This window comes from Triticum urartu, chromosome 3A (genome assembly GCF_056163025.1).
Source record: "Triticum urartu cultivar PI428250 chromosome 3A, HENAU_Tu73, whole genome shotgun sequence".
Classification (NCBI taxonomy): domain Eukaryota; kingdom Viridiplantae; phylum Streptophyta; class Magnoliopsida; order Poales; family Poaceae; genus Triticum; species Triticum urartu.
The window spans coordinates 175,469,621-175,541,709 of NC_141875.1; the positions used below are offsets into that span (position 1 = coordinate 175,469,621).

Consider the following 72,089-nt stretch of genomic DNA (forward strand, 5'->3'; position numbering starts at 1 on the left):
ATGTGGCGAATAAAAATATAGCTCCAAGTAAAGTTACCGATGAACGAAGACGAAAGAGGGGATGCCTTCCGGGGCATCCCCAAGCTTAGGCTTTTGGTTGTCCTTGAATTTTACCATGGGGTGCCTTGGGCATCCCCAAGCTTAGGCTCTTGCCACTCCTTATTCCATAGTCCATTGAATCTTTACCCAAAACTTGAAAACTTCACAACACAAAACTTAAAGTAGAAAACTCGTGAGCTCCGTTAGCGAAAGAAAAGAAAACACCACTTCAAGGTACTGTAATGAACTCATTATTTACTTATATTGCTGTTAAACCTACTGTATTCTAACTTCTCATTTATAAACTCTTTTACTAGCCATAGATTCATTAAAATAAGCAAACAACACACGAAAAACAGAATCTGTCAAAAAGAGAACAGTCTGTAGTAATCTGGATCAAACGTACACTTCTGGAAATCATAAAATTCTCAAATAAACTGCTGGACCTGAGGAATTTATCTATTAATCATCTGAAAAAGAATTAACTAAATAGCACTCTCCAATAAAAAATGGCAGCAATTCTTGTGAGCGCTAAAGTTTCTGTTTTTTACAGCATGATCATAAAGACTTCACCCAAGTATTCCCAACGGTTCTACTTGGCACAAACACTAATTAAAAGCAAAAAACCACATCTAAACAGAGGCTAGATGAATTATTTATTACTAAACAGGAACAAAAATCAAAGAACAAAAATAAAGTTGGGTTGCCTCCCAACAAGCGCTATCGTTTAACGCCCCTAGCTAGGCATGATGATTTCAATGATGCTCACATAAAAGATAAGAATTGAAACAAAAATAGAGCATCATGAAGAATATGACTAGCACATTTAAGTCTAACCCACTTCCTATGCATAGGGATTTTGTGAGCAAACAACTTGTGGGAACAAGGATCAACTTGCATAGGAAGGTAAAGCAAGCAAAACTTCAAGATTTTAAGCACAAAGAGAGGAAACTTGACATTATTGCAACTCCTACAAGCATATATTCCTCCCTTATAATAATTTTCAGTAGCATTATGAATGAATTCAACAATATAGCCATCACATAAAGCATTCTTTTCATGAATAATAGTGGGAGCAAACTCAACAAAATAATTATCATGTGAGGCATAATCCAATTGAAAACTAAAATCATGATGACAAGTTTCATAGATATCATTATTCTTTATAGCATACAAGTCATCACAATAATCATCATAGATAGCAACTCTGTTCTCATAATCAATTGGAACCTCTTCCGGAATAGTGGATTCATCACAAAAGAAAGTCATGACCTCTCCAAATCCACTTTCATCAATATAATCATCATAAATAGGAGGCATGCTTTCATCATGATAAATTTGCTCATCAAAACTTGGGGGACAAAAAATATCATCTTCATCAAACATAGCTTCCCCAAGCTTGTGGCTTTGCATATCATTAACATCATGGATATTTGAAGAGTTCATACTAACAACATTGCAATCATGCTCATCATTTAAATATTTAGTGCCAAACATTTTAATGCGTTCTTCTTCTAACACTTTGGCACAATTTTCCTTTCCATCATACTCATGAAAGATATTAAAGAGATGAAGCATATGAGGCAAACTTAATTCCATTTTTTTGTAGTTTTCTTTTATAGACTAAACTAGTGGTAAAACAAGAAACTAAAAGTCTCAATTGCAAGATCTAAAGATATACCTTCAAGCACTCACCTCCCCGGCAACGGCGCCAGAAAAGAGCTTGATGTCTACTACACAACCTTCTTCTTGTAGACGTTGTTGGGCCTCCAAGTGCAGAGGTTTGTAGGACAGTAGCAAATTTCCCTCAAGTGGATGACCTAAGGTTTATCAATCCGTAGGAGGCGTAGCATGAAGATGGTCTCTCTCAAGCAACCCTGCAGCCAAATAACAAAGAGTCTCTTGTGTCCCCAACACACCCAATACAATGGTAAATTGTATAGGTGCACTAGTTCGGCGAAGAGATGGTGATACAAGTGGTATATGGATGGTAGATAATAGTTTTTGTAATCTGAAAATATAAAAACAGCAAGGTAACTAATGATAAAAGTGGGCACAAACGGTATTGCAATGTGTTGAAACAATGCCTAGGGTTCATACTTTCACTAGTGCAAGTTCTCTCAACAATAATAACATAATTGGGTCGTATAACTATCTCTCAACATGCAACAAAGAGTCACTCCAAAGTCACTAATAGCGGAGAACAAACGAAGAGATTATGGTAGGGTACGAAACCACCTCAAAGTTATTCTTTCCAATCAATCCGTTGGGCTATTCCTATAGGTGTCACAAACAGCCCTAGAGTTCGTACTAGAATAACACCTTAAGACACAAATCAACCAAAACCCTAATGTCACCTAGATACTCCAATGTCACCTCAAGTATCCGTGGGTATGATTATACGATATGTATCACACAATCTCAGATTCATCTATTCAACCAACACATAGAACCTCAAAGAGTGCCCCAAAGTTCCTATTGGAGAATCACGACGAAAACGTGTGCCAACCCCTATGCATAGGTTCATGGGCGGAATCCGCAAGTTGATCACCAAAACATACATCAAGTGAATCATGTGATATCCCATTGTCACCACGGATACACACAGCAAGACATACATCAAGTGTTCTCAAATCTTTAAAGACTCAATCCGATAAGATAACTTCAAAGGGGAAACTCAATCCATTACAAGAGAGTAGAGGAGGAGAAAACATCATAAGATCCAACTATAATAGCAAAGCTCGCGATACATCAAGATCGTATCACCTCAAGAACACGAGAGAGAGAGAGAGAGAGAGAGAGATCAAACACATAGCTACTGGTACATACCCTCAGCCCCGAGGGAGAATGATACGTCTCCAACGTATCTATAATTTTTGATTGCTCCATGCTATATTATCTTCTATTTTGGGCAATATTGGGCTTTATTATCCACTTTTATATTACTTTTGGGACTAACCTATTAACCGGAGGCCCAGCCCAGATTTGTTGTTTTATGCCTATTTCAGTGTTTCGAAGAAAAGGAATATCAAACGGAGTCGAAACGGAACGAAATCAACTGGAGAAGTTATTTTTGGAAGGAAACCTACCGGATAGACTTGGACCCTACGTCAGAAGATGAAGGAGGTGCTCACGAGGGTAGGGGGCGCGCCCCCCTGCCTCGTGGCCGCCCCTTCGGTCCACCGACGTACTCCTTTCACCCATATATACCCACGTATCCTAAAACTTCCAGAATAGAGAATAGATCGTGAGTTCCGCCGCCAGAAGCCTCTGTAGCCACCAAAAACCAATCTAGACCCGTTCCAGCACCCTGCCGGAGGGGGCAATCCTTCTCCGGCGGCCATCTTCATCATCCCGGTGCTCTCCATGACGAGGAGGGAGTAGTTCTCCCTCAAGGCTAAGGGTATGTACCAGTAGCTATGTGTTTGATCTCTCTCTCTCTCGTGTTCTTGAGGTGATACAATCTTGATGTATCGCGAGCTTTGCTATTATAGTTGGATCCTATGTTTCTCCTCCCCCTCTTCTCTCTTGTAATGAATTGAGTTTCCTCTTTGAAGTTATCTTATCGGATTGAGTCTTTATAGATTTGAGAACACTTGATGTATGTATTGCCGTGGATATCTGTGGTGACAATGGGATATCACGTGATTCACTTGATGTATGTTTAGGTGACCAACTTGTGGGTTCCGCCCATGAACCTATGCATAGGGGTTGGCACACGTTTTTGTTGTGATTCTCCAATAGGAACTTTGGGGCACTCTTTGAGGTTCTATGTGTTGGTTGAATAGATGAATCTGAGATTGTGTGATGCATATCGTATAATCATGCCCACGGATACTTGAGGTGACATTGGAGTATCTAGGTGACATTAGGGTTTTTGTTGATTTGTATCTTAAGGTGTTATTCTAGTACGAACTCTAGGGCTGTTTGTGACACCTATAGGAATAGCCCAACAGATTGATTGGAAAGAATAACTTTGAGGTGGTTTCGTACCCTACCATAATCTCTTCGTTCGTTCTCCGCTATTAGTGACTTTGGAGTGACTCTTTGTTGCATGTTGAGGGATAGTTATATGATCCTATTATGTTAGTATTGTTGAGAGGACTTGCACTAGTGAAAGTATGAACCCTAGGCCTTGTTTCCTAGCATTGCAATACCGTTTACGCTCACTTTTATCACTTGTTACCTTGCTGTTTTTATAATTTCAGATTACAAATACCTTTATCTACTATCCATATACCACTTGTATCACCATCTCTTCGCCGAACTAGTGCACCTATACAATTTACCATTGTATTGGGTGTGTTGGGGACACAAGAGACTCTTTGTTATTTGGTTGCAGGGTTGCTTGAGAGAGACCATCTTCATCCTACACCTCCTACGGATTGATAAACCTTAGGTCATCCACTTGAGGGAAATTTGCTACTGTCCTACAAACCTCTGCACTTGGAGGCCCAACAACGTCTACAAGAAGAAGGTTGTGTAGTAGACATCAAGCTCTTTTCTGGCGCCGTTGCCGGGGAGGTGAGTGCTTGAAGGTGTATCTTTAGATCTTGCAATCGAGTCCTTTAGTTTCTTGTTTTATCACTAGTTTAGTTTATAAAAGAAAACTACAAAAAATGGAATTGAGTTTGTCTCATACGCTTCATCTTTTTAATATCTTTCGTGAGTATGATGGAAAGAATAATTGTGCTCAAGTGCTAGAAGAAGAGATCTCTAAAATGTTTGGCACTAAATATTTGAATGATGAGCATGATTGCAATGTTGTTAGTACGAATTCTTTGAATATCCATGATGCTAATGATGATTGCACTAGTTATGATGAAAATGCCTCCTATAAACATGTCAATTTTTGTGGAGTAGACTGGGTTTGCAAGTACACACCAAATAGGGAAGATAGATATTGCAAGAGGAATAAGTACTTAGAAACCAAATTTTTGCAAGAAGAGGTAGATGAATGTGCTGAAAATTTATCTTTTCTTAGCCCTACTTGTGAACTTTGCAATGAACGTGATCATTTTAGTACCCAATGCAAATTGTTTCATGATCGTATCGTGTCCAAAAATTGCGATGACTTGATTTCCCTTGCACATCATAATGAACTTAGTTTGCTATTGGGTTATGAAGAAATTAAACGTATAACTAAGGATATTCCAAAAAAAATTCCTTGATAAAGTTCTTCAGTTTGATCTAGAGAAAATTTATATGTATTGTGCGGGAATTGCATTGAAAATCCTTATATTGCCAATTACATAAAGAAAAGAAAACAAATAGAAGATGAAGAGAATACTAATGAAAGGGAAGAGACTTCCCAATATCCTCCTATTATTTCTTATGATGAATGAGGTAACGAGGAGGAGTCTCCTATTCAACCAATCTCATTAATAAGGAGCTCCAAAAAGAGCATTGAACCCACACATGATGTGGTGAAGAAGAAGAAGAAAAGAAAAAGGAAGAGAGGTAAAAAGATATATCTCTCAAACAATGCTGCTCCTACTACTATTGTGCCTCATGAAAATATAATTATGGAAGATAATGATACTTCTTATGATCTTGAAAATCTTTTTGGCACTTGCTTGGAAGAATATGATAATTGCTATACTATTGGTGCTATCCATACTATTAATGATGAGAGTGATTATGCTTATAATATGAAAAGTCCCAAGCTTGGGGATGATATGTTTGATGAATATGATGTTTTGGAGAATATATTTTCTGATATTAATGTTTGTCCCAAGCTTGGGGATGCTATGATTCATGAAGATGATATTTTTAGTCTCCCAAGTTTTGATATGCAAGTTTATAATGATGATAGCATGCCTCCTACTTATGATGATTATTGTGATGATACTTATGCTATAAAAAGTAGTGATTATATTTATAAAACTTGTCATGATTATTATTACCCCTTCTCTGAACATTACTCTTTTAAGGTGGAAACAATTTACAGTATTCGAGTTTCCTATGATACTCCCACTATTCCGAATGAGAAGAATTTTGCCTATGTGGAGAGTAGTAAATTTTCTATGCTTGTAGATCATGAAAAGAATGATTTAGGTGCTGTTTATATTGTTTAATTCATTCATGATGCTACTGAAAATTATTATGAGGGAGGAACATATGCTTGTAGGAATTGCAATAATATCAAGTTTCCTCTCTATGTGCTTAAAATTTTGAAGTTATGCTTGTTTTACCTTCCTATGCTAGTTGATTATTGTTCCCACAAGTTGTTTGCTCACAAAATCCCTATGCATAGGAAATGGGTTAGACTTAAATGTGCTAGTCATATTCTTCAAGATGCTCTCTTTATGTTTCAGTTCTTATCCTCTATATGAGCATCATTGAAATCATCATGCCTAGCTAGGGGCGTTAAACGATAACGCTTGTTGGGAGGCAACCCAATTTTATTTTTGTCCCATGTTTTTTGTTCCTGTTTATTAATAAATAATTCATCTAGACTCTGTTTAGATCTGTTTTTTAGTTGTTTAATTAGTGTTTGTGCCAAGTAGAACCTTTGGGAAGACTTGGGGAAAGTCTTGTTGATCATGCTGTAAAAAACAGAAACTTTAGCGCTCACGAGAATTGCTGCCATTTTTATTTGGAGAGTGATATTTAGTTAATTATTTTTGCATATGATTAATATATAAATTCCTCAGGTCCAGAAATTTATTTGAGAATTTTATGAGTTCCATAAGTATACGTTTGATCCAGATTACTACAGACTGTTCTGTTTTTGACAGATTCTGTTTTTGATGTGTTGTTTGCTTATTTTGATGAATCTATGGCTAGTAAAATAGTTTATAAACCATAGAGAAGTTGGAATACAGTAGGTTTAACACCAATATAAATAAATAATGAGTTAATTACAGTACCTTGAAGTGGTCTTTTGTTTTCTTATACTAACGGAGCTTATGAGTTTTCTGTTAAGTTTTGTGTTGTGAAGTTTTCAAGTTTTGGGTAAGGATTAGATGGACTATGGAATAAGGAGTGGAAAGAGCCTAATATTGGGGATTCCCAAGGCACCCCAAGGTAATATTCAAGGACAACCAAGAGCCTAAGCTTGGGGATGCCCCGGAAGGCATCCCCTCCTTCGTCTTCGTTCATCGGTAACTTTACTTAGAGCTATATTTTTATTCGCCACATGATATGTGTTTTGCTTGGAGCGTCAATTTATTTTGTTAGAATTTTCTTGCTGTTATTTAGAACAATGTTTTGCATTTTTTATTTCAATAAAAGTGGCATTGATAGCCTTTACTATGCCTATGTTACAAGTATACATGTTGCTGTTTGAAAACAGAAAGTTTACCGCTGTTGCAATAATTATATAGAAAAGTCAGAATGTGATAAAATGTTGAAACCTTTTGCATATTAAGATCTGATAAATTTACTACAGTGGGAATTTTCTTTCATAATTTTTGGAGCTAGGGAAGTATGGATGTTGCTGCTTTCTTTACAGACTATCCTGTTTAGGCAGATTGCTATTATGTTTGCATTGTTTGCATATGTTTGCTTCTTTAATGATTCTATTTGAGGATATGACTATTAAATATGCAAAGGCATTTAGTATGCAATGTTGAATAATAATTTTAGTGATTTTCTACAGTAGAGCATGATAAGGTTTTTGCAATGGTTTATACTAACCTATCTCACGAGTCCTTGTTGAGTTTTGTGTGGATGAAGCTTTTGAGATTTAGGGAGACCGTGATATGAGAGGAATTAAGTAGACACAAAAGCTCAAGCTTGGGGATGCCCAAGGCACCCCAAGATAATATTTCAAGAGGTTTCAAGCATCTAAGCTTGGGGATGCCCCGGTTGGCATCCCACCTTTCTTCTTCAACAATTATCGGTTAGTTTCGGTTGATCCTAAGTTTTTGCTTCTTCACATGATGTTTTCCATTCTTAGAATGTCATTTTATTTTGCTTTGCTTTCTGTTTGAATAGAATATCAAGGTCTGAAATTATTAAATGGGAGCGTCTTCACATAGTTGCATAATTATTCAATTACTCATTGATCTTCACTTATATCTTTTGAAGTAGTTTGTCATTTGCTCTAGTGCTTCACTTATATCTTTTAGAGCATGGTGGTAGTTTTATTTTGAAGAAATAGATGAAATCTCATGCTTCACTTATACTATTTTGAGAGTCTTAAATAGCATGGTAATTTGCTTAAAATCCTAATATGCTAGGTATACAAGATTAGTAAAAACTTTCTTATGAGTGTGTTGAATACTAAGAGAAGTTTGATGCTTGATGATTGTTTTGAGGTATGGAGATAATAATATCAAAGTCGTGCTAGCTGAGTAGTTGTGAATTTGAGAAGTGCTTGCGTTGAAGTTTGCAAGTCCCGTAGCATGCACGTATGGTAAACGTTGTGTAACAAATTTGAAACATGAGGTGTTATTTGATTGTCTTCCTTATGAGTGGCGGTCGGGGACAAGCGATGGTCTTTTCCTACCAATCTGTCCCCCTAGGAGCATGCGCGTAGTGCCGAGGTTTTTGATGACTTGTAGATTTTTGCAATAAGTATGTAAGTTCTTTATGACTAATGTTGAGTCCATGGATTATACGCACTCTCACCCTTCCATCCTTGCTAGCCTCTTCGGTACCGTGCATTGCCCTTTCTTACATCGAGAGTTGGCGCAAACTTCGCCGGTGCATCCAAACCCCGTGATATGATACGCTTTGTCACACATAAACCTCCTTATATCTTCCTCAAAACAGCCACCATACCTACCTATTATGGCATTTCCATAGCCATTCCGAGATATATTGCCATGAAACTTTCCACCGTTCCATTTATTATGACACGCATCATCATTGTCATATTGCTTTGCATGATCATTGTAACACCCTCGATGCGACTATAGCTCCCACGTGTCGAGGCACGACTTAGAGACATAATCGCATTGAAGGCATATGTCGCAAGTTAGGCAATCTTCACAACATCCCATGTAATATGAATAATAAAGGGGAGATAACATAGTTTGCTTACACTCGCCACGTCAATCAAGTACATAAATAACATTACATCATCCAAACACTCATGGCCCGTCTACGGCGCCAAAATAAAAGAGAACCCAACATGCGACAACGGTCCCGTTCACCCCCAACTGGGCACCACTATTGATCATCGGGAAAGGAAACATAGTATCGTTGAGAGTCTTCGTCGAACTCCCACTTGAGCTCATACGCGTCTCCTGGAGCGGAATCATCAGGCCCTGCATCTGGTGTAATAGTAATCTGTGAGCCACAGGGACTCAGCAATCTCGCACCCTTGCGATCAAGACTATTTAAGCTTATAGGTAAGGCAAGGTAAAATATGAGTGGAGCTGCAGCAAGCGACTAGCAAGTATGGTGGCTAACTTATTCGCAAAGGAGAGCGAGAAGAGGAGGCAAAGCACAAGCGAGAAACTGGAGAGCAACCTGCGCAAACATTACTCCAACACCGTGTCCACTTCCCGGACTCCGCCGAGAAGAGGCCATCACGGCAACACACTCAGTTGATTCATTTTAATTTAATTAAGGTTCAGGTTATCTACAACCGGACATTAACAAATTCCCATCTGCCCACAACCGCGGGCACGGCTTTCGAAAGTTCAATCCCTGTAGGGGAGTCCCAACTTAGCCCATGACAAGCTCTCACGGTCAACGAAGGAATAGACCTCCTCCCAAGACGTTCCGATCAGACTCGGTATCTCGGTAACTCAAGACACTTCGATAGGTTAAAACAAGACCAGCAACACCGCCCGAATGTGCCGACAAATCCCGATAGGAGCTGCACATATCTCTTTCTCAGGGCACACTCAGATTGTCTAAACTTCCGGTAGGCCAGCCCAGAGTTGCCCCTGGTAGCCACCGGCGGCTGACAGTTTGGACCAACACTCAGAGGAGCACTGGCCCGGGGGGGTTAAAATAAGATGACCCTTGAGTCTGCAGAACCCAAGGGAAAGGAAAGGCTAGGTGTAAAATGGTAAAACCAAGGTTGGGCATTGCTGCAAAAGCTTTAATCAAGGCGAACTATCAAGGGGTTCCCATTATAACCCAACCGCGTAAGGAACGCAAAATCCGGGAACATAACACCGATATGACGGAAACTAGGGCGGCAAGAGTGGAACAAAACACTAGGCGAGAGGCTGAGCCTTCCACCCTTTACCAAGTATATAGATGCAATAAGATAACATGGCAATATAATGATATCCCAACAAGTAAATAAATGTTCCAACAAGGAACGGCCTCCAATCTTCACCTGCAATTAGCAACGCTATAAGAGGGGCTGAGCAAGGCGGTAACATAGCCAATCAACGGTTTGCTAGGACAAGGTGGGTTAGAGGTTTGACATGGCAATTTGGGAGTCTTGCAAGCAAGTGGTAGGCATCGTAGCAATGGCATAGCAAAAGAGCGAGCAAACTAGCATAGCAAAGATAGTAGTGATTTCGAGGGTATGATCATCTTGCTTGCACAGTTGTCAGAGTTGACTGGATCCTCGAAAGCAAACTCAACGGGCTCCTCGTTAGCGAACTCGTCTCCCGGATCTACCCAAACAAGACAAACAAGCAACAAGGATACAATCAACCACGTGCAAGACCAAGCAATATGATGAAATGATGATATGCTATGCGAGATGCGATGCGGGATGCAAAATGCAAGATATGACAGGAAATGCATGAACCTGGCCTAAACTTGGAAAACCAAGTGTGCCACTGGAAATATGAGATGAAATCACTTGAAAACGATATAAAGAACGTCGGAATCGGAGTTACGGTTTGGAAATGGCAAGCGATTCAAAAATGACACCGGTCTGCGGTTTACAGCAAGTAGGCATCTAAATGCAATGAAATGAACATGCTACAACACCCAAACATGACAACAAAATACATGGCAGGGAAGCATTCAAGATGCTTAACAAAAGTCTAGCACTGAGCTACGGCCAATTCATCCATTAACAGGTTCAAACAAGCATGGCAAAAACGCAAATGGTAAAACAGATCTCAGACTTAGTGAAATTAACACTTGTCTGGAATTTCAGATCATATAGCCCTCTTCGGAGCAACAAAACAACATGCTACAGGACCTGAACATGACAAAGAAAGACATGGCATGGAGCTACTCAACAAGCTTAACAAAAGTCCCTTAGTGACCTTGAGCCAAAAGGGATCACAAAATATACTAACAAGCACACGAACATAGCAAAAACATAATCAGTTTTCAGACTTAGTGAAAACTGGGACATGCTGAAACATAACTCACGAAGGCATGTTTACGAGCTCGATGCACTCACCACGGTGCAAGTCATGGCAAGACAAGCATACATAACTTAAGAAGGCACAAAATACAAGCTAGACATGGCAAGAACAATGGCATAGCATGCACGGACCAACTACAATAACATCGGCAAAATCGCAAACAAGTTGACGATCTGCCCAGATTCGCAACGAAGCAAAAGTAGAGCTCGATTGACTCAAGCTAGGGTGCTCCATAATTGCAAACAAAGACATGGATGGATAGAGCACTACAATATTAACAAAACTCCCTTACTGATCATCCTCAAAAGAGGCACGGATCACTAGAAAACAATAAGAACATATGGCATCATGAACTAAACAATCCCAGGACTTAGTGAAATCACTAAGTCCCTGAAAACAGAATTAGCAAGTGCACCATTTTGCAAGCTTGCACAAGTCACCACACACATCCTAAAAATACATGGGTTGCACCTCTGGAAAGATGACAAAACCCTTAACAAAACATATGAAGAACTCACGGGCATATCATGCACACATTAATCATGGCAAAAATGACAAAAGTGCTAAACGGAGTAGCAGATCTGACAATTAACTCAAGTAGCCCTCTTCTAACAGCATTTCGGGCATCAAGATGAGCTCAAATGAAAATGATGCAATGGAATGGAATGATGTACTCTCTGAGATGAACATTTTGATATGCTATATGCATGAATCGGAGCTACGGTTGCAAAGATACGGAGCCGCGGACAGGAGCACTTGGATCTGCAAATCTCCGGGACTTGGTGAAATTATACCCTCTGGAAACTGGACGGGGTGAAGCGGGACGAGGAGATCCGGGCGGAGATGACGGCGTTTGGATCGCTGAACTAGTGGATCTGGTCCACCCGACCAGATCGGATCCGGCCGGAGCTCCGGCGAGGCGAGGTCTCCGGCGAGCGGCGGACGGCGGGCGGGGCGGCAGCGGCCGGCGGCCGAGGCGACGGCGGGCGGTGCGGGCGGCGCCGGCGACGCGGTGGCGGAGGCCGGCGACCGGCAAGGCGGCGGGGAGAGCGGGGCCAGCTCGGGCGGCGCGAACGGCGAGGGAGCTCGCCGCGGCGGAGCTCGCCGGCGGCGGGAAGAGCGGCGAAGGCGGCGGGGCACTCGGGCGGCGCGGTGGCGGAGTGAGGAGTGCGGGCCGGGAGGGCCCGCGGCGGGCTTCGGCGGGCCGGTCGTGCGGCGATGTGGGCACGGCGGCGCGGCCTGTCAGTGGGCGACACGTCGCGCGGTGGGGGCGTCGGACATGTCCGGCCGGCGAGATTTCGTCCGGCCGCGTGAGGAGAGGGAGAGGGTTAGGGTTTGATTCGGAATTTTCGGGGAGGACCTATATATAGGCATAGAGGGAGCTAGGAGAGTCCAAATGAGGTGCGGTTTTCGGCCACGCGATCGTGATCGAACGCTCTAGGACATGGAGCAGAGTTTGGTGGGTTTTGGGCCAAATTGGAGGGGTGTTCGGCTGCGACACACACGAGGCCTTTTCGGTCCCTCGGTTAACCGTTGGAGTATCAAACGAAGTCCAAATGATACGAAACTTGACAGGCGGTCTACCGGTAGTAAACCAAGGCCGCTTGGCAAGTCTCGGTCCAATCCGGAAATGTTTAATCCCCACACACGAAAGAAAGCTAGAAATGGCCACCGGAGGAGAACGAAGCACCGGAATGCAAAACGGACAACGGGGAAAATGCTCGAATGCATGAGATGAACACGTATGAAAATGCAATGCACATGATGACATGATATGAGATGCATGACAATGATAACAAAACATGGAGACAAAACCCAAACCCGAGAAAATAAAATAACTTAACGCCGGAAACGGCAAGAGTTGGAGTACAAATTGGGAAAGTTACATCCGGGGTGTTACAATCATGTAGTTGACATAGTATTTGTGGCAAAGCAACCGTTCATAATTTTGTCATACTTGTCACTCTTGATTCATTGCATATCCCGGTACACCGCCGGAGGCATCCATATAGAGTCATACTTTGTTCTAGTATCGAGTTGTAATCATTGAGTTGTAAATAAATAGAAGTGTGATGATCATCATTCAATAGAGCATTGTCCCAAAAAAAAGAGAAAGGCCATAAAAAAAGAGAAGGCCCAAAAAAATAGAAAGGCCATAAAAAAAGAGAAGGCCCAAAAAAAGAAAAAGAAAATAAAAGGGGCAATGCTACTATCCTTTTTTGCACACTTGTGCTTCAAAGTAGCACCATGATATAGCAAGTCTCATATATTGTGCTTCAAAGTAGCACCATGTTCTTCATATAGAGAGTCTCATATGTTGTCACTTTCATACTAGTGGGAAATTTTCATTATAGAACTTGGCTTGTATATTCCAATAATGGGCCTCCTCAAGTGCCCTAGGTCTTCGTGAGCAAGCAAGTTGGATGCACACCCACTTAGTTTCTTTTGTTGAGCTTTCATACATTTATAGCTCTAGTGCATCCGTTGCATGGCAATCCCTACTCCTCGCATTAACATCAATCGATGGGCATCTCCATAGCCCATTGATTAGCCTCGTTGATGTGAGACTTTCTCCTTTTTGTCCTCTCCACATAACCTCCATCATCATATTCTATTCCACCCATAGTGCTATATCCATGGCTCGCGCTCATATATTGCGTGAAGGTTTATGAGTTTGAGATTACTAAAGTACGAAACAATTGCTTGGCTTGTCATCGGGGTTGTGCATGATGAGAGCATTCTTGTGTGAAGAAAATGGAGCATGACTAAACTATATGATTTTGTAGGGATGAACTTTCTTTGGCCATGCTATTTTGAGAAGACATAATTGCTTAGTTAGTATGCTTGAAGTATTATCATTTTTATGTCAATATGAACTTTTGTCTTGAATCTTTCGGATCTGAATATTCATATCACAAGTAAGAAGAATTACATTGAAATTATGCCAACTAGCATTCCACATCAAAAATTATCTTTTTATCATTTACCTACTCGAGGACGAGCAGGAATTAAGCTTGGGGATGCTTGATACATCTCCAACGTATCTATAATTTTTGATTGATCCATGCTATATTATCTACTGTTTTGGGCAATATTGGGCTTTATTATCCACTTTTATATTACTTTTGGGACTAACCTATTAACCGAAGGCCCAGCCCAGATTTGCTGTTTTATGCCTATTTCAGTGTTTCGAAGAAAAGGAATATCAAATGGAGTCGAAATAGAACGAAATCAACTGGAGAAGTTATTTTTGGAAGGAAACCTACCGGATAGACTTGGACCTACGTCAGAAGATGAAGGAGGTGCTCATGAGGGTAGGGGGCGCGCCCACCCCCTGGGGCGCGCCCCCCTGCCTCGTGGCCCCCCCTTCGGTCCACCGACGTACTCCTTTCACCCATATATACCCATATATCCTAAAACTTCCAGAATAGAGAATAGATCGTGAGTTCCGCCGCCAGAAGCCTCCGTAGCCACCGAAAACCAATCTAGACCCGTTCCAGCACCCTGCTGGAGGGGGCAATCCTTCTCCGGCGGCCATCTTCATCATCCCGGTGCTCTCCATGACGAGGAGGGAGTAGTTCTCCCTCAAGGCTAAGGGTATGTACCAGTAGCTATGTGTTTGATCTCTCTTTCTCGTGTTCTTGAGGTAATACGATCTTGATGTATCGCGAGCTTTGCTATTATAGTTGGATCCTATGTTTCTCCTCCCCCTCTTCTCTCTTGTAATGAATTGAGTTTCCCCTTTGAAGTTATCTTATCGGATTGAGTCTTTATAGATTTTAGAACACTTGATGTATGTCTTGCCATGGATATCTGTGGTGACAATGGGATATCACGTGATTCACTTGATGTATGTTTAGGTGACCAACTTGCGGGTTCCGCCCATGAACCTATGCATAGGGGTTGGCACACGTTTTCATCGTGATTCTCCGATAGAACTTTGGGGCACTCTTTGAGGTCCTTTGTGTTGGTTGAATAGATGAATCTGAGATTGTGTGATGCATATCGTATAATCATGCCCACGGATACTTGAGGTGACATTGGAGTATCTAGGTGACATTAGGGTTTTGGTTGATTTGTATCTTAAGGTGTTATTCTAGTACGAACTCTAGGGCTGTTTGTGACACTTATAGGAATAGCCCAATGGATTGATTGGAAAGAATAACTTTGAGGTGGTTTCGTACCCTACCATAATCTCTTCGTTCGTTATCCGCTATTAGTGACTTTGGAGTGACTCTTTGTTGCATCTTGAGGGATAGTTATATGATCCAATTATGTTAGTATTGTTGAGAGGACTTGCACTAGTGAAAGTATGAACCCTAGGCCTTGTTTCCTAGCATTGCAATACCGTTTACGCTCACTTTTATCACTTGTTACCTTGCTGTTTTTATAATTTCAGATTACAAATACCTTTATCTACTATCCATATACCACTTGTATCACCATCTCTTCGCCGAACTAGTGCACCTATACAATTTACCATTGTATTGGGTGTGTTGGGGACACAAGAGACTCTTTGTTATTTGGTTGCAGGGTTGCTTGAGAGATACCATCTTCATCCTACGCCTCCTACGGATTGATAAACCTTAGGTCATCCACTTGAGGGAAATTTGCTACTGTCCTACAAACCTCTGCACTTGGAGGCCCAGCAACGTCTACAAGAAGAAGGTTGTGTAGTAGACATCAGAGAACTACTCCCTCCTCGTCATGGAGAGCACCGGGATGATGAAGATGGCCACCGGAGAGGGATTCCCCCTCCGGCAGGGTGCCGGAACGGGTCTACATTGGCTTTCGGTGGCTACGGAGGCTTCTGGCGGCGAAACTCCCGATCTATTGTGCTCCCCGATCGTTCTAGGGTATATGGAGATATATAGGCGGAAGAAGTACGTCAGGGGGGCACGAGGGGCCCACGAGGGTGGAGGGCGCGCCCAGGGGGTGGGCGCGCCCCCCTACCTCGTGGCTTCCTCAAAGCTCCCTTGCGTGGACTCCAAGTCTCCCGGGTTGCGTTCCTTCCAAAAATAAGTTCCGTGAAGTTTCAGGTCAATTGGACTCCGTTTGATTTTCCTTTTCTTCAAAACCCTAAAATAGGCAAAAAAAATAGAAACTGGCACTAGGCTCTGGGTTAATAGGTTAGTCCCAAAAATAATATAAAAGTGTTTAATAAAGCCCATAAACATCCAAAACAGATAATATAATAGCATGGAACAATAAAAAATTACAGATACGTTGGAGACGTATCATCCACCTATAGTGTTATATCCATGGCTCACGCTCATGTATCCATGGCTCACGAGAGGGGAGAGTGTTGTCTACGTACCCACGCAGACCGACTACGGAAGCGTTGACAAAATGTAGAGGAAGTAGTCGTACGTCTTCCCGATCCGACCGATCCAAGCACCGTTACTCCGGCACCTCCGAGTTCTTAGCACACGTACAGCTCGATGACGATCCCCGGGCTCCGATCCAGCAAAGCATCGGGGAGGAGTTCCGTCAGCACGACGGCATGGTGACGATCTTGATGTTCTACCGACGCAGGGCTTCGCCTAAGCACTACAACGATATGACCGAGGTGGAATATGGTGGCAGGGGGCACCACACAGGGCTAAGGAACGATCACGTGGATCAACTTGTGTCCTAGGGTGCCCCCCTGCCTCCGTATATAAAGGAGCCAAGGGGGAGGGGGCCGCCGGCCAGGAGGAGGGCGCAGGAGGAGTCCTACTCCTACCGGGAGTAGGACTCCCCCCCCCCAATCCTAGTTGGACTAGGATTCCCCGAGGGGGAAAGAGAGAGAGGGGGGCCGGCCACCTCTCCTAGTCCTAATAGGACTAGGGGAGGGGGGAGGCGCGCGGACACCTTGGGCTGCCCCTTTCTCCTTTCCACTAAAGCCCATTAAGGCCCATACGGCTCCCGGGGGGTTCCGGTAACCTCCCGGTACTCCGGTAAAATCCCAATTTCACCCGGAACACTTCCGATGTCAATATAGGCTTCCAATATATCAATCTTTATGTCTCGACCATTTCGAGACTCCTCGTCATGTCCGTGATCACATCCGGGACTTCAAACTAACTTCGGTACATCAAAATGCATAAACTCATAATAACTGTCATCGTAACGTTAAGCGTGCGGACCCTACGGTTCGAGAACAATGTAGACATGACCGAGACACGTCTCCGGTCAATAACCAATAGCGGGACCTGGATGCCCATATTGGCTCCTACATATTCTACGAAGATCTTTATCGGTCAGACCGCATAACAACATACGTTGTTCCCTTTGTCATCGGTATGTTACTTGCCCGAGATTCGATCGTCGGTATCCAATACCTAGTTCAATCTCGTTACCGGCAAGTCTCTTTACTCGTTCCATAATACATCATCCCGCAACTAACTCATTAGTTGCAATGCTTGCAAGGCTTATGTGATGTGCATTACCGAGAGGGCCCAAAGATACCTCTCCGACAATCGGAGTGACAAATCCTATTCTTGAAATACGCCAACCCAACATCTACCTTTGGAGACACCTGTAGAGCTTCTTTATAATCACCCAGTTACGTTGTGACGTTTGGTAGCACACAAAGTGTTCCTCCGGTAAACAGGAGTTGCATAATCTCATAGTCATAGGAACATGTATAAGTCATGAAGAAAGCAATAGCAACATACTAAATGATCGGGTGCTAAGCTAATGGAATGGGTCATGTCAATCAGATCATTCAACTAATGATGTGACCTCGTTAATCAAATAACAACACTTTGTTCATGGTTAGGAAACATAACCATCTTTGATTAACGAGCTAGTCAAGTAGAGGCATACTAGTGACACTAAGTTTGTCTATGTATTCACACATGTATTATGTTTCCGGTTAATACAATTCTAGCATGAATAATAAACATTTATCATGATATAAGGAAATAAATAATAACTTTATTATTGCCTCTAGGGAATATTTCCTTCAGTCTCCCACTTGCACTAGAGTCAATAATCTAGATTATACTGTAATGATTCTAACACCCATGGAGCCTTGGTGCTGATCATGTTTTGCTCGTGGAAGAGGCTTAGTCAACGGGTCTGCAACATTCAGATCCGTATGTATCTTGCAAATCTCTATGTCTCCCACCTGGACTAGATCCCGGATGGAATTGAAGCGTCTCTTGATGTGCTTGGTCCTCTTGTGAAATCTGGATTCCTTTGCCAAGGCAATTGCACCAGTATTGTCACAAAAGATTTTCATTGGTCCCGATGCACTAGGTATGACACCTAGATCGGATATGAACTCCTTCGTCCAGACTCCTTCGTTCGCTGCTTCCGAAGCAGCTATGTACTCCGCTTCACATGTAGATCCCGCTACGACGCTTTGTTTAGAACTGCACCAACTGACAGCTCCACCGTTTAATGTAAACACGTATCCGGTTTGCGATTTAGAATCGTCCGGATCAATGTCAAAGCTTGCATCAACGTAACCTTTTACGGTGAGCTCTTTGTCACCTCCATATACGAGAAACATATCCTTAGTCCTTTTCAGGTATTTCAGGATGTTCTTGACCGCTGTCCAGTGATCCACTCCTGGATTACTTTGGTACCTCCCTGCTAAACTTATAGCAAGGCACACGTCAGGTCTGGTACACAGCATTGCATACATGATAGAGCCTATGGCTGAAGCATAGGGAACATCTTTCATTTTCTCTCTATCTTCTGCAGTGGTCGGGCATTGAGTCTGACTCAACTTCACACCCTGTAACACAGGCAAGAACCCTTTCTTTGCTTGATCCATTTTGAACTTCTTCAAAATCTTGTCAAGGTATGTGCTTTGTGAAAGTCCAATTAAACATCTTGATCTATCTCTATAGATCTTTATGCCTAATATGTAAGCAGCTTCACCGAGATCTTTCATTGAAAAACTCTTATTCAAGTATCCCTTTATGCTATCCAGAAATTCTATATCATTTCCAATCAGTAATATGTCATCCACATATAATATCAGAAATGCTACAGAGCTCCCACTCACTTTCTTGTAAATACAGGCTTCTCCGAAAGTCTATATAAAACCAAATGCTTTGATCACACTATCAAAGCGTTTATTCCAACTCCGAGAGGCTTGCACCAGTCCATAAATGGATCGCTGGAGCTTGCACACTTTGTTAGCTCCCTTTGGATTGACAAAACCTTCCGGTTGCATCATATACAACTCTTCTTCCAGAAATCCATTCAGGAATGCAGTTTTGACATCCATCTGCCAAATTTCATAATCATAAAATGCGGCAATTGCTAACATGATTCGGACAGACTTAAGCATCGCTACGGGTGAGAAGGTCTCATCGTAGTCAACCCCTTGAACTTGTCGAAAACCTTTTGCGACAAGTCGAGCTTTGTAGACAGTAACATTACCATCAGCGCCAGTCTTCTTCTTGAAGATCCATTTATTCTCAATTGCTTGCCGATCATCGGGCAAGTCAACCAAAGTCCATACTTTGTTCTCATACATGGATCCCATCTCAGATTTCATGGCTTCAAGCCATTTTGCGGAATCTGGGCTCACCATCGCTTCTTCATAGTTCGTAGGTTCATCATGATCTAGCAGCATGATTTCCAGAATAGGATTACCGTACCACTCTGGTGCGGATCTCGCTCTGGTTGATCTATGAGGTTCAGTAGTATCTTGTCCTGAAGTTTCATGATCATCATCATTAGCTTCCTCACTAATTGGTATAGGTGTCGCAGAAACAGTTTTCTGTGATGTACTACCTTCCAATAAGGGAGCAGGTACAGTTACCTCGTCAAGTTCTACTTTCCTCCCACTCACTTCTTTCGAGAGAAACTCCTTCTCTAGAAAGGATCCATTCTTAGCAATGAATGTCTTGCCTTCGGATCTGTGATAGAAGGTGTACCCAACAGTCTCCTTTGGGTATCCTATGAAGACACATTTCTCCGATTTGGGTTCGAGCTTATCAGGTTGAAGCTTTTTCACATAAGCATCGCAGCCCCAAACTTTAAGAAACGACAATTTTGGTTTCTTGCCAAACCATAGTTCATAAGGCGTCGTCTCAACGGATTTTGATGGTGCCCTATTTAACGTGAATGCAGCCGTCTCTAAAGCATAACCCCAAAACGATAGCGGTAAATCAGTAAGAGACATCATAGATCGCACCATATCTAGTAAAGTACGATTACGACGTTCGGAAACACCATTGCGTTGTGGTGTTCCGGGTGGCGTGAGTTGCGAAACTATTCCATAATTTTTCAAATGTACACCAAACTCGTAACTCAAATATTCTCCTCCACGATCAGATCGTAGAAACTTTATTTTCTTGTTATGATGATTTTCAACTTCACTCTAAAATTCTTTGAACTTTTCAAATGTTTCAGACTTATGTTTCATTAAGTAGATATACCCATATCTGCTTAAGTCATCTGTGAAGGTGAGAAAATAACGATATCCGCCACGAGCCTCAATATTCATCGGACCACATCCATCTGTATGTATGATCTCCAACAAATCTGTTGCTCTCTCCGTAGTACCGGAGAACGGTGTTTTAGTCATCTTGCCCATGAGGCACGGTCCGCAAGTACCAAGTGATTCAAAATCAAGTGGTTCCAAAAGTCCATCAGTATAGAGTTTCTTCATGCGCTTTATACCGATATGACCTAAACGGCAGTGCCACAAATAAGTTGCACTGTCATTATCAACTCTGCATCTTTTGGCTTCAACATTATGAATATGTGTGTTAATACTATCGAGATTCATCAAAAATAGACCACTCCTCAAAGGTGCATGACCATAAAAGATATTACTCATAAAAATAGAACAACCATTATTCTCTGATTTAAATGAATAACCGTCTCGCATCAAACAAGATCCAGATATAATGTTCATGCTCAACGCTGGCACCAAATAACAATTATTTAGGTCTAATATTAATCCCGAAGGTAGATGTAGAGGTAGCGTGCCGACCGCGATCACATCGACTTTGGAACCGTTTCCTACACGCATCGTCACCTCGTCCTTTGCCAGTGTTCGCTTAATCCGTAGTCCCTGTTTCGAGTTGCAAATATTAGCAACAGAACCAGTATCAAATACCCAGGTGCTACAGCGAGCTCTAGTAAGGTACACATCAATAACATGTATATCACATATACCTTTGTTCACCTTGCCATCCTTCTTATCCGCCAAATACTTGGGGCAGTTCCGCTTCCAGTGACCAGTCTGCTTGCAATAGAAGCACTTAGTTTCAGGCTTAGGTCCAGGCTTGGGTTTCTTCTCTTGAGTAGCAACTTGCTTGCCGTTCTTTTTGAAGTTCCCCTTCTTCTTCCCTTTGCCCTTTTTCTTGAAACTAGTGGTCTTGTTGACCATCAACACTTGATGCTCCTTCTTGATTTCTACCTCCGCTGCTTTCAGCATCGCGAAGAGCTCGGGAATAGTCTTATTCATCCCTTGCATATTATAGTTCATCACGAAGCTCTTGTAGCTTGGTGGCAGTGATTGGAGAATTCTGTCAATGACGCAATCATCTGGAAGATTAACTCCCATCTGAATCAAGTGATTATTATACCCAGACATTTTGAGTATATGCTCACTGACAGAACTGTTCTCCTCCATCTTGCAGCTATAGTACTTATTGGAGACTTCATATCTCTCAATTCGGGCATTTGCTTGAAATATTAACTTCAACTCCTGGAACATCTCATATGCTCCATGACGTTCAAAACGTCGTTGAAGTCCCGATTCTAAGCCGTAAAGCATGGCACACTGAACTATCGAGTAGTCATCAACTTTGCTCTGCCAGACGTTCATAACATCTGGTGTTGCTCCAGCAGCAGGCCTGGCACCCAGCGGTGCTTCCAGGACGTAATTCTTCTGAGCAGCAATGAGGATAATCCTCAAGTTACGGACCCAGTCCGTGTAATTGCTACCATCATCTTTCAACTTTGCTTTCTCAAGGAACGCATTAAAATTCAACGGAACAACAGCACGAGCCATCTATCTACAATCAACATAAACAAGCAAGATACTATCAGGTACTAAGTTCATGATAATTTTAAGTTCAATTAATCAAATTACTTAAGAACTCCCACTTAGATAGACATCCCTCTAATCCTCTAAGTGATCACGTGATCCAAATCAACTAAACCATAACCGATCATCACATGAGATGGAGTAGTTTTCAATGGTGAACATCGTTTATGTTGATCATATCTACTATATGATTCACGCTCGACCTTTCGGTCTCCGTGTTCCAAGGCCATATCTGCATATGCTAGGCTCGTCAAGTTTAACCTGAGTATTCTGCGTGTGCAAAAATGGCTTGCACCCGTTGTAGATGGACGTAGAGCTTATCACACCCGATCATCACGTGGTGTCTGGGCACGACGAACTTTGGCAACGGTGCATACTCAGGGAGAACACTTCTTGATAATTTAGTGAGAGATCATCTTATAATGCTACCGTCAATCAAAGCAAGATAAGATGCATAAAAAGATAAACATCACATGCAATCAATATAAGTGATATGATATGGCCATCATCATCTTGTGCTTGTGATCTCCAACTCCGAAGCACCATCGTGATCACCATCGTCATCGGCGTGACACCTTGATCTCCATCATAGCATCGTTGTCGTCTCACCAAGCTTGTGCTTCCACGACTATCGCTACCGTTTAGTGATAAAGTAAAGCATTACATCGCGATTGCATTTCATACAATAAAGCGACAACCATATGGCTCCTGCCGATTGCCGATAACTCGGTTACAAAACATGATCATCTCATACATTAAAATTCAGCATCATGCCTTGACCATATCACATCATAACATGCCCTGCAAAAACAAGTTAGACGTCCTCTACTTTATTGTTGCAAGTTTTACGTGGCTGCTACGGGCTTAAGCAAGAACCAATCTCACCTACGCATCAAAACCACAACGATAGTTTGTCAAATAGACTCTGTTTTAACCTTCGCAAGGACCGGGCGTAGCCATACTCGGTTCAACTAAAGTTGGAGAGACAGTCGCCCGCAAGCCACCTATGTGCAAAGCACATCGGGGGAACCGGTCTCGCGTAAGCGTACGCGTAATGTTGGTCCGGGTCGTCTCGTCCAACAATGCCGCCGAACCAAAGTATGACATGCTGGTAGGCAGTATGACTTATATCGCCCACAACTCACTTGTGTTCTACTCGTGCATATAACATCAACATATAAAACCTAGGCTCTGATACCACTATTGGGTTTCGTAGTAATTTCAAAAAAAATTCCTACGCACACGCAAGATCATGGTGATGCATAGCAACGAGAGGGGAGAGTGTTGTCTACGTACCCACGCAGACTGACTGCGGAAGCGTTGACACAATGTAGAGGAAGTAGTCGTACGTCTTCCCGATCCGACCGATCCAAGCACCGTTACTCCGGCACCTCCGAGTTCTTAGCACACGTACAGCTCGATGACGATCCCCGGGCTCCGATCCAGCAAAGCGTCGGGGAAGAGTTCCGTCAGCACGACGGCGTGGTGACGATCTTGATGTTCTACCGATGCAGGGCTTCGCCTAAGCACTACAACGATATGACCGAGGTGGAATATGGTGGCAGGGGGCACCGCACACGGCTAAGGAACGATCACGTGGATCGACTTGTGTCCTAGGGTGCCCCCCTGCCTCCATATATAAAAGAGCCAAGGGGAGGGGGCCGCCGGCCAGGAGGAGGGCACAGGAGGAGTCCTACTCCTACCGGGAGTAGGACTCCCCCCCCCCAATCCTAGTTGGACTAGGATTCCCCGAGGGGGAAAGAGAGAGAGGGGGGCCAGCCACCTCTCCTAGTCCTAATAGGACTAGGGGAGGGGGGAGGTGCGCGGCCACCTTGGGCTGCCCCTTTCTCCTTTCCACTAAAGCCCATTAAGGCCCATATGGCTCCCGGGGGGTTCCGGTAACCTCCCGGTACTCCGGTAAAATCCCGATTTCACCCGGAACACTTCCGATGTCCAAATATAGGCTTCCAATATATCAATCTTTATGTCTCGACCATTTCGAGACTCATCGTCATGTCCGTGATCACATCCGGGACTCCGAACTAACTTCGGTACATCAAAATGCATAAACTCATAATAACTGTCATCGTAACGTTAAGCGTGCGGACCCTAGGGTTCGAGAACAATGTAGACATGACCGAGACACGTCTTCGGTCAATAACCAATAGTGGGACCTGGATGCCCATATTGGCTCCTACATATTCTACGAAGATCTTTATTGGTCAGACCGCATAACAACATATGTTGTTCCCTTTGTCATCGGTATGTTACTTGCCCGAGATTCGATCGTTGGTATCCAATACCTAGTTCAATCTCGTTACCGGCAAGTCTCTTTACTCGTTCCGTAATACATCATCCCGCAACTAACTCATTAGTTGCAATGGTTGCAAGGCTTATGTGATGTGCATTACCGAGAGGGCCCAGAGATACCTCTCCGACAATCGGAGTGACAAATCCTATTCTCGAAATACGCCAACCCAACATCTACCTTTGGAGACACCTGTAGAGCTCCTTTATAATCACCCAGTTACGTTGTGACATTTGGTAGTACACAAAGTGTTCCTCCGGTAAACGGGAGTTGCATAATCTCATAGTCATAGGAACATGTATAAGTCATGAAGAAAGAAATAGCAACATACTAAACGATCGGGTGCTAAGCTAATGGAATGGGTCATGTCAATCAGATCATTCAACTAATGATGTGACCTCGTAAATCAAATAACAACACTTTGTTCATGGTTAGGAAACATAACCATCTTTGATTAATGAGCTAGTCAAGTAGAGGCATACTAGTGACACTAAGTTTGTCTATGTATTCACACATGTATTATGTTTCCAGTTAATACAATTCTAGCATGAATAATAAACATTTATCATGATATAAGGAAATAAATAATAACTTTATTATTGCCTCTAGGGCATATTTCCTTCAATTTTTGGGACTAACATATTGATCCAGTGTCCAGTGCCAATTCCTGTTTGTTGCATGTTTTTTTGTTTCGCAGAAAATCCATATACGGAGTCTAAATGGGATAAAAACTGATGGAGATTTTTTTTGGAATATATGTGATTTTGGGGAAGAAGAATCAACGCGAGACGATGCCCGAGGGGGCCACGAGGTAGGGGCGCGCCCTAGGGGGTCAGGCGCGCCCTGGGCCCTCGTGACCACCCCATAAGGAGGTTGGTGCCCTTCTTTCGCCGCAAGAAAGCTAATATCCGGATAAAAATCGTGTCCAAATTTCAGCCCAATCGGAGTTACGGATCTCCGGGAATTTAAGAAACGGTGAAAGGGCAGAATCAGGGAACGCGGAAACAGAGATAGACAGAGAGACAGATCCAATCTCGGAGGGGCTCTCGCCCCTCCCATGCCATGGAGGCCATGGACCAGAGGGGAAACCCTTCTCCCATCTAAGGAGAAGGTCAAGGAAGAAGAAGAAGAAGGGGGTCTCTCTCCCCCTCTCTCCCGGTGGCGCCGGAACGCCGCCGGGGCCATCATCGTCACCGCAATCTACACCAACACCTCTGTCATCTTCACCAACATCTTCATCACCTTCCCCCATATATCCACAGCGGTTCACTCTCCCGCAACCCGATGTACCCTCTACTTGAACATGGTGCTTTTTTGCTTCATATTATTATCCAATGATGTGTTCATCCTATGCTGTCTGAGTAGATTTTTGTTGTCCTATCGGTGATTGGTGAATTGCTATGATTGGTTTAATTTTCTTGTGGTTATGTTGTTGTCCTTTGGTGCCCATCATATGAGCGCGTGCGTGGATCACACCATAGGGTTAGTTTTATGTTGATAGGACTATGTATTGGAGGGAAAGAGTGACAGAAGCTTCAACCTAGCATAGAAATTGATGCATACGAGATTGAAGGGGGAATCAATATATCTTAATGCTATGGTTGGGTTTTACCTTAATGAACGTTAGTAGTTGCGGATGCTTGCTAATAGTTCCAATCATAAGTGCATAGAATTCCATGTTAGGGATGACATGCTAGCAGTGGCCTCTCCCACATAAAACTTGCTATCGGTCTAGTAACATAGTCAATTGCTTAGGGACAATTTCGCAACTCCTACCACCACTTTTCCACACTCGCTATACTAACTTTATTGCTTCTTTACCTAAAACAGCCCCTAGTTTTTATTTACGTGCTCTTTATATTCTTGCAAACCTATCCCGTTATACCTACAAAGTACTTCTAGTTTTATAATTGTTCTAGGTAAAGCAAACATCAAGCGTGCATAGAGTTGTATCGTGGTCGATAAAACTTGAGGGAATATTTGTTCTACCTTTAGCTCCTCGTTGGGTTCGATACTCTTACTTATCAAAAGAGGCTATAGTTGATCCTCTATACTTGTGGGTTATCAATGTTTTGTTTTAAAAAAGATGGAAAATTTCATTGTCAGATTGATAGAGGCAAGGGTCCCGATCTTTCGATGATATGATAACTATCGATTTGGTGGAGTCGACTTTGACAATTCGACTACAAACATGCACAATATTGCGCCTTAGCAATCGCTAAACCAATCTCCTGAGGTTTCTGACGATGATTGAAGCACAATCAACCTGGCCACGAAGATCTATTCCTGCAAGCAATCGAAGAACGAGCAAGAATATGATAAAGCAATATGAATATTGCGAATATGTATGAAGTATTGATAAAAGTGAGGTTTCAAAGCGTTCTTGGTTTAGTCGTTGGACACAAACGAAGTACACTAAGTTGCAGCAATGGTTAACTTTTAACTAATTAAAACCCAAGAATTTTTTTACTAGATTGATTTAGTTATATATGAGCAAGGGGTGGCGGCCAAGAAGGTGGAAGGACGTCCCAAGGCAGGCTAAAACTAACCCTGGGTCGTACAAAGCGCATAGGCCCAAGTAGAGGTGACGCAACACCTTTGGACTGTTTGAATCAGATTTTGCTACAGCGTCAGACTATTTCGGCCATATATCCACGCTCCTGATGAATTTGAAGGCGAGTCCAATTGGTTTGAAAAGTGCACGAGATATGCTTTCCAACAACAAAAAATTCACCCAATTCGAAGTCTGGATGCAAGTGTTGTGAAAGTTTGAATTTAGGTATGTCTATGTAGTCCGAATCTAAGTCCAGAACGTGAGAGACTTGGTCTCTATCTTTTTTGGGCCAAAAGTGACGTGAAAGGACTTCTTAAACAACATCTAATCATCTCCTTATCCTTTATCTTCACACATAATTTGTATAAGTGTCTCATACACGTGCAATTAGGCATGGCACGAAAGTCCATGAAGAATTTTTGTCCTAAATAATATAAATAAATTATTGCATAGTTTGTATTAGAAATCACCTCACAAATATGTTGCATGGAATATTTTTAGTCGTATCCAAGGTAGTCATGTCTTCATCACACATGGTACGTTTTTGTCAAAAATAAAGTAAAGCACTAAAGTTGTCATCCTCGCGTCACTAAACTTGTCATAAAAAATGTCCGGAGTTGCCATGTGCTCGTACGTGATGTGTGTCACTTATCAGAGTCCTATAAATATGTGATGCATCCCCCAAAATAGAAAATGAATAGTTAAAATTTTATTTTTACTCATGACATGGCTTAATATAGTAAACAACCAGTTATTCGAAAGAAAAAAGTCCATTTTACTCGCCTGAAAAAGGTGGTTGGTTCGCATAACCCTCTCACTTTTCTTTTGGCTCATTTAAGAAAAAGGGTTCCCCCGCTTTATATTATAAAGCAAACACCTGATACATCCAACTGGCTGGGGCCGCAGCACAAATAAGCCCAAAATAAAAATAAGAAGAAGAAAGAGAAATAAATGCCGACACCGGCAGATCAACGAAGAAGGCAAGTCTGACAACCCCTGCACCCTCCGAAGAAGTACCACCACGCTCCCAACATCCCGAAGCACCGCGCCCCAAGCAACACCCTCAAGAGGGAGTGCGACGATGCCGCCGCTGTTGCCCGAACAAGTTCTAGGGTTTCCCCCTGTACGCGAGGGATAGTGGGGAAGGGGTATACCCGATGCCCCTCAGGAAGGTCCAACGGTGCCCGCAGGCGTCATCGCATCAGTGTCGGCCAGGCCGACAGGGATTTCTCCCGATCCACAATCACCACCACCACCTCGGGCATTTTGGAAACACAAGTCTGAAACATTTGAAAAGTTCAAAGGATTTCAGAGTGAAGTGGAGAATCATCGTAACGAAAATAAAAGTTTCTACGATATGATCGCAGAAGTAAAATATTTGAGTTACGAGTTTGGCCTTCAGTTAAAACAATGTGAAGTAGTTTCACTACTCACGCCACCTGGAACACCACAGTATAATGATGTGTCTGAACGTCATAACCGTACTATTATTGGATATAGTGCAATCTATGATGTTTCTTACTGATTAACCACTATATTTTTTGGGGTTATGCATTAGAGACAGCTGCATTCACGTTAAAAAGGGCACCATCTAAATCCATTGAGACGACACCGTATGAACTGTGGTTTGGCAAGAAACCAAAGTTGTCATTTCTTAAAGTTTGGGGTTACGATGCTTATAAGAAAAAGTTTCATCCTGATAAGTTCAAACCCAAATCGGAGAAATGTGTCTTCATAGGATACCCAAAGGAGACAGTTGGGTACACCTTCTATCACAGATCCGAAGGCAAGACATTCGTTGCTGAGAATGGATCCTTTCTAGAGAAGGAGTTTCTCTCGAAAGAAATGAGTGGGAGGAAAGTAGAACTTGATGAGGTAACTGTACCTGCTCCCTTATTGGAAAGTAGATCATCACAGAAATCTGTTTCTATGACTCCTACACCAATTAGTGAGGAAGCTAATGATGATGATCATGTAACTTCAGATCAAGTTACTACCGAACCTCGTAGGTCAACCAGAGTAAGATACGCACTAGAGTGGTACGGTAATCCTGTTCTGGAGGTCATGTTAATTAACCACGACGAACCTATGAACTATGAGGAAATGATGATGAGCCCAGATTCCGCGAAATGGCTTGAGGCCATGAAATCTGAGATGAGATCCATGTATGAGAACAAAGTATGGACTTTGATTGACTTGCCCATTGGTCGGCGAGCCATTGAGATTAAATGGATCTTCAAGAAGAAGACGGACGCTGATAGTAGTGTTACTATCTACAAAGCTAAAATTGTCGCAAAAGGTTTTCGACAAGTTCAAGGTGTTGACTACGATGAGAGTTTCTCACTCGTATCTATGCTTAAGTCTGTCCGAATCATGTTAGCAATTGCCACATTTTATGAAATCTGGCAAATGGATAAACAAAACTACATTCCTTAATGGATTTATTAAAGAAGAGTTGTATATGATGCAACAAGAAAGTTTTGTCAATCCTAAAGGTGCTAACAAAATATGCAAGCTCCAGCGATCCATCTATGGACTGGTGCAAGCATCTCGGAGTTGGAATATACGCTTTGATAAGTTGATCAAAGCATATAGTTTTATACAGACTTGTGATGAAGCCTGTATTTACAAGAAAGTGAGTGGGAGCACTACAACATTTCTGATAAGTATATGTGAATGACATATTGTTGATCGGAAATAATGTAGAATTATTCTGCAAAGCATAAAGGAGTGTTTGAAAGGAGTTTTTCAAAGAAAGACCTCAGTAAAGCTGCTTACATATTGAGCATCAAGATCTATAGAGATAGATCAAAACGCTTGATAAGTTTTTCAATGAGTACATACCTTGACAAGATTTTGAAGTAGTTCAAAATGGAACAGTCAAAGAAAGAGTTCTTGCCTATGTTAAAAGGTGTGAACTGAGTAAGACTCAAAGCCCGACCATGGCAGAAGATAGAAAGAGAATGAAAGTCATTCCCTATGCCTTGGCCATAGGTTCTATAAAATATGCCATGCTATGTACCAGATCTATTGTATACCCTACACTGTTTTTGGCAAGGGAGTACAATAGTGATCTAGGAGTAGATCATTGGACAGCGGTCAAAATTATCCTTAGTGGAATAAGGATATGTTTCTCGATTATGGAGGTGACAAAAGGTTCGTCGTAAAGGGTTACGTAGATGCAAATTTTGACACTGATCCAGATGACTCTAGATCTCAATCTGGATACATATTGAAAGTGGGAGCAATTTAGCTAGAATAGCTCCGTGCAGAGCATTGTTGACATAGAAATTTGCAAAATACTTACGGATCTGAATGTGGCAGACCCGTTGACTAAACTTCTCTCACAAGCAAAACATGATCACACCTTAGTACTCTTTGGGTGTTAATCACATAGCGATGTGAACTAGATTATTGACTCTAGTAAACCCTTTGGGTGTTGGTAACATGTCGATGTGAACTATGGGTGTTAATCACATGGTGATGTGGACTATTGGTATTAAATCACATGGTGATGTGAACTAGATTATTGACTCTAGTGCAAGTGGGAGACTGAAGGAAATATGCCCTAGAGGCAATAATAAAGTTATTATTTATTTCCTTATATCATGATAAATGTTTATTATTCATGCTGTAATTGTATTAACTGGAAACATAATACATGTGTGAATACATAGACAAACAGAGTGTCACTAGTATGCCTCTACTTGACTAGCTCGTTGATCAAAGATGGTTATGTTTCCTAACCATAGTCATGAGTTGTCATTTCATTAACGGGATCATGTCAATAGAGAATGATGTGACTGACTTGACTCATTCCGTTAGCTTAGCACTTGATCGTTTAGTTTGTTGCTATTGCTTTCTTCATGACTTATACATGTTCCTATGACTATGAGATTATGCAACTCCTGTTTACCGGAGGAACACTTTGTGTGCTACCAAACGTCACAACATAACTGGGTGATTATAAAGGTGCTCTACAGGTGTCTCCGAAGGTACTTGTTGGGTTGGCGTATTTCGAGATTAGGATTTGTCACTCCGATTGTCGGAGAGGTATCTCTGGGCCCACTCAGTAATGCACATCACTATAAGCCTTGCAAGCATTGCAACTAATGAGTTAGTTGTGGGATGATGTATTACGGAACGAGTAAAGAGACTTGCAGGTAACGAGATTGAACTAGGTATTGAGATACCGACGACCTAATCTCGGGCAAGTAACATACCGATGACAAAGGGAACAACGTATGTTGTTATGCAGTCTGACCGATAAAGATCTTCGTAGAATATGTAGGAGCCAATATGGGCATCCAGGTCCCGCTATTGGTTATTGACCAGGGAGGTGTCTCGGTCATGTCTACATAGTTCTCGAACCCGTAGGGTCCGCACGTTTAACGTTCGTTGACGATATAGTACTATATGAGTTATGTATGTTGGTGACCGAATGTTGTTCGGAGTCCGGGATGAGATCACGGACATGACGAGGAACTCCGGAATGGTCCGGAGATAAAGTTTGATATATGGGATAATAGTGTTTGGTCACCGGAAGGGTTCCGGGATTCACCGGAAGGGGTTCCGGATGTTTCCCGAAATGTTTGGGTACGAGAACACTTTATTTGGGCCAAAGGGGAAAGCCCACAAGGTTTTTGGAAAGCACAAAAGGAAGTTTTGCGGAGTCCAGGGGCCAGACGCCTGGGTCCAGATGCCGGGAACCCTGGCGTCTGGCCCTGGAGTCCGAGAAGGACTCTTGCCTTTCGGGTGAAACCGACTTTGTGGAGGCTTTTGCTCCAAGTTTCGACCCCAGAGCTCAACATATAAATAGAGGGGTAGGGCTGGCACCCAAGACACATCAAGAAACACCAAGCCGTGTGCCGGCAACCCCGTCCCCTCTAGTTTATCCTCTCATAGTTTTTGTAGTGCTTAGGCAAAGCCCTGCGAAGATTGTTCTTCACCAACACCGTCACCACGCTGTCGTGCTGCCGGAACTCATCTACTACTTCGCCCCTCTTGCTGGATCGAGAAGGCGAGGACGTCACCGAGCCGAACATGTGCAGAACTCGGAGGTGCCGTGCTTTCGGTACTTGGATCGGTCGTATCGTGAAGACGTACAACTACATCAACCGCGTTGATATAACGCTTCCGCGAACGGTCTACGAGGGTGCGTAGACAACACTCTCCCCTATCGTTGCTATGCATCACCATGATCCTGCGTTGCGTAGGAACTTTTTTGAAATTACTACGTTCCCCAACACAAGCCACCGGCCCGCCCAACCCAGATGGGCCCAAAAGGGCCCAGATCTGGGTTGGGCTGGCGCCGCCAGCCACAGCACCACCGCGTCGCCCCATGGCCAACGGCCGCACTGCCGTGTCAAGAGCCACCGGGCCCGCAACACCACCACCGACGGGCCGCACCGATGCCGGCCGAGGAGCACCACCGCAGGCCACCACCGTCTGATCAGGAGGGAGCCACGTGTGGGGAAGGACAGGCCCACCGCCGCCAGCACCACGCGGCCGAGGCCCGGCGGCGCTCGTTGGCGGCGGCGGGAGGAGGCAGGGGCGGGGGAGGGGCGCTGGAGAGGAGCGGCGAAGGGGCCCCCGGTCGCCCCGCCCGGGGAGGCCACGCGGGGGTACGGGGAAGGGAAGGGAGGGGTACGGGAGCGGGCTTCGGCTAGCGGCGGCGACGGGCTCCGGCGGCGGCGGCGGCCCCGCGCGGGGGAGCCGGCGGCGGCGAGGGAACCCTAGGAGTGGGGCGTTCGCGAGAGGGGAGGGGAGGGAACTCTGGTGTAACCTTAGTTGTAGAAATATTTAGATGGAATGTAGGAATATTTTTTCCTCTTTTGGCTCATTTGACCCCCTAATCTAATCAATACCGTGCATAAGTTGTTTTTATGGGTTTGCTAAGGCGGTTTGCTGATGTGGATGAGATCAAAGTGGTTTGTTGACTTCCCCGCAAAAAAAGTGGTTTGTTGACTAATGGGGCCATGTTGTCAGATGAGGGTACAGAAATAAATGAACAAGAAGCAAGCGACTTTAGGGGTGTGTTTGGTTTCTGTCACCAAATGGAACGGCATGGGTCCGTTCCGTTCCTATAGCCCATTCTTGTGTTTGGTTGATCTGAGGAGTCAGAACCCACTCGTTCCTGGAATGGCATATTCGCTGTTTATGCCGTTCCCCGCGGTCTCTCCAAATCGAGCGGACCACGCGGAACCGCTCCTCTTCCTCCCACGACTGCATCTCGTGTTCCCTCTTTCCCTTCCTCGCGCGACCTCTCGGGTAGCCGCCGCCGTCGGAAGCACACGCCGCCGCCGCCGCTGGGAGCACGCGCCCCCTCGTCCAGACCGCCCCGCTGCAGGGCCCGATTTCGACGCCCTGCATGCCCCCATCAATGAGCTTCCAAGGCGGTCGTGAAGGCCATATAGGTCACCGTGAATTAGCTCGGGTCCGCGCGGGTGACGGCGAACTGCGTCGCGCCAGGCCCCATGCCGGGAAGCTCCATGCCGCCGCGCTTGACGGAGTAGCTGCTCCCAGCGCTGGCCGTTGACCGCGCCTGAACATGCTTGGATCTTGTGCAGGGTGGCTGTTGTTGAACTCTGCGATTTGAGTCTGATTCGTTTCTTTCCTGGTTCTGTTCTGCAATCTACTGCATGCGTGGATGGATGAACTCACACTCCTTCAGTTCTTTGCGATTTGTTTCTGGCAAAGCGTGCTCAAGCCTTTTATTTATTTGAGATGGAGCGTGCTCAAGCCTTTGTTGTATGGATGGATTGATAGATGACCATTTTATTCAGCAATTTTATTTTACTGAACAAATTCATCTCATTTCATCCCTTAAACCAAACATCAAAATATAACCATTCCATTCCTTTGAATTGTCTTTACCAAACACAGAGATGGAACCGACCCATTCTAGTAGAACGGAACTATGACATTCCATTACACTTCGTTTCCGAACCAAACACACCCTAGATGAGCAAGCTAGCATCAGATCCATGGAGTTGAAGGCCGCCCCGCAGGTTCCCAGGAGAGATGCCAGGAAGCTTGTGAGGTGCCGAGGCTGCAGCTGCACACCAAGATGGCCGCGCCCGTGGAGCAGTCTACCGGCACGCCCATCACCAATGGAGCGGCCGGCGCCACCAGCAGCCATGCTGATCGTGCTGAGCCCGCAGGTGGTCGCGGCCGTCGCCTCCTGCTGTCCTGCAGCGCCTTTGCGCTGCCGCCCGCGCTAGAGCAGCCGGGGAGCATCATCAAGAGGCAGCACGCGAAGAAGCAGGCGGCGGCGCTCGATGTGGCTGCCACGAGGCGCCCGGGAAGGTTCTGCTCTGTTCCGTCGCCAGTCGCCACCGCCCTTGTGCTTGACGTCGACGGCCTTGAAGTGCCTCTCCCGAATCGCGCCAACAAGCTGGTCCTCCCCTTGGAACGAATTGGCCCGAGACCATCTCCTTCCTCGGCTCCGGCGAAGTCGCCGCGAACATTTCCCCAATTCCGGCAATGGAGAGCGTCCGTCGACAACTTCCTAGAGGCTTTAGCATCCTTCCCTCGCCTCTCACTCTTTCCCCCTTTCAATTTCAGAGATGACCGACAAAAACGAGCTTCCCGTCGAGCTCCAACTCCGGCCCCCACTCAGGAACAATGCTGCCTCAGCTCTGGCCGTTGCGAGTAAGCGAGGCGTACAACAGTCAGTCTGCCTCGAATCCCTGGAGATGATAGTGTCGTTGCCGGCCTCTGCCGGCCATTGCCACCGGTGAGAGCTCCCGAAGCCGCCCGACCTCAAAGTCCTCGCCTGACGACGTGGCCCCATTTGTCAACAAACTGCTTTGACCTCATCCATGTCAGCAAAACCACCATGCTAACCCACCAATGACGATTTCCGAACGGGATTGGTTAGATCAGAGGATTAAGAGCTCTGAAAAAAAGTTCAGGGGTTATGCGAACCACCCATTTTCTTCAAGGGAATAAAATGGACTTTTTTCTATTCAAAATGACCATAAACATTTTATTGAATACAGGTTTTCCTATATATGTTTGTGGTACTATCAATTGTTTGACAATGCAGTGAACTAGTAATAAACAAATATGGGCAATTAGAATTCTTAATCCATTCACAAGTTGCTATTTCCTTCGAGCCAAAGGCACCCAGCATAGAAAAAGGAACAAATATAACTTTAAAAGGAAACACTAACTAGAGGGTGGATAGTCCGGGTTATGTCCAGAGGGTGGATCATCCGAGTTATGTCCTCGTTGCACTCTAGCCGGGCATGATTGAATTGCGAGTTGCGGTTGTTGGCCTTTGATGAAGTAGACATCTCGCGATCGGGGGATTCTGGGATCATGGTAAACTACCCTAGGCTTTTCCCCTGACACTGCACGGGGGCATTGTCGTCACTGGTCATTATGGTCGTCGACCCAACACTGTAAGAAAGCATTAGGACCACATGTACCACCTTCTTGTCCATCAGGCCCCCTCCCATTGCTCGGTACCTTTGACCCATCCATCAAGGATTGTCATGGCTATCTCAGGCGAGGGAAACGACTAATGTCCTGCAAGTGCACTTGGTTGACTTGTAGCTTTTTCAAAGTAAGAGTATGATCCCACATTGAGCTAGGAAATTGTCCTTTTGCCTCTCTAGAGGTCTATCAAAATGTTCATGCAAGTTAGTTGTGATTCCAAGAAAAAGCAATGCGAAAGTAGAAAATATTACGAGACTTGTTGTGGCAAAAACCAAAGTGCGCAATAATTATACTTATAAGGGATGCTGGATTGCCATCCTCTCTGGGCTCCATGATAGCTGCCCATTTAGAGTTATCAGCTTCTGTGAACCTTGATATTGTCGAAGAAGGAACACCAGGTGAGGGTTCCCAATGTTCAGAGAGCCCCCCACAGGCTCATGCTAGGTTACATTCCTTGTAACAATTGAAGCTTCTTGAGAGGTTATATAACATGTGGATGGAGTATGGAAGGTATGAAAATGAAGCAAGTAAAGAACACTTGTTTTGTGTTTGTTGTATTCTGAATCTCTGAATATGTCAAGAAAGCAATGCAAACATGATTCAGATTAACCTAGCAGCAAAGCGTCAGATTTGGCATCCGTAATTTCGTGGCTACTTCTGAAATAGTTCATTCCGTCTTGGTTTTCTTTCCTTTTCCTGCATTTCACATTAGCTAAATAGCCAGAGCTAACGTCTTAATGACCATTGGCATGGTCGGGACACTTACACTTCAGAGTCTTCACTTACACTGACGAATTAGTTTCGAACAAACCAGAGATTGGAAGGGGTTGGTATTGTTGCGAGAGGACATGAGGGCACTTTACTATTTTGGTGGCACGAAATATTAGATCCGACAATATGACCGATCATTTTTCAGTTGAGTTAAGTGTTTGTCGGGATGCAATATTGTTAGCCATAGAGCAGGGTTTTCTGAACATGGCGATTGAAACAGACTGCAAAAGGGTGAAGCATGCTTGGGACTCTGATAAAGATGACACATATGTTGGCTTTTAGCTGCCCCAAGATAGATGTGAAATCTCCTCGCCCATTTTTAGGGTATTAGAGCATTTCTAGCCGATCTCTTAAAACCGGTTAGACTAGTAAAAATTCACATTTGAGGGGCTAAACCAAACCAAGCCAATCCCTTATCCGCTTTAGAGGAGTATAGGATCTTTACTCCTTGGGTCGGTCGCCCTTTAAATTTACTCTTCCGTGGCCACTTCTTAGAATAATTTCAGTCCTTCCCCCATGCCAGCCCTCTTCCCCGTTTGCCGCCGGCTCCACGCCCGCCGAGTTCCTTACCTCTGGCGACTACCCTCACCACGTACCATCCCGCAGCCCCACCGATACTCGGCCACCAAATTCCTACGAGACCTCGACGAGAAATAACGATCTTTTTCTTTCTTTATTTTTGTCTTTTCCCCGTCTATGGCCACGGCAACACTTCCCCTCATCATCCCTAGTTCGGCGGCGCTCCTCTTATCGTCCCCGACCACGAGCAAAGCCGCAAGGCGTGGGGAGGACACCTATATAGAGAAAAAGTTCAACATAAAGGAGGAAATGTACACAAAGAGTGGTCGCCGATCGCCATTGCCGATTCCAATGAATCCTTGCGTTTCGAACGTTGCCATCGCGCCACTAGGAGAAGGATGAGGGAAAGAACCCATTCATATGAGGAAGCGCCCAAGTCATGGCCTGTTTTTTTTAGAAAAGGAGGATTACCCCGGGCCTCTACATCTGGGCGATGCATACGGCCACTTTATTAATTATTCTCACAAGACCTTACAAAGCCATACAACAGCAAGACTAAAGCCACCGTCTAAGCAACAATTGTCGCTACACCTATCCAATTGATGAAGGGGCGCAGATAGTCTAGGCCTAATACCAAACAGACATCGCAGCCAAACCTAAACATCTAAGACCTGAGGTCCCAACCAGGACGTCTGCCGGGTATGGGGCACCTACCAGTCCGGCGCACTCCTCAACCAGGACGTCTGCCAGGTATGAGGCCGCCGCAGCCATCTGCCGCCAATCCATCTTCAGAGTTGTACTGTTGCATGTACCGTGCCAGGGCTCTCTGCCATCGACACCACCACGACGCCCGACAGCGTTGTCCTTCTGTGCGAGTCCATCCTCCTACAGCGAACTCCGAATCTGCACTGCTATGTCGACTACTTCGTCGCACACTTATGTCGCGCCCGGTGAAACTCTGTCAAATTATTGTACATCGCATCTATCCTATGTACTAGCTAGCTCATGGAAATCATCTAATATCGAAAAGTCATAGTTGGCTGCATGAAAGGAAGAAAGAAGAAGAAGAGGGGGAGAGACTTCCATGTGGGGTCTAGTTCGTATGAGGTGTTGTTTGAGAGTTCGGCTGGAAACCGGTTTTTTAGCGGAGCAATTATAAGAAGTTAAGGTATAATGGACCATTTTAGAGGCTAAATGATAAGGGGTCGGTTAGAGATGCTGTTATGCTTTTTTTTTCTAGAGGTAGTGCTAATAGTGTTGCTCATCTTTGTGCAAGAGAGGCACTTACTTCTGTTTCTGATGTGCTTCCTTCATTCCAAAATAATTGACGTTCCTAGAATTTTAAGACAGATTAAGGTGGCGGCTGGAATCTCCTTTATATCCTTTGATTTTCTAGTAGTGAGTAGTGACTAAACAACCATCATTAAAGTGGAGGAGAAGGAGGAGCACGATAGGAAAAAATGGTAGGAAAGGTGAACCAGTGAGGCCTCTTTTGGTTCATAGGATAGGATTATCATAGGAATAGGAATCTTGTAGGAAATGAGATGACATGTATCTCAAATCCTATGAGTAGGAATAGGAAACAAGATGTCATTTGGTTGACATCAAAGGAATTTTTCCATTGAGTCTAGGCTCTTTTTTTATTTTCCTATGAAATGTGGAGAATAGGAACCAATCCTATGTAGGAATAGGAATTCATTCCTATGAACCAAAGGGCTCTAAAGGAAAAAATCCTATAAGAATCATATCCTCTAGAATTCCTATGAAATTCCTCTAAATCAAATGAGGCCTGACTCAGAGCGCAAGTATTTTGAAAAAAGGTTAAAAATGTTGCTCCCTCCGATCCAGATTAATTGTTGCTATTTTGGTACGACTTTAGAGTACTGGATAGCTAGACGTCAATTAAATGGAACAGAGGTAGTACGATGCTATCCCTGGCTTTCTGATTGAGGCTGTTCAGTCAGATATGCCCCCGCTTTATGAATAAAACTGCCACATGGCGGAAGCGTAAAAAAAAAGAATCTACACTTACACCACAATTAAGCGAGTAAACAAAAAGCATAACATATAATAACATAGGTATAATTGCCCTTAAGTTGCAATGGGAATATAAATATTCCACCGGTTTAATACCAATTGTCTCAAATATTTATGTTTGGAATCCTCATGCACATCAAGAAGCATTGTCTACTTTTTCTACCTTAAAATCATAACTCTTTTCTGTCTTCTTCTTTTTCTACCTATCATCTTCATCTTCCCAATCCATGCTCACCAGCGTCATGAATGGTACATCCGGCTCAAAATCCGCCAACCCTCCGCAAAACAAAGGTATGTCACGAAGGGACAAGAGCCAAATCAACATGTATTACTGCACCAAAATATGCATCAGATCAACATTCCTGTAGAAAAATTTCTCGGTGCATAGCTACTAGTATAAATGTAGAAAGTTTAGACCTTTGAAAAATAAGTGGTATGTGGTGTGCTTGCAGATACTTTGATATGTCTAAATTAGTCAACATGACGCTAAAATCTATTGTGCTCCAGGTGTAGCAAAATTAAATTTAGATGGATGGATGAATGAATAGAAGCAAGGAGGTTAATTACAAGGTGGTATTGGCCGATTAGCTGAAGGAGTGCTTGAGAGCCTCTGCAGTGGCCTTGTTGACGAGTGCCATGGCAGGGCAGCCTTCTTCATCCTTCACCCTTGTGCTGTACTCCATGTCCTTGATCCCGTGCTGCATATGTATGTATACATCCATCAACCACATTTTTTAGAGAAGGAGGATGACCCCCGGCCTTTGCATCTGGGCGATACATGCATCCATCAACCACATGGTAAGTGCTAGGTAAACAATATTGAAAGGAAGCCATCTATGCTGAACTCTGACCCAACTCTGAACTCTGCACCTTCTATGCCCGTCACCTCAGCACATGAATGATCAAGCAGATGAATGAATTTCCCAGTAGAAAACAGCAACATTCACTAATCCTTCTTCTTTAGGAAAAAATAATAAAAACAATAAAAAAGCAGATGAACAGCAATGAATTTGCTCCGAAACTCTGTTAACGCCGTTTATGATCTGTTTCTGGACATTGCTGTTTAACAAAGTCATACATCCTGGTCAAAATTTGAGGTAAATGCCAGGATGCACGCCAGAAGATTAATCCAGTCCATGCACGCGATGTTTGACATTTTTGTTGCTCTTACCTTTTCCTCAAATAGACAGGGACCTCTTGGGTGTTTGCTTACTGAACCAACAGCACCTCTTCTTTTTGAAATAGACTGACACATTGGGTCTTTGCTTGCTGAACCAGCGCCCACTTGATTTTCAGCGCAAATGGCCGTGCAGCTCACGCCGCCCTTACCTCGTCTAGTTCTAGTCACTCAGCCAAATGTCCAAAGACAAGCATCAGACGGGAATAAACCATACAGGTACGAAGGGGTGACCTGTCATGCTTTATTTGAGCAAATACCACTTTGGACTTCGGTCGAAACATGAAGGCATTCATCTTCGGACTTGAGGCCACACACTGATGCATCACCGTTTTTCCAGGGAAGAGCCTCTGGATTTCTTCCACTTGCGCCAAGGTCAAACATTCGCCTCACAAATTAAACATGCCAGATCACAGAAAAGAGTTTCAAACAAGACAAATCCAAGGTTTTGACTCTTTTTTCTAGAATACTGAAAAAATGTTTTCTAGAATACCAAGGTTTTGACTCTGATTGGACCTCGGATTTGGTTCACCGTGCCAACTATGCCAGGAAATCAATAATAAGTCTTTCTATATCAAAGAAACAGATACTGACAGGGGCCTTGCCGATGGCGATCTTTTCCATTGACTATGACTATTCCAAGTCTTCCTCCCTTTGATACTGAAAGGCTTAGTGGTATCTTGAAATATGTGGAGGATATGAACTCACATACTGTGTTATATTGTCTTGGTGAGATTGCAGAAATCCCAGCACCATTTTAGCCATGACAACGCCCCGTAGCATGATCTTGAGCCTTTCCTTCATAGTAGCCTCTGCAGGCCTTGCCATCCAAGGCAGAACCTGCAGTTGCCTGCAATTTAACTACCCCAGCTTTGACATGACCAACAAGAATGATTTCAGCTTCAGCCCAGGTTCAGCAATTGCAAATGGTTCCCTGAGAATCGTGCCGAACACCGGAAACTCGAGCCACCAGTCGGGAAGGGTGGTATACGTAAAGGAAACCCTCAAGCTGTGGAACAGGAAGCGAACTGTGCTCACATCTTTCGGGACGCAGTTCACGCTCAACATCCTCCCGGGAGAAGGTATGGCTTTCATACTCACAAATAGCCTGTCGTTGCCCAGGAACAGCGGCGGCCAGTGGCTCGGCGTATGCAACAACCAGACAGATGGCGCGCCAACGAACCAAATAGTAGCCGTGGAATTCGACACGAGAAAGAGCTACCAGGACGACCTCGACGGCAACCATGTCGGGCTCGACTTGAACAGCATCAAATCTGTTTATCCGTACCCGCTCAGCAATCTTTCAATCATCCTGTCAAGCGGCTCGGATGTCTTGGTTAGTATCATCTACAACAGCACATCACATGCTTTTGTATTATCTGTAAGCCAGCGCAACACAAGTGGCAGTGGGGGGCATAATTGGCGAGAGAGCTGGCCCGTTGATCTATCACGGTACCTACTGGACGAAATATATCTGGGATTCGCAAGTTCCACGGGTGATTACACCCAACTGAACCAGATAAAATCGTGGAACTTCACCACGATAGACGACATACTCGTCGCTGAAAGAACAAGACATGGGAAGTGGGTGTTTTTGGTTCTCATTGCCTTGGTTTTCCTCGTTACATGTTCATCGTTTCTTGTGTTGTTGGTGCGGAGAAGGGTGACACAGCGGAGAAGGCTAGCATACCGCACGCTCGAGAAAATGATCGACGCACATGGCCCGGTTAGATTTAAGCTCAAGGAGTTGAAGCACGCGACCGCCAACTTCAGCCCTCACCGTAAGCTCGGTAGAGGTGGCGGCGGCACTGTTTACCTTGGATACCTGAATGGGATCAACAGAGAGGTGGCTGTGAAGCGGGTCTCACTCTCAAGCCGAGGAGAGAAGGAGTTCGTGGCGGAGGTGAACACGATCAGCAAGCTCTCCCACCGCAACCTTGTCAAGCTGATTGGCTGGTGCCATGAGGGAGGCGAACTACTCCTCGCCTACGACTACTTCCCCATGGGCAGCCTGGACAAGCTATTGTTCGCCAATGCCACAACGACCACGTACTCGTCATCGGCGCTCACATGGGAGCGGCGATACAGGATAATCTGTGGCGTGGCATCTGCACTCGACTACCTTCACCACGGGAGCAGCAAGAGGATCCTCCACAGGGACGTCAAGCCCAGCAACGTGATGCTCGACGAGGCATACAACGCGCGGCTGGGCGACTTCGGCCTCGCCCGTGCCATCCAGCTCGATGGAGCGACACACCACTCAACGCAGGCGGTTGCGGGCACTCGGGGCTACATGGCGCACGAGAGCTTCTTCACCGGTCGTGCCAGCCTCGACACGGACGTGTACGCCTTCGGCGTCTTTGCCATGGAGGTTGTCAGCGGGAAGAGCCCAAGCAGGTCGATGCTATATGACACACAAGAAATGTACATTGTGGATTGGGTCTGGAGGCATTACAGCCTGGGGAAAGTCATGGAGACAGCCGACACGGTGCTTGGAGGAGTGTATGACGAGATGCAGGTGGATTCTGTGGTGCGGCTGGCCTTGGCTTGCTGCCACCCGAACCCGAGGGATCGACCGTCCATGCGGACGGCGGTGCAGGTGCTAATCGGTGGAGCGCCTGCCCCGACTCCCCCATTTGAGAGGCCTGCCTTTGTTTGGCCACTGTCAGGCATGCAGCAGGAGATGGAGCTGCCGCAGGTTGGTGTGCTCTTCACAGGAGGACAGCTCATCACCTCCACTTCCCTCACAGGAAGGTGAGCATCTCAATGGCTGGTGCACTTGTACCGCCGAGTGTCTCAGTTCAGGGTCTAGGAATTCAGGGGTCAATGTTCGAAATAAAAAACAGAGAGGGGGTCTTCTGGGCCTAGGCACAGCAACTCCGCCTAAATGTACTGTCAGATTCATGCTAGTTTATACAGGGTCAGCAGTCTGGTTAGTTGATATGTGATGCAGTCATGCAGAGTGTTATTGAACACTAAACTCTTACCTCTCTGTATGTCTCAACCAAGACTTAGGATCAACGCCATGAGTGAAGTCTCATAGGTGGTGATCTAAAGTGTTACCCCACGGAACCTCATCGCAGACGGCTCGGACCAGCCATCATAGACTATTTTGGCGTTGTCTGTCATATGAACATTTGTATTGCACGGCTGTCTAAAGCCGTCTGTGATGAATAATCAAAATAAATAATGATGACGATCGGCAGGGCGCTGAGACTGGCCTCACCGACTCACTCTTATGCCAGAAACAGACCACCAACCGTCAGGAATGGCGAAGCCGCTAGTCTCACGCACCCCTACCCTTAGCCATGCACACTGTACACCTAATGGCCAGGTCGTCGTCCTAGCTCTGCTTCTACATTTCAGTTGGCCTAAAACACTAAGGTGTAATCCAGGAAAACGCTTTTATTCTTTTCGCAAAACAAAAGTGATTTTATTCGTTTCGTCTTCTCTTCTTTTTCTTGGTACACTTTAAAATTACTAGCAAACATGCCTGAAGAAAAGAAAACATCACACGGCCCTAACCTAATAAGCATGACCAACCCACCTGTGCCGCCGTTTATCCTCCTTCCCATCCTTCGTGTGTGTGTGTGTGCGCGCGCATGTGCGTGTTCTGTAATGGCAATGAATGACAACACATTAAGAACTAAAGTGGTAATGAAAAGCCTATTATCAGCAATATCCTCACGATATGAAGAAGTTGAAAAGCTTGTGAAAACAAATAAATAATGAGGCAATTCTGAACTACATTACCAGAAATTCGACATGATTCAGTGCAACCACATTGAAAAGAAACATAACTATGGAATTAGGCTAGCTATGCAACAACATTGAAAAAAAAAACTATGCTTATAAAAAACAGTTTCATCCATGAAGCATGAATGTGCTCTCTGCTTGCAGAAGTTCATGGAGTAAATATATAGATATAGATAGATTAGGCCAGAAAAGGTGAGGCACCCGGCTCTATTCTTGTACAGTATTTTTGGTGTTTTTGCTTACTGTTTCTTTCCCTGACAACCAGGCTGACATTCTAATGGATATCTTTCCATGTTCTTAATGCAAAGACAGTAACAAAAAGATTAATTCCACATGCACACGAAAGGTGCATATTTTACACCACATTAGGAACAGGTACTAGGAGTACAACTATTTTTATTCTTTAGCACTCTGAAATCTGAACCAAAATTCAGACTGCACAGAGCTATGATGAGACTCAGAAAAGATCAATGTTATGTTCTCCTGGTAATCATCAACTTACAATACTAGATGCTGATAACTTTGAACTCGGAATCAAACTTCTATTTTTGGCAACTATACATCAATGCTTCACCGGGTGGTTGGGGGGATTTGAGAGCTTACCCATCGGGGAGAGGAACAAGTAACTTGAAGTCTTCTGGGCCGCCCCTGCTGCCATGGTCGACGGCGTGCCTCCCTCCATCTCGTGGGAGTGATTCATTCCACTGCGGGGGTGGCGACTGGAGCTGCTGACGGAGGAGGAGGGGAGTCCGTAGGTGCGGACCGCATCGGGGAGGGTAGACCGGCGAAGGACGCCACGGAGGGGAGGACGAAGATGCGCGACGAGTCGGCGAAGCCGGATGAGGGAGCCGCGGAGGGGAAGCCGGGGATGGCAGATGCGTGGCGGTGGACGGCGATGCGGCGGCCGTTGGTCAAGGTGGCGGCGGCGATTGGATGTGCGTGGCGTGCGGGGGTGTGATTTTTCGCGTTTGGTAAATTGTCAGGCACCTGAAAAAATTGCGCCCGCGTTGATTACGAAAGTTTTAGTGTTTTTTCAATGAAATTTTTTTATCCATTCATCTTTAATCATGATGGTACAACAAATTTTAAAAATAATAAAAATTACATCTAGATCCATAGACCATCGAGGAACAGACTTAATCAATGCTGAAACTAGAGAGTGAGATGAAATTCAATCAGGATTTTTTTTCCCTTGGCCTGTGGAATGACTGAGGAATTTGTTTCTTAGCCTATAACAGGAGCTGTACATTTTGTATGAGAACAGCATATTGAGTATCTCAATAGTGGGTGCACTTGTGTTGCCTAGGATTTCTTTTATTTCATCCTGATAGATCATGTACTAGTGGTTGGGGTCCGCCCTAGGCGCACCTCTTGAGACGAGATTGTGCGCACTAATCTTGTCTACACACATCAAGGCGGCTAGTTGGGTTCTTAATTTAAGCTTGGCTATGCATGTTGGGCTTCTTCAAACTTACCAATATCCAATGCTTAGATTAGGGTGGCTAGTTGGCTCCTGATCTTTAGAAATGACCGACGGTACTTGATCTTGGCTTAACAAGGCATGAATAGGCATAACATGAATTAGAAATGACAACTGACATTTATAGGAGACCTTCATTGCAGTCACAACATGACTTTAGAAATGACAGACATAATTATAAGCCGAAAGATAATTACAATGAGGATTTTTAGTGGCAACCATAGCAAGCAAATTATCCTTAGAATCCTTCATTGCAGGTTATTTGCTGATCCCATAAGAAAGAACATCAGCAGGTGTTGCTTCTCGGCTTTATGTTTTTGCCGCACACTGATTGGTGCTTGCCACTGTACTACCTCTATCATAATCATCATCATGTTTGTGTATTTCAGAGTCTTTGGCTTGTAGATCATGTAATCCCTACAAAAAAAGATAGATAAAATAGTATAAATGTATAATGCCTTTAACCAGTAAGCAAATGCAAGTACACAAGGATGGCAGATATGCCATGCAAAAAAAGGATGGCAGATATGTAGAAACATTAAACATGAGACCTAAAAAATTTCAGATAGAATATGAAGCTCCATTTTCCAACAGCAGTGAAGGAATCTAGCAATAGCCGGCATTAAGAAGTCACCTATTAGGTTACTGGCTAGCTCCATCGACCTGTATTTCAATTGGCATGAAGGTTATTTTGATTAGCATCCTGAGGCTTGCATAGTACGAAAACGAAATACCATTACAAGCACCAGTTACAACATTCAGGATTTATTTTCAAACATCAGTACACATCCAACCTGAATCACCACACGATATCTGCTAGCAACCATGGATTGAATAGCACTTGCGGACAAGTCTCATATACAGTGAACAGAAATTATTAATTATACAGGAGGAGAGGGAAAATAAAACTCACATGCCAGATAGCACTGAATGTCTATGTACCCAACAATTGAAGGTAACCCGGCTTCTTCCCTTTCTGAATTAAACTCTCATAGGTATGTGGAAAAATAGTGAGCAATGGCTCATGCAATTGATAACAGCACAGCTTGAATGTGTGGCATTCAAGGCATTATATAGGTATAACCAAAGTGCATCGCTCCAATTATGGCATTTGCATGAAAACAAACATCTTGGTACATACCATACTTGGCACAATAGTTACTTCAAGCGGATGATCATTTTTCAAGGAGTCGATGATGAGAGACAAATAACTATTACATGAGTGTACACTGTACATGTACAGAGTTTTAAAATCAGCTAAATATCATGAATTACAGGCATACATGCTTCTCTCATCCACACTAGGCAACCAAAAGGTTTCAAATAATCATCAAGTGGGCAACAAAATAAATTTACAGACCCCCAAAATCTAACGGACTTGATAGTTGTAGAACTTGGAATACACAAAAATCAACCTGAACCAAATGAGAACATACATAGAGCACCAATTAGAAGGGCACTTGCACACGAGTCAGTTTTCCATTGCTATGATGAAAAATATATGTTGCACAAAACTATATTAACATGTTCCTTGCATGGGATTTGTGTCATCGTTCAAACCAAACACTTGAATTTGCAAACAAGGTTGAATCCTGGATTGATTGACAATTAAGAACAATACCATACCATATTGTTCACATCAAGAAAAGGGTTTCCCAACACCTTGCAGACCTGCCCTCCCCACCCATCAATGAACTATTCAACTAAGGTTGCTTGTGTGTACAATAATAATATGCACCCATCAATGATCTGTCTATGCAAGTTTCTGACATAAATCTTCCCCACGTCAGAGAAGGCGCGTCTACAAATTAAGAGTATACTTTTATATCAACCTGGAAAAACAAATTAATATGCATCTAACAATAGAGTGCTTGCGTATGCACCACTCATCATTGTAATGGAAGGTGTTTATTACAAATTTAAGTATATATATATTTAGTACCTAGGGCCAACTGCTTGTGAAACAAGGGCATCAATCTTTGATGTTCAGTTGCCTGTGTCCCTCAACACATATAGAATGAAGACTGAAAGTCATAGCACCATGAAATAATTTGGAACTTTTGGTGCTAGACTGCTGAAAGGTTACTGATCTACGGCTATGTAGTACGCGTTGGGGATGAACTGATCATCCTCAACCCAGCCATGGCAACGCCATACTCGTATCCCGTGGTGGTGGAGTGGCCTAGGCGGCGGAGCAGGGAAAAGAGAACAACATACCAGCGCAGCCGGCGATGACGAAGACACCACTGACTGCTCGACCTCCTCGTCCTACATGTATGTATTAATTAATTATAAGTTGCTCAACGCACAAATAGAATGGTTCAAACAACTCAAGCATTTAGAATTCCCACTTCCACATCCATATTTTGCTACATGTCAATTTCCTATGACAGCACAAGAAAAACAAATCTATGCAGCGCTCATAAATTTTTTAGCGTCATCTTTAACCCAACCTGTACCATTGGATTCCTAGGATACCAGCAATTCCCGATGATATAATTTGTGAAGCTGCTGTTTTTTGCTAGAACCAATAATCACTAATGGAGTAATCCTAGTGGCAGTAGAGCAGGAGAATAGAAGAAGAGGGTGAACCTCCACGAAGCTGTCTATCCTGAGCAGGGAAAAAATTTGACAAGCCGAATTGAGTGCATCTCATTTTAATAATTCTTTGCTGGCTGCAACTAACAGTATGCTCGAGGTATCTATTTGACATTGTGCACCCTGGGTATAATCGTACACTATTACACTATTATTCTAACAGATTCAAGCATCAGCAAAATCACATTTATGTGAAGAGGGAATGCTTCGGCACCCCCCCCCCCCCCCCCCATCAAAAGGTTACTACTTTCGAGGTAAATCAATGGCCTAGATTAGAACATACCACTTACTTAAAAAGGGTCATAGCGATAATTTACGTGTTAAAAAGCCCCACGAGAAATTAGCGCTCGTGAGTAGCCATCCAGGCCCTCGACTTGTTCGGTTGCCGTCTCTTCTTGTTTACGTTTTTTGTTTTCTAATCCCTAATTTCTTCTGCCGCTGCCGCTGGAATTTGTTGGTGTGATTGGGGCGAGGACATCTCCTGAATGCCACTACACGTGGTCGTGTACCCTGTCAGCCCCCCATCACTCAAGATGCGGCCTCACCTACGGCAGGAGAGGAAGACGTGCTCCTTCATGTGGAGGCTCGCGTGCAAGCCGCAAAGGGGCTGAGCGCACGACCAGCGGAGCTGTTCTTTTTGGAACAGCGAACTAATTGGGGTTCTGTTTGGGCTGTACATACCCAATTAGACCATAAATTTTCACCAGAATTAAGCCCTCGTTAATTACATTTTAATCGAGATTTAGGAGATTAACTTTCTGACTTATGTGGATGGATAATGATACCCTTTTCAATGTTTTGAAGGGAGGTGTACCGAAGCACCTCTCAATGAGAAGAGAAAATACGGAAAAACCCTAAAATGTATTAGGTAGTTCTCAGGACACGATACTCTTTTCACATGAAAAGATCATATATGATTACTTACTCCGTATGTGCTCGTCTATGTATTCATTGTCAATCTTTCCATGAGCCATGGCACCAACCTGGAACATTGTACAGACGAGATGGATTTAGGCACCAGACGGTAACAGAGGATGGGACAAAGCTACAAAATATCTCAGTTTTTACTCACCACAAACACAAGGGCTTCATCATCACTGCATTCGGCAACATAGTCATTCAGTTTAACTGACTTATCCCCGCTATATGAAAGGCCTAGGCAGCAAATAGATATCTATCAGCTTCCGTGAGCCAACAGGTAAATATTTTACTTTTGCTAATATCATACAGTAGAAATTCTCACCAATCTTCCGTGAGCCAACAAGTAGATACCGGGTAACAGGATTTTTAATAAGATTAAGCAGCTTCTCATGCTTCCCTTTTTGTTTTTGCGGGTGAAGCTTCTCATGCTTCCCAACAGCAGTAATGCTCAACTTTTGCAATAACAGTGCTGCAATGTCATATAAATTACTTGCACTTCAGCACAATTTCAGGATAGAAAGATGCACAATGTTTACTCTCTTTTGCTATTCGTAACTTACACATCAAGCCACAAAAACGTTTGGGTGTGCGTAGCAAGCGAACATTCGGCTTGACCTCAAATAACATCCCCTTTTCAGTTCTTACATTACATAAACATCTTGTAACCTCCCAGCCTTAGTTAGAGGGCTATCAAATATTGCCAGTAGAGCCTGCGAAATAATTTGGAAGAAAATTCAATATGTCCACCTTTTTAGAAAACAGAGCAGGAAGGAACGAAACAAATGATTGGCTGGCTCCATCGACCTTTTCTTTTGTCATGGTACTCATGTGTACTTTGTAATCACATTTCAAGGCAACCTAACAACCAACTGAGATTCTAATAGCATTCCTCCATTCGGAAGCCCAAACAGTGGTCAAACACAAAAGAGAAGAAACAAATGCTAGAGAGAGAGAAAGAGAGAGTCAATTTCCAAAACAGGGACTAATTCCAGAGAAGATATATAAAGCGAAAGGGGATGTAGAAAACCAGAGATGAATAGTAGAGGAAGGATTCATACCTGTTCTGCACCTTGCCTGCTGGGTCGTCATTGAAGCAAGGGCTAGGGTTGGTGCTGCTTGCTGGGGCATTGAGGTTGCAGCAGCTGCAACTTGATTCAGCACAGAGAGACAGAGAGAGATGTCTTCCTACAGTAGAGAAGAGAAGGAGTTTCACGAGCACAGCACCAACTCCAAATCGAATCAAATTCAACACACGCACAGATAGAGAAGAGAGACGAGGAGAGCACCTTGTCCATGGATGCAGCACCAGGGCCAGAGCACTTTGTCCATGGCGTCCTGAACGGTAAAGAGCGCCATGGGCGTGCCGGATCCTGCCGCTCGATCTGGTGCGAGGGGGGAGGGGTGAGGCAAGGAGAAGGTAAGGGGTGGGAACGTCAGCGGTTGGGGAGGTCGTGGGCGGCGTGGCGGCGGCGGGTAGACAAGGGAGAGGGAGAGGAATCGAGGGATGGTGGCCGCTGGCCAATCCTTTTCTCTGTAATTTTCTGTTTATTCTCGACGAAGCGAACCCTTTGTCTCGTAGCTAATCTGACGTGGCTAACGCGAGAGTTTGCCCTTTGCGCCACCCTTATTGGGTTGTATATGTGTGTGGGTGCGGAGAGAGACAACCAAGGGTGTGTTTGGACGAGGAACCAAATGAAATGGAATGGAATTTCATGGTGGAACAGATTGGTTTCATTCCTATGCTTGGTTGAAGCTACAAAATGGAATGGTTTCGGAATGTGACAAATTTGTTTCAGCTCACCTCTTGCATCGAGATGGTGAGATTGCTTCCCATATGTAGATGTTGTACAATCAAAATTATTATGGCCTACGCAATTTCAGCAATATACTATTTGATCCAAATTTTTGGTAATATACTCGAATTTTCGATAGCAATTTATTTGTATTTCTAGCGCAATCAATAAGTAATTTACACTTGCAAGCATAACGAATATATACATCAATTCACTGCTCAATTTGATAGTGTAAATACATACAGGATCAGTGCTGAAGGTAGAGATTTTAATATTAGGTAGGGTGGGTGGGTGGGTGGGTGGATGGATGGATGGATGAGTTCATATCCTCCTGAAAAGGCCATAGCGTTCATAAATAAAGAATATAAAGGTGGCAGATGGATGACGTAGGTAGATAGATAGGACGTAGGTAGATTGACAGACAGATCAAAAGCTTAATAATAAACAATAATACTTTCCATGTAACACATGTTCTCGCAAGTACATTTGCTACACAGTTTCGCCATTGCTTAACGCTTTATAATGTCAGTTATTGCACTCTTCCTCTCATTCTAGTATATGCCTGTATACATATTACAACAAAACTGAGCTACCTTCCTGCTGGCTTCAATTTGGTTTCTCTATATGCATGTATGAGTAAGACTAGGGAATACAGACCAGACCAGTCCAGAAAAAATGATGATCAAGTCTGTAACCCGATGTTAGTCCCGTAACGTCCCTTGGAATCAGAAACAAAAATCCGATAGGTAAGAGAGTTCACAGCAGCCGAACAGCTAGGCCAAGCGCCAGATTGTCAAACTGTACCGACGAGATGTTCAAAGCTGACGCCAATGCAGCTCCAAGGAATGAACCTAATGTCGAATTGAGGTTGTTAATGGACATGAACAGAGCAAACAGTGTGCCCTCGATTCCAGGCGGGCAAAGCTGTCCTGAGAGGATTAGGAACGGCATCATCCTACCAAATGTAAATAATAAAGTTAGAAACACTATTGTGTAGATGTGTACATAAGATGTCTGATCTTCAGCCATGAGTGCAATAGTGGATTCATACTGGATAGATTGAACAATTTCTTCATTTTTTCAGTTGCTCTTTTGCAATTTTGATTAAGAGAGCAGTATGAACCTACTAGCCAATGCCAATTATCATACTGGGTAAAAGTGAAGAATTCCCTCCATTGCGAAAAAGAACATACAGTGATCTAAAGCAATTAATGACAGACAGGTCACACTGAACCATGAGCTCAAGAAGCATTCATGAGCGCCACTTGATTGACACTCGCCCAAATAAAGGGAAATAAAATAAAATAAAATCAGAGTATGCCTGGAGTATCAGTCTAGATTTAGTTGAAATAAAGAAGTTTAAGTTGGTGCCTAATGAGTTACCAAAACACTAAAATCTTCTAAATACAAGATTAGTCAATGAAGGATCAGTAACTCTGGGCAGCAACTTAGCATGTATAACAGAAACGCATCTCAACTGGTTCTCTAAACTACAGGTCAAGCAGATCACTCAGTTTAGCTTGTAAAATGATCTTATATTATGGGACGGAGGGAGTAGTTCACAGGAGTATGAAAGAAATGACAGCTAGAGGATATACTTGAATTGGTTGATTGCATCGGCTAAAGCAGAGCCCCACAGCACCATGTATTTGTCTGCTATTCCATACTGAATGTGTAATCTTGACACCAGTAAAATGTCCAGTACAGTAATTATCGCTAGGCCAACATGTGCAAACCTGTAAAATAAGGACAGCAATTATTAAAGGTGGCACATGTAAGTACCTAATAACTTTAAAAAAGTGAATAGATTTGCATTGTAGCAAATTACGCCCCAAGAATTATGTCAATTTTTTAACAACATTAATAAAAGAGCATGCACTCACTAAAACACTGACCAAAAGGTGATCAATAAATGGCTTATACCAAAAATACCAAGATGAAAATTTAGTGCAACTCATTCGAATCATGGACAGCCAACTTACACAAAAGTTTATAGAAAGTTTCAGCTAGTACACTAAGCATATATACATAATATTTCAACTTCCTTTAAACAAGCTATGGCACTAATATAGATAGTGTTTTGACATTTGCAGAAGATAAACAGCTTGAAAAAATGACTTACATAAGAATATTCCTGAGTTTTTTATGCTTTAAGTAGCGGTTGTAGATATATGTGCCAAGCATTAGATTGAACCACCCAATCACACGTGCAGTCCCTAGGAAGGATGCCTCTCCAGATGTAGAACCTCCGTTTGATAATAGAACATGACTGTTGAGATATTTGGAACTGCTGCATTTGAAATGAAAAACCATGCCTTAGGTCTAGAGAAAAGAAAACAGGAAGTTACCGGTTAGGCTCTTCAGTGCAAGAGGCAAACATCAAAGAAAATGAAATTGCAGGGTTAATTACCGCAAAATTGCTGGCTGCTTAAAAGCAGTGCATAAACTGACTAAGGCTGATTTCAGAGATGAGTATAAATTAACTGATTTATTGTGCTTCTCATGAGCTTCAGATCGTTTGGATAATGATCTCCTTTTGCTCTTTTTACGAGCACCCTTTCGCTTCCTAGTGCCCTCATATTTAAAAGATTCACCTGAGCCTTGTCCAGCAAAAGCACTATCAATATTCTGACCATCAGCATGATCATGTGCGGCGTTATCTGTCGTACTTTCAAATCCTTTTGGAGATTCCTTAATGAAAACACATGTAACTAGTTGGAACAGTGGAAGAGCAGAGAAAATAATATCAATGGCATTTATTGGGAGATTGGACAATGCGTATCCTCCCAATAAGCTCCCAAATATCCCCCCTACAGCCATTGATGACTGGAGATCACCAGCAAATTTTGGCCTGAAAATAGAATAATTCAGGTTTCAAAGCATTGTATTGGAGTACTTGCTATACAAGGTGAGACAAGATGCACCAAATTACTCACCCTGCTGATCGAACTGCCTCTGCAATCATTGCATCTATAACAACATCTGCCATGGCAGAACCCAAGTTCTGTACAATCAACATTAGCGTAAAAAGATTGCTTGAGCTCCTCAAATGTTCTGACATCCCAATGATAAGCTATGGAAATAGAGAAAGACCACTAGAAATGATCAAATAGGGCACACGCTTCCTCTGCTTAATTGGAATACAGTCCGACACAATCCTGCAAGTACAATTGATATATGGGTAAGTAAATAAAACCATGATTTTTTTTATTGGGCGTTCAACATGTCCAGTAATGCATGTACCAAGCCATATATGGATGTTTTACAGCTGTTAGCAACACGTTGTGAACCTTTATCCACAACAGGATAACTAACGTACTGAACATAGCCAGATGGCAATGCTGCAAGATATTGGTAGACATAGGTTGGATGAGAGATTATTTCAGAGAGAAAAGATTGGTTGTTTCTTCCTGAAACATAGATACATGACATCTCTATATAGTGGATGCTTAGATCTTTGACTTTTCCTAGCACGATACAAACTCCTCATGGTTGGACTCCTTTAATCCTAGACTTGCTGTCCTTCCTCCCGTTTCCTTGGTGCTGCAAATCCTTGTCTGACACATGACCGTCTTCTGCTACAGGCCTACGATGCACCTATGTCCTTGGCCTCCTTGGCAGCCAGCTGGCTGCAACCGAACTGCCACTGGCTTGATGCAACATACTAATGCATACAACAACACCACTGCCAAAAAGCAGCGCAACTCTGTGGACAGGAGAGTACTAGGACAACCATAGATCATGGACACTAGCTAGAATACCGATTATGAGTTTGATATTACACGGGCATAAGTACTAGAACCGCTGAATGCCTTAATTTGCAGCAACAAAGCTATTGAACCAACAGATGTGGGAAATAATTTCTGTGATGTGTTCCTTTTTGCATTTCCATGTTACTGTCATGTGCCCATGTCTACAAATGAACTGTTCTTGTTAAGATAACTTGCTTACAAACTATGTTCATATTGTTAGTGATAGGTTCTATTCACGGTAAACTGTAATTAGTCAGAATTTGAAAGAAAAAAAAGTTCAGCTCTGGTGGAATAATTATGTATCTATAGTAGCTCCTTAAAAATCCAGTAATAAACTTGTGTTGTCATGGACGCCAATATCAAACAATACCTAAGCTTATGCCTGAAAAAAGCGTAATTCTGAAAACTGAGATGTAAGACTCATGACATTTGGAAACAAAGAAGTTAGTTAAAATGATCCTACGGACACGCATATGAGCGGCAGATCTATCTAAATCGACGGTGCATGTGCGGAGAAATGGGTGCGATTACGAGGAGTGTCAAGGTGCCGGAGAGAGGAAGAGATCAGGAGAAGGGACATAACTAAAAAGAATTTCTATTGATAATATAATACTCCATCCGTAAAGAAATATAAGAGTGTTTAGATCACTAAAATAGTGATCTAAACACTTATATTTGTTTACAGAGGGGGTACTAATTCAGACACCAATTACATTCGATTCCAGAGACCAATTCACACCTAGACTGGCTAGAATCAGCCGAGCTAAGCTCTGATTCTGATGGCTAGCACGATTTACACTAACAGCTGAGCTACACTGAATCTGGTACCATGGGTGGTTCATTCAGTTGGTCCATACGAAGTAGGGGCAGACGGGTCCCATGGCCGGCGTCCAGTTGCCACACCCGAAGAAGCACTTCCCCTGCATCGGCCCTGGCACGGACACCACGCCTCCTCTGGTCGGTACCCTGCAGTAGCAGAAGCACGTCCCAGGCGAGCCACCACAGGGGCTTATCATATGAGGCTGCGGCGGCTGCTGCTGCTGCTGGATCAGCGGCGGCGCCAGCGGCGATGAGCCTCCGCAAGGGCTTGTGCGAAGCTGCGGCGACTGCTGCTTCTGCTGGATCGGCGGCGGCGGCGCCAACGCAGATGAGGCACCGCAAGGGCTTGTGAGAAGCTGCTGCGGCTGCTGCTGGATCGGCGGCGATGGCGCCAGCGAGCCGGTGATGGTCATCTTGACCCCACGCAGCATGAGCTCAACAAGAAGCCGCGCCGTGTTGCGGGCGTCGTCCAACCCGCAGTGCAGGCGGCCCTCCCAGTCCAGTCCCGCCGCCCGGACCGCCTCCTGAAGGGTGACCCGCCCTCCGCCGCCGAGCGCCGCCTGGAAGGGGACCCTCAGGTTGATCCAGCGATCGAAGTAGGACGGCTTCTCGATCCCCTTGAAGCGGCACTCTGACTCGAGCATGGTGCGGCAATCCCAATCTCCCCAGGTCACGATGGCCAAGCTCCCTGCCCCCGCCGTCGCCGCCTTCAGCCAGGAGTCGTGCATCCAGAGCGCCTCGCCGAGTTCCACGCCGCCGTCCACGTCCTCCTGCCGGATGCCGGTGAGTTCCCTGCAAAATTGAGTCAGCACAGGTGATGTTTTGGACGAACGTACCTGCGAAACGCCGACTCGATGCGGCCGGTGGCGCCGTCGACGAGCACGGCGGGGAACTCAATGATTTCCTGCGGAAAGATCCGCGCGTCTTTCACGCACGTCGCCTCGAAGTCGACCACCACGAAGAAGTCGAAATCTTGCACCTGCCCCTGCCCGCGCGCCGCCATGATCGGTGCCATGTTCGACGAGGTGCGCGAAAACTCCGAGAATCGAGATCGGGAAAACTAGGGATCGGAAACTAGGGCGGGGAAGATCGGGGAAAGAGGGAATCGAGAACTAGGGCAGCGAAGGTCGGGGAAAGTTGGGATCGAGATCTGATTTGTTTTCTCCTCACGCTTGGGGCAGGCACAGTTGGCGCTCTTTTTTTTTCATTACGTGGTTGGCGCTATTTCTAATCTAATCAACAAATCAAAGGCTGTGGTTAGCGGGAAAAAAGACTAATGGCTGTGATTAGCGGGAACAACCAATGGCTGTGCTAGAAGACTGGTTTGAGTCTTTTTTTCTTTTTGCTTTTTTTGCGAGGAAACACTGAGAGCTTTATTGAATAAAAGCGTTCGCCGAGCAATCCGCCAACAGGCTACTGGTCAAGAAGCTAGGAACATTGTTAATCCAGTTTTCGGTTACGTCAATCGTGCAAGCATGCTTAGCACAGATATGAGCGGGGACCGTTGGCTGATCTTACAACATGATGAACATAAAAAGAATTTAAACTACCATCAAGCTCTCCAATTTCTATTAAGATATGAGCCACGACCGATCAAGAATCGTGGCGAGTGTTCCAGAGGTTGACTACCTCCAGACAGTCCGTCTCCAACACGATGTTTGAAAAAACCCTCAAGTTGGCGAAGATAACACATTCTCGCACTTTCATCGCCTCCGCTATGAGAGGATCTGTAACTCCAAGGAATGGTTTACTCCATGACCCATGAAAGAAATCAGGGGAGTGTGCAACACCCCCGCCTCCTCCTTTACCATCTTCACATTTGATTGCAGCATTCGTATTAATCTTGACGAAGCCTGGTTCCGGGGGTCGCCACCCATGTCCCGGCATTACTAGGGAATGCCGTCCGGGTATATCCAAGAGAGCTAGTGTCTCCCTGGTGCGGCGGATAGATGTCACCGGATCAAGCTTGTCTTCCCCGTGCGTCAGCCTATTCCTAGAATGCCAAATCGACCACAAGACTGAGACTAATATAGCTCGGTCTCTGGAAGTGAATTGTTCACCACAAATAATATCCTTGGCCCATGTAATTGGCTGCAGTATTGGCATATGAAAATCGAAAAGTTGTTGCGCCTCCTCCCAGAAGCTTACTGCATGTATGCACTTCAGTAGTGCATGCTCCAGGTCCTCCTCACTTGCCAAACAAATCTTGCATAGGTTCTACTACCCTATGTGCCGATGCACCAGTCTGCATTCATCAGGTAAAATACCCCTTAAAACTCGCCAAAAGAAAACTCTCACCTTGGGTAACACATTGAGCTTGCAAAGCGAATTCCACAGCCGTTGGTTATCAAATAGGGAACCGGTAGCCTGCCCTTCCTTTGGAGCTTGAAGCTCGCTGCGAGTCACTAGAGCTCGGTACGCCGACTTGACGGTGTAGTTGCCTGAAGCCTCGTGTGCCCATGCGAGAAAATCATCACCACCTCCTAATCGCAGTGGTATGTTCAATATAGCTTGCGCATCTGAGGGTATGAACGTGTCTCGAATTAGTTCCTTCCTCCATGACCAAGTGCATGTATCAATCAGGTCGCTCACAAGTGAAGCAGTGGTGTTCATAGGTCTAACTTGGGGAACCATTGTAGGCATTGATGGGATCCACTTATCATTCCATATCGATATGTTGGATCCATCTCCTACCCGCTTGATAAGCCCAGTAGTTAACGCTTCCCGTCCAGCCATGATAGCTCTCCAAGTTGCTGAGGATGAGCTTGGACTTGTTGAAGCAAATATGCCCTAGAGGCACTAATAAAGTTGTTATTTATATTTCCTTATATCATGATAAATGTTTATTATTCATGCTAGAATTGTATTAACCAGAAACTTAGTACATGTGTGTGTCCACATACGATCACGCAAGATCTATCTAGGAGATGCATAGCAACGAGACAGGGAGAGTGTGTCCATGTACCCTCGTAGACCGAAAGTGGAAGTGTTAGGTTAGCGCGGTTGATGTAGTCGAACGTCTTTGCGATCCAACCAATCCAAGCACCGAACGTACGGCACCTCTGCGTTCAACACATGTTCAGCTCGATGACGTCCCTTGAACTCTTGATCCAGTTGAGGCCGAGGGAGAGTTCCGTCAGCACGACGGCGTGGCGATGGTGATGATGAAGTTACCTGCATAGGGCTTCGCCTAAGCACTACGACGATATGACCTAGGTGTGTAACTGTCGAGGGGGCACCGCACACGGCTAAGAGAAGACTTGGTGTGCCTTTGGGGTGCCCCCTGCCCACGTATATAAAGGAGGGAGGGAGAGAGGCCGGCCCTCCTAGGGGCACGCCAAGTGTAGGGAGTCCTACTCCCAAGTCCAATAGGATTCCCTTTCCTTTTCGGAGTAGGAAAGAAGGAAAGGAGGGAGAGGGAGAAGGAAAGGGTGGGCCGCGCACCCCACCCCTTGTCCAATTCAATTTGGGCAGGGGGAGGCACGCGCCACCTCGTGGCCCTTCTTCCCTCTCTCCACTAAAGCCCAATCAGGCCCATTAACTTCCCCCGACGAATTCCCGTAACTCTCCGGTACTCCGAAAAATACCCGAATCACTCGGAACCATTCCGATGTCCGAATATAGCCTTCCAATATATCGATCTTTACCTCTTGACCATTTCGAGACTCCTCGTCATGTCCATGATCTCATCCGGGATTCTGAACAAACTTCGGTCATCAAATCACATAACTCATAATACAAATCGTCATTGAACGTTAAGCGTGCGGACCCTACGGGTTCGAGAACTATGTAGACATGACCGAGACACATCTCCGGTCAATAACCAATAGCGGAACCTGGATGCTCATATTGGCTCCTGCATATTCTACGAATATCTTTATCGGTTAAACCGCATAACAACATACTTCATTCCCTTTGTCATCGGTATGTTACTTGCCCGAGATTCGATCGTCAGTATCATCATACCTAGTTCAATCTCGTTACAGGCAAGTCTCTTTACTCGATCTGTAATGCAACATCCCGCAACTAACTCATTAGTCACATAGCTTGCAAGGCTTATAGTGATGTGCATTACCGAGAGGGCCCAGAGATACCTCTCCGATACACGGAGTGACAAATCCTAATCTCGATCTATGCCAACTCAACAAACACCATCGGAGACACCTGTAGAGCATCTTTATAATCACCCAGTTATGTTGCGACGTTTGATAGCACACAAAGTGTTCCTTCGGTATTCGGGAGTTGCATAATCTCATAGTCAGAGGAATATGTATAAGTCATGAAGAAAGCAATAACTACAAAACTAAACGATCATTATGCTAAGCTAACGGATGGGTCTTGTCCATCACATCTGAAAGTGCAACTATCCCTAGGTGGTTTTGGTAATTCCTAACAACATATAGCTCATTGAGCTAATGCTATTTCAAGATTAATATTTCAGGAAAGCTCAATGATTGGCATGGCATGGATGAGAAAAGTGGACCCCTCAAAATGCTAAGGACAAAAGGATTGGCTCATGCTCAAAGCTCAAGACTCTACATTTTCTATTTTAGTGATCCAAGATCACATTGAGTCTATAGGAAAAGGCAATACTATCAAGGAGGGATGAGGTGTTGCTTAATGAGGCTCTTGCTCAAGATGCTTAGTGATATGCTCCAAAGCCCTCAACTACTTCCTCACATCCACATATGACCTAAACCAAAAGTCAAACTCGGCCCCACCAATTCTTTCTATCCGGCGCCACCGAGTTCAGATAGCATAGCCACTACCACAAACCCTAGGCAAATCGGTCTCACCGATAGGGATCTCGGTCTCACCGAGATGGGATTGTAATCTCTCTGTTTCCCTTCGTAGCGTTTCGGTCCCACCGAGATGAGTGATCGGTCCCACCGAGATTGCAATGTAAACTCTCTGTTTCCCTTTCGTAACATTTCGGTCTCACCGAAATGAGCAAATCGGTCCCACCAAGTTTACCTGACCAACTCTCTGGTTAGCTTATTACCAAAATTGGTCTCACCGAGTTTGTGTAATCGGTCTCACCAAGATTATGTTATGCCCTAACCCTAACCATATCGGTCCAACCGAGTTGCATGTCAGTCCCACTGAAAATCCTAACGGTCACTAGATTTGCTGAATCGGTCCGACCGAGTTTATCAATTCGGTCCCACCGAGATTGGCAAGTTGTGTGTAATGGTTAGATTTTGTGTGGAGGCTATATATACCCCTCCACCTCCTCTTCATTCGTGGAGAGAGCCATTAGAACGAACCTACACTTCCAACTTACCTTTTCTGAGAGAGAACCACCCACACTTGTGTTGAGGCCAAGATATTCCATTCTTAACATATGAATCTTGATCTCTAGCCTTCCCAAGTTGCTTTCCACTCAAATCTTCTTTCCACCAAATCCATATCCTGTGAGAGAGAGTTGAGTGTTGGGGAGACTATCATTTGAAGCACAAGAGCAAGGAGTTCATCATCAACACACCATTTGTTACTTCTTGGAGAGTGCTGTCTCCTAGATTGGCTAGGTGTCACTTGGGAGCCTCCGACAAGATTGTGGAGTTGAACCAAGGAGTTTGTAAGGGCAAGGAGATCGCCTACTTCATGAAGATCTACCCTAGTGAGGCAAGTCCTTCGTGGGCGACGGCCATGGTGGGATAGACAAGGTTGCCTCTTCGTGGACCCTTCGTGGGTGGAGCCCTCCGTGGACTCGCGCAGCCGTTACCCTTCGTTGGTTGAAGTCTCCATCAACGTGGATGTACGATAGCACCACCTATCGGAACCACGACAAAAACATTCGTGTCTCCTATTGCGTTTGGATCCTCCAAACCCTTCCCTTTACATTCTTGCAAGTTGCATGCTTTACTTTCCGCTGCTCATATACTCTTTGCATGCTTGCTTGAATTGTGTTAAGATTGCTTGACTTGTCCAAAGTTGCTAAAATCAGCCAAGAACTAAAATTGGGAAAATGATAAGTTTTATTTAGTCAAGTAGTCTAATCAAACCCCCCCTTTAGACATACTTTCGATCCTACAAGTGGTATCAGAGCTTTGGTCTCCATTTGCTTTGATTTCCATAGCTTTTGGTAGTCATAGCCTTTGTTTCACAACCTAGGAGAGTATGGCGTCTAGCGAGGGAAATTACCACCGTAGAGGTCCTTACTTTGATGGTACTAATTTTGCTAGTTGGAAGCATAAGATGAAAATGCATATTCTTGGACATAACCCCGCCGTATGGGCTATTGTGTGTATTGGCTTGCAAGGTGAATTCTTTGATGGGAGAGAACCGAACTGTGAAGCTACCACGGAAGAGTTGAAGATGTTGCAATACAATGCTCAAGCTTGTGATATCCTCTTCAACGGACTGTGCCCCGAAGAATTCAACAAAATCAGTCGTCTTGAGAATGCAAAGGAAATTTGGGATACTTTGATTGATATGCATGAACGTACCGACTCCGTCAAGGAATCCAAGTTGGATGTGCTTCAATGTCAGCTTGACAAGTTCAAAATGAAGGATGGTGAAGGTGTCGCTGAAATGTACTCTAGGCTTGCTCTTATCACAAATGAGATCGCAGGCTTAGGAAGTGAAGAGATGACCGACAAATTTATCATCAAGAAGATCCTAAGAGCTTTGGACGGAAAATATGATACCGTATGCACATTGATCCAAATGATGCCCAATTACAAAGATCTCAAGCCAATGGAAGTCATTGGAAGAATTGTTGCTCATGAGATGTCACTCAAGGATAAGGAGGAGCTCCATAACAAGTCAAGTGGTGCTTATAAAGCCTCATGTGAAGCTCCCACATCATCAAGTGAGAAACAAACCTTCAATGAATAATTGAGCCTAATGGTGAAGAACTTCAACAAGTTCTACAAGAGTGGAAGCAAAGAGAGAAGTTCCAAGTCAAGGTCCCACAATGACAAAAGATCTTCTAGTCGAGAGCGAAATTGCTACAATTGTGGAAGACCCGGACACTATTCCAATAAGTGTACGTCACCCTACAAGAGAAGAGAAGATTCTCCAAAAAGAAGAAGTAGAAGAGAAGAATCACCATCAAGAGAGAGAAGGAGTAGAGATGATCGTTATGAATGAAGAACATCCCGGAGAAGTAAGGATTCGGAAAGGAAGGACAAGTCATCAAGGAGCTACACAAAACGAAGACATAAAGCTCATGTTGGTGAATGGGTATCCGGCTCCGACTCCGACAATCACTCCGAGAGAAGCTATCACTCCGACTCCGAATATACTCAAGATGAAAGTGTTGCCGGTCTAGCACTTGTGTCAACCAACTCCTACGACATATTTGATTCACCAAATGAAGGACTTGGAAGATGCTTCATGGCTAAAGGCCCAAAGGTATCACACCCCGAGTATGTTGATTTCAATAGTGATGAAGATGACTTATTAAGTGATGATGATTTACTTGTTGACAACTCTAGTGATGAATACTATGATGAAACGTCAATTAATCATGCTAATCAAGATAAAACGAATGACAATGATAAGGAGAAGATCGAGTTTCTAACTAAAGAACTAAACACTCTTAAGTTAGCTCATGAAACTATCTTAGGAGATCATCGAGAAATTTTAAGGACTCATGAGAAATTACGTTTTGAAAAGATCAACCTTGAGCAAGAGCATAAGTTCTTAAAGGCGATCAATGATGATCTTCGCAAGAAAAGTTCTTTTTACATTGCCAAGCGTTTACTCTTATCCACTTACATGCCTCAAGTCAAGTCTAGTAACAAGAACAAGAAAGATTCTTCCTCTAGTAGTAACAATATTCATGCTAAATCCAATGTTGTTGCTTCTAGTAGTTCTCTTGATTCCACTAATGATTCTCTTAGCCAAGTTACACTTGAGCAATAAAATAGCTTATTGAAGGGAATTATAGAGAAAGGTGTTTACAAGAGCCTTGCCGGGAGTAAGCAACTCGAGGAAATTGTACGCAAGCAAGGAAGGCACCGGAAGAACCAAGGTGTTGGTTTTGAACGAAAGTTCAATGCCAATGGAGTTGAGTGGGAAGAAGATCAATATCCCAAGACGAAGTTTGTTCCTCAACAAAAGAAGTATGATCCTAATTCCTTCAAAGGGACACAAGCTCAAGATGATCTTCCACCACAAGACCACAAGCAAAAAGGCAAGGATAAGCTTCAAGAGAAGATTAATGCATTTGAAGAAGCTCCTAAGGCCTTGGTCAAGTGGGTTCCCAAGACTACATCAATTCTACTTCATCAAGTACGACTACAACTCCAAGGATTCCCATCAAGATGATATGGATCCCGAAGAAGAAGAACTAGAGAGTTCCTGAGGGTGACTCCGCCAACATACTTCACTCTTATCATTTTGGCAAGAACAAGTGCAATCAACTTCCACATCTTGCACTAGTTCAAGGAGTCACAAACCCTCTTGTTGGTAATACAAGGGACAAGGTAACCTAATGCTTTCATAGACATCATCTTGTGTGTGCATGATGTCTACTACACAACCTTCTTCTTGTAGACGTTGTTGGGCCTCCAAGTGCAGAGGTTTGTAGGACAGTAGCAAATTTCCCTCAAGTGGATGACCTAAGGTTTATCAATCCATAGGAGGCGTAGGATGAAGATGGTCTCTCTCAAGCAACCCTGCAACCAAATAACAAAGAGTCTCATGTGTCCCCAACACACCCAATACAATGGTAAATTGTATAGGTGCACTAGTTCGGCGAAGAGATGGTGATACAAGTGCAATATGGATAGTAGATAATGGTTTTTGTAATCTGAAAATATAAAAACAGCAAGGTAACTAATGATAAAAGTGAGCACAAACGGTATTGCAATGCTAGGAAACAAGACCTAGGGTTCATACTTTCACTAGTGCAAGTCCTCTCAACAATAATAACATAATTGGATCACATAACTATCCCTCAACATGCAACAAAGAGTCACTCCAAAGTCACTGATAGCGGAGAACAAACGAAGAGATTATGGTAGGGTACGAAACCACCTCAAAGTTATTCTTTCCAATCAATCCGTTGGGCTATTCCTATAAGTGTCACAAACAGCCCTAGAGTTCATACTAGAATAACACCTTAAGACACAAATCAACCAAAACCCTAATGTCACCTAGATACTCCAATGTCACCTCAAGTATCCATGGGTATGATTATACGATATGCATCACACAATCTTAGATTCATCTATTCAACCAACACATAGAACCTCAAAGAGTGCCCCAAAGTTTCTACCGGAGAGTCAAGACAAAAATGTGTGCCAACCCCTATGCATAGGTTCATGGGCGGAACCCGCAAGTTGATCACCAAAACATACATCAAGTGGATCAATAGAATACCCCATTGTCACCACGGGTATCCCACGCAAGACATACATCAAGTGTTCTCAAATCCTTAAAGACTCAATCCGATAAGATAACTTCAAAGGGAAAACTTAATCCATTACAAGAGAGTAGAGGGGGAGAAACATCATAAGATCCAACTATAATAGCAAAGCTCGCGATACATCAAGATCGTATCACCTCAAGAACACGAGAGAGAGAGAGATCAAACACATAGCTACTAGTACATACCCTCAGCCCTGAGGGAGAACTACTCCCTCCTCGTCATGGAGAGCACCGGGATGATGAAGATGGCCACCGGAGAGGAATTCCCCCCTCCGGAAGGGTGCCGGCACGGGTCTAGATTGGCTTTCGGTGGCTACGGAGGCTTCTGGCGGCGGAACTCCTGATCTATTGTGCTCCCCAAAGTTTTTAGGGTATATGGGTATATATGGGAGGAAGAAGTACGTCGGTGGAGCCACGAGGGGCCCACGAGGGTGGAGGGCACGCCCCCTGCCTCGTGCCTTCCTTGTTGCTTCCCTTACATTCCAAAAATAAGTCTTCTGGATTGCATCCGTTCCAAAAATAAGTTCCGTGAAGTTTCAGGTCAATTGGACTCCGTTTGATTTTCCTTTTCTGCCATACTCTAAAACAAGGAAAAAACAGAAACTGGCACTGGGCTCTAGGTTAATAGGTTAGTCCCAAAAATCATATAAAATAGCATATAAATGCATATAAAACATCCAAGGTTGATAATATGATAGCATGGAACAATAAAAAATTATAGATACGTTGGAGACGTATCAGTGCATCACTCTATGTCTATGGATATCCTTGTTTGTTCCTTGTGGGACTAACCCGTGTAGGTATTGAAAGTGCAACTCACTCCAAAGGATTGCTCCAAATGATCTACATCAACATTGAGCATCCACATCTTCAACACCTACATGAAGTCATCATCGACAAAACCCAAGGTTAGTTCATCCCTCTTAGGGGGGATCTCACATCTAGGGGGAGCTTTACTCTAAGAATTGAGCTAAAGCAACTCTAATGGTGTGAACACAACAATGCTTTATGTAAAAGTGGTAACCCCACTTGTGCTTAAACGATGAGTATGACCTATGATCAAATGTTCTCATTTGACTCCTAAGTCAATATACTCATATATAGATGACCTAATCATCGCCAATTGCTTGATAAATGCTAGAATTGGTTGTGCATGCTTTGCCACATATTTCATTTGCCATTTTATTGTGTGAGCATGTTGGTTGCATAATTTACTCATTCGAGGACATCCACTTGTTGTTTTGATTGTTTGGTTCCTTTTTCTTTTGCCAAGTGGATGGACAAGAATGCCTAAGAACCTTCTCTAGCTATCTATGCTTTTCTCGTCTCAAACTCTATTCATGCTACATCAAAAAGTTTGATCAAGTCAGATTCGAACCACTCTGTGTTAGGAGCACTCGGAGTCCCCAATTCGTCACAGACTTAAACTTCCAAAACTTCTTTGTGCGTTTCGGTCTGACCAATTCATCCATTTCGGTCATACCGAGATCACTAAGTCGATCTATGTTTTCAATCTCGGTGCAACCGATTTGAACTTTTCGGTCACACCGAGTTGCAGTAACTGCTTGCAGTTATGCATCTCGGTGCCACCGAGTTGTTCCACTCGGTCACACCGACGGGGTTAGGCTATATATATCCCCGGGCCAAAATTTGGAAAATTCTCCGAACCCCTTCGCCCGCGCTCAGTCTGCTCTGCCTCCCTGGGTCTCCGGATCGTCCTCCTCATCGCCAGCTGCCTCCCGCCGCTGGTCTCCGCCGCCGTCAACGGAAATCGTCTCTACCGTTGCCGACGTAGCAGGTCCATCGCCGCACTTAGGGTATGGACTTGATCCTTGTGCTAATCTCACTCTGATTCCTAGCACATTGTTTTTCCATGTATCTTGCCATGATTGAGATCACTCTATCCAGCGAAATCACTCCGTAGTTTAGTTGTGAATTGAAAATTTAGGGTTAGATTTCTACCGAAATCATCTCAGACCAAGCGAGTTGTTGAAATCGGTTCCACCGATTTGGCTAAGGCCATTGCACATGTGATTCTCGGTCTGACCGAGAATTGCAAATCGGTGTGACCGAGTTCAATTCTTTGTGAAACCCTAGCAGTCTCGGTGCCACCGAACTATGACTCGGTCTGACCGAGTTCACTAGTTTAGGTTCCAAAAGCTGCTTCGGTATCACCGAGTTTTCAAATCGGTAGATCCGAAATGCTTTTTGTGGAAAACTAAAACTAAGTTTTTGACTCATTCTTTTGCAAAAACCTCTGCACTTTGTGATGCTCATCCAATCTATCTCATCTATATCTATTCACAGGGTCTGCTGTCAGTGTTTGCATTATGTCAGATCAGAGTGACAGTCAGAACAAGTCTGAGGAGCAAGTTCACATGAGTGAGGGCACTATTCCCTCTAGCAACTATGATGATGGAAGCAGGAGTACACCCAGCAACTTGCCTAAGGCAGCAGAGAACCTCAGATTCCGAGGATGAGGACTATGTGGCTGTTGAGGAAGAGGCTGCCTCAAAGAGGAAAGTTCTGAAAAAGGAATATGGCACAGCTGCTGCAACTAAGCCAGGTCTGAAGACTAAGATGCCAGCAAGAAGACCACCCATGTCTAAGGCAAGGAAAGTTGCCACAGGAGAAACAATGGAGTTCACTCTTGAACCCAAGGAAACTGGAGATGGTAAGAAGAGGAAAGAAAGGGTCAAGAAGACCATTGCCAGAGTAATTGGGAAGCCCTAAATGATGGAAGATGAAGAGGAAGAGGTTGCTGCACCAGCACCTAAAGCTCAAAAGCTTATGGGAGATGCTATAAGATCAGGGGCTGCTCCATCTAAGCCCAAAGAAGCTCCCAAGGCAGCTGCTCCAAAACCCAAAGTTGCACCCAAGAGGAGTACAAGGAATATTCCAGTTGCAGAGAAGAAAAAGGCCCCAGTGCCTAAAGCTGCTATAGAAGAAGAAGATGATGAGTCGCATGTCTTGAGGAAGTTGAAGCCCAAAATTCCAGATCACAATGATGCTCATCCAGTAGCTGAGGACATGAAGCTCAGGAAGGATGCAGGACTCAGACAGTGGAGATTGACTGATCCCTATGCAGTCAGGAGCAGAACTGTTGTGGACTATAGGTTCCATACAAAGGAACATCAGGACTTCTATGAGACAGTGTTGCTTGAAAAGAAGCCTATAGTCTGTGATATGAGATGGATGGACTAGGAGTACATCAGGGAAAATGAAGAACACTATCCTGTAGTCTATGATAGTTTCAAGTCTTGTGGAGTAGAGGACTTTGTTGGGCAGAAGCTCACAAAGTGGAATGATGAGCTTATTATGCAGTTCTACTCCACAGCTCATTTCTACCCAGATGGAAGGATTGTCTGGATGTCTGAAGGTACTAGGTACCAGTCAACGGTTGAAGAATGGGAAAAATTGATCAATGCTCCTAAGGAGAATGAAGATGACTTGGATGTCTATGCCAAGAAGAAGAAGGATCACAACACCATGGCACATATGTACAGAGAGATCCCAGATGCTGCTCTTGAGACACACAAATTTGGATCAGTACATTACCTTCTGTCAGGTTTGTCAACAATCAACTGGATCCTCAGGCATACTCTATTGCCAAAGTCAGGTGATCATAAGATGATCAGAGGCCATGCAATTAACCTGCTTCACATATTTGATGTGCCTCAAAAGTTCAAAGTCATGAGCCTAATTGTGGAAACTATAAAGAGAACAGCTGCAGATCAGAAGAGAAATTGTGGGTATGCCCCACAGATCCAGGAGCTAATCAACTCCAAGATGGGCACTGTCACATATCTCTTGGAAAAGGATCATATGCCCATCTACCCAGACTTTGAGGACAACACTGTGGTAATGGATGAGAATGAACCATCTTCTGTGCAAGCACAAGCAAAGAGGGAGAAGGCAAGGACTGAAAAGGCTGCAAAGATGCCAACCATTGATGAGGCATCTCAGTATCTTCTGAAGAGCAAGCAAGATCAGCTTGGCTACTTGATTGCCTCCACTTCGAGGATTGAGAAGGGATTGGCCACCCTGACTCAAAACCAGGAGAGCTTGGAGAGGATCATGGAGCAGAAGTTCTGTGATTTATATGTGAAGGTCACAGAGATATAGTCAGTTGTTGAGCAACTTCAGGATGAAGTGCAGGACAAGAAGGGCAAGTCTACCATTGATGCTTTTGCTAGAGTGCCCATAGGACAGAGATCTGCTGCAGTGCCAGCTACAGACACCAGAGCAACTTCATCTGCACCAGCTACAACTTTAGTGCCACCAGCTCCAGCACCCACTCCACCAGCTCCATCTACATCAACTGATTCCTTCATCCTTGGAGTTTTATCTACACCACCACCTGAAGACCAAGCCTGAGAGTCGGTCTAGCACTATGCATTTTTTATGAACTTTTTGGTAACTTGTTGCCAAAGGGAGAGAAAATGTATAGATCATAGGCTTCGAAAGAGAGTGTTGCTCTTTGTTCTCTCTTGTTGTTTGGTGGTTGAACTTTGTTATTTGCTTGTTTGAGATACTTTATGCTTTTGTGTGATACTTGGATGATCATGTGTTTGATCATATGCTACCTTGATGCTTGTTGAATGACATTATCCTTTTATATCCCCATATGATCATTCACTTTGCTTGGTGATGAGTGCATGTATTTAATTATTATCATTTTGAGCGCTCCACCAAGATGTATGTGACATGGAAGAGTAACCCATGATCCTAACTCATTGTGCATTTGCAGTCCAAAGCAAATCTTAAACTATGCACAAATTTAGGGGGAGCTCTTGCTTTTCACATACTTCTCAAAGCGACAATGTTTTTCACTCTTATTATCATTTGTCGAAGCTTTGATCTATATGTTGTCATCAATTACCAAAAAGGGGGGATTGAAAGTGCAACTATCCCTAGGTGGTTTTGGTAATTCCTAACAACATATAGCTCATTGAGCTAATGCTATTTCAAGATTAATATTTCAGAAAAGCTCAATGATTGGCATGGCATGGATGAGAAAAGTGGACCCCTCAAAATGCTAAGGACAAAAGGATTGGCTCAAGCTCAAAGCTCAAGACTCTACATTTTCTATTTTAGTGATCCAAGATCACATTGAGTCTATAGGAAAAGGCAATACTATCAAGGAGGGATGAGGTGTTGCTTAATGAGGCTCTTGCTCAAGATGCTTAGTGATATGCTCCAAAGCCCTCAACTACTTTCTCACATCCACATATGACCTAAAAAAAAGTCAAACTCGGCCCCACCGATTCTTTCTATCCGGCACCACCGAGTTCAGATGTCATAGCCACTGCCACAAACCCTAGGCAAATCGGTCTCACTGATAGGGATCTCGGTCTCACCGAGATGGGATTGTAATCTCTCTGTTTCCCTTTGTAATGTTTCGGTCCCACCGAGATGAGCGATCGGTCCCACCGAGATTGCATTGTAAACTCTCTGTTTCCCTTTCGTAACATTTCAGTCTCACCAAAATGAGCGAATCGGTCCCACCGAGTTTACCTGACCAACTCTCTGGTTAGCTTATTACCAAAATCAGTCTCACCGAGTTTGTGTAATCGGTCTCACCGAGATTACGTTATGCCCTAACCCTAACCATATCGGTCCTACCGAGTTGCATGTCGGTCCCATCGAAAATCCTAACGGTCACTAGATTTGCTGAATTGGTCCGAACGATTTTATCAATTCGGTCCCACCGAGATTGGCAAGTTGTGTGTAACGGTTAGATTTTGTGTGGAGGCTATATATACCCCTCCACCTCCTCTTCATTCGTGAAGAGAGCCATCAGAACGAACCTACACTACCAACTTACCTTTTCTGAGAGAGAACTACCTACACTTGTGTTGAGGCTAAGATATTCCATTCTTACCATACGAATCTTGATCTCTAGCCTTCCCAAGTTGCTTTCCACTCAAATCTTCTTTCCACCAAATCCATATCCCGTGAGAGAGAGTTGAGTGTTGGGGAGACTATCATTTGAAGCACAAGAGCAAGGAGTTCATCATCAACACACCATTTGTTACTTCTTGGAGAGTGGTGTCTCCTAGATTGGCTAGATGTCACTTGGGAGCCTCCGACAATATTGTGGAGTTGAACCAAGGAGTTTGTAAGGGCAAGGAGATCGCCTACTTCGTGAAGATCTACCCTAGTGAGGCAAGTCCTTCATGGGCGATGGTCATGGTGGGATAGATAAGGTTGCTTCTTCGTGGACCCTTCGTGGGTGGAGCTCCGTGGACTCGCGCAACCGTTACCCTTCATGGGTTGAAGTCTCCATCAACGTGGATGTATGATAGCACCACCTATCGGAACAACGACAAAAACATCTGTGTCTCCTATTGCGTTTGAATCCTCCAAACCCTTCCCTTTACATTCTTGCAAGTTGCATGCTTTACTTTCCGCTGCTCATATACTCTTTGCATGCTTTCTTGAATTGTGTTAAGATTGCTTGACTTGTCCAAAGTTGCTAAAATCAGCCAAGAACTAAAATTGGGAAAAGGATAAGTTTTATTTGGTCAAGTAGTCTAATCACCCCCCCTCTAGACATACTTTCGATCCTACAACATCATTCTCTAATGACGTGACCCCGTTTATCAAATGACAACACATGTCTATGGTCAAGAAACTTAACCATCTTTGATTAACGAGCTAGTCAAGTAGAGGCATACTAAGGGACACTCTGTTTTGCCTATGTATTCACACATGTATTATGTTTCCGGTTAATATAATTCGAGCATGAATAATAAATATTTATCATGATATAAGGAAATATAAATAACAACTTTATTATTGCCTCTAGGGCATATTTCCTTCAGTCTCCCACTTGCACTAGAGTCAATAATCTAGTTCACATCGTCATGTGATTTAATACCAATAGTTCACATCTTTATGTGATTAGTTCAGATCTCCATGTGACTAACACCGAAAGGGTTTACTAGACTCAATAATCTAGTTCACATCACTATGTGATTAACACCCAAAGAGTACTAAGGTGTGATCATGTTTTGCTTGTGAGAGAAGTTTAGTCAACGGGTCTGCCACATTCAGAGCCATATGCATTTTGCAAATTTTCTATGTCTACAATGCTCTGCACGGAGCTACTCTAGCTAATTGCTCCCACTTTCAATATGTATCCAGATTGAGACTTGGAGTTATCCGGACCAGTGTCAAAGCTTGCATTGACATAACCCTTTACGACGAAATTTTTGTCACCTCCATAACCGAGAAACATGTCCTTATTCCACTAAGGATAATTTTGACCGCTGTCTAGTGATTCACTCCTGGATCATTTGTTGTGAACGAAGCTGACAAATGTGTGTACTATCGCCATGGTGGGGGCGAGGGAGTTATCCTTTGCTTGTATGTTGATGACATACTGATTTTCAGAACAAATCTGAATGTTATTAAGGAGGTCAAGAATTCCCTATCTCGCTGTTTTGAGATGAAGGATTTAGGAGTGGCCGATGTCATTCTCAT

The 72,089-nt window shown here is 43.9% G+C and overlaps 3 protein-coding genes and 1 pseudogene across 9 annotated transcripts; 1 reads left to right on the forward strand and 3 right to left on the reverse strand.

The window, feature by feature from the left end:
* Window positions 1–38,953: 38,953 nt before the first annotated feature.
* On the reverse strand, window positions 38,954–50,874 carry LOC125543509 (ribosomal RNA small subunit methyltransferase NEP1-like). Of its 6 annotated transcripts, none has more exons than XM_087546736.1 (10): window positions 49,915–50,874; window positions 49,417–49,566; window positions 49,179–49,325; window positions 49,008–49,090; window positions 48,861–48,918; window positions 45,972–47,605; window positions 44,461–45,754; window positions 43,649–43,714; window positions 39,492–39,622; window positions 38,954–39,255 (listed from the first exon to the last, which is right to left on the reverse strand). In XM_087546736.1, the coding sequence occupies exons 2-6, from the start codon at window positions 49,481–49,483 to the stop codon at window positions 47,520–47,522; spliced, it is 441 nt and encodes a 146-aa protein (XP_087402862.1). In that variant the 5' UTR covers window positions 49,484–49,566; window positions 49,915–50,874; the 3' UTR covers window positions 38,954–39,255; window positions 39,492–39,622; window positions 43,649–43,714; window positions 44,461–45,754; window positions 45,972–47,519. The 6 variants fall into 6 exon arrangements, with proteins under 6 accessions (XP_087402862.1, XP_087402861.1, XP_087402860.1 ...); XM_087546735.1 differs by having other exon boundaries at window positions 45,889–47,605; XM_087546734.1 differs by having other exon boundaries at window positions 44,461–44,844; window positions 45,333–47,605.
* On the forward strand, window positions 40,495–43,146 carry LOC125543504 (Concanavalin A-like lectin protein kinase family protein). The gene has a single exon (XM_048706876.2). It carries the CDS (start codon window positions 40,865–40,867, stop codon window positions 42,857–42,859), a length of 1,995 nt encoding a protein of 664 aa, XP_048562833.1. The 5' UTR covers window positions 40,495–40,864; the 3' UTR covers window positions 42,860–43,146.
* Window positions 50,875–51,063: 189 nt separating the features above from the next.
* LOC125543507 (putative folate-biopterin transporter 4) lies at window positions 51,064–56,193 on the reverse strand. 2 transcript variants are annotated; one of them, XM_048706878.1, is made up of 6 exons: window positions 56,057–56,193; window positions 53,586–53,807; window positions 53,060–53,500; window positions 52,772–52,936; window positions 52,248–52,385; window positions 51,064–51,604 (listed from the first exon to the last, which is right to left on the reverse strand). In XM_048706878.1, the coding sequence occupies exons 2-6, from the start codon at window positions 53,708–53,710 to the stop codon at window positions 51,406–51,408; spliced, it is 1,068 nt and encodes a 355-aa protein (XP_048562835.1). In that variant the 5' UTR covers window positions 53,711–53,807; window positions 56,057–56,193; the 3' UTR covers window positions 51,064–51,405. The 2 variants fall into 2 exon arrangements, with proteins under 2 accessions (XP_048562835.1, XP_048562834.1); XM_048706877.1 differs by having other exon boundaries at window positions 52,772–52,939.
* On the reverse strand, window positions 54,981–56,435 carry LOC125543508 (uncharacterized; annotated as a pseudogene).
* Between the last annotated feature and the right edge of the window lie 15,654 nt (window positions 56,436–72,089).

Bases quoted from the DNA above. Each gene is read 5' to 3' on its own strand.
- LOC125543504 (XM_048706876.2), top strand. From the start codon at position 40,865: ATGACAACGCCCCGTAGCATGATCTTGAGCCTTTCCTTCATAGTAGCC.
- LOC125543509 (XM_087546736.1), bottom strand. From the start codon at position 49,483: ATGTTATTTGAGGTCAAGCCGAATGTTCGCTTGCTACGCACACCCAAA. The intron at 49,091-49,178 runs GTGAGAATTTCT...TTTGCTGCCTAG, and splicing joins TGTTGGCTCACGGAAGATTG to GCCTTTCATATAGCGGGGAT. The intron at 47,606-48,860 runs GTAAGTAATCAT...ACATACATGTAG, and splicing joins CATAGACGAGCACATACGGA to GACGAGGAGGTCGAGCAGTC.
- LOC125543507 (XM_048706877.1), bottom strand. From the start codon at position 53,710: ATGTCAGAACATTTGAGGAGCTCAAGCAATCTTTTTACGCTAATGTTG. The intron at 53,501-53,585 runs GTGAGTAATTTG...TTCTATTTTCAG, and splicing joins GAGGCAGTTCGATCAGCAGG to GCCAAAATTTGCTGGTGATC. The intron at 51,605-52,247 runs GTATATCCTCTA...TACATTTGGTAG, and splicing joins GATGCAATCAACCAATTCAA to GATGATGCCGTTCCTAATCC.